A 60,948-nucleotide genomic window follows, 5' to 3' on the forward strand; every position below is an offset into this window, starting at 1 on the left:
AGATGGAGTATGGACTAAGAGGCAGTGATACATATCACCCTAGTATTATTGTTAAAGTTATGATACAATTGGACTTTGACACTGTGTAATAATACTATGACACTGTATAACAATGATCGAGACCAATGCTTTCTCATTGTTATAGCTACGGATCTTCAACAAAGGTGATGCTAAACTTACAACCTTTGGGATCATTGGAGTACTTGGAAGTGACGAAGATTTGAGGAATGTTGAAGATTAGACATATATAATAGGAGCTACTAAAGTTTCATTATCTTTTTGTATTTCATATGTATTGATAGTTTTGTCACTAAAATTGACAAAAGGGGGGATTGTTAGAGCACTGCTCGGTCGAACTCGCATGTGTTGCTATCTCAAGCATGTTTTTCAATGTTAGTGATCAAAACTATAAGTCTTAATTCTAGTCTATTATAGATAAGTCTCGGACTAGGATGATAAGTGTAGTTTAGCTCAAGGACTTCATGGCGATTCATCATACAAGTGGAAGAACTACTCAAGGAACCGGTGGAACTTCTCGACAAAAAGGTATGTGAAGACTTGAACTTATCTGTCACTCAAAAGTCTATCTATTCTATCTCCTACTTCTTGAGACAAATATCGTATGCTATATATATAGACTTAGATTATACACATTTGGTATTTTGAGACGAGTATATCTCGCCTATCTATATCTCGAAATATGTGTTGGTAAGCGTTTCACTTTGACCATGTTTTTCTTTACCTAGTGACGCAAGTCATGATATGTTTCAGTCATCTTGAAAATTTCTTTGACGAGAAATAGTGTAACAACTATATAACGTTATCTAAGAATGTTTCAATGATTGGAATGAGAGTTTGGATTACATAACCAATGTTGGACATAAGTATGTTGTGGAAACACATATGTACATAAGTCCTATACTTGAAGAATGGATAGTAGCCAAGTCCGCGAACTCAGTCCAAGCACTGCCGAAGTTCTCAAACCCGAGAATTTCTGCTGAGTTAACAAACTGCTTGCGTGAGCCAAGTCCGCGAACCCAGTCTCGAACCGGCGAAGTTCTCAAACCCCAGAATATCTGCTGGAGTTTGTAAACTCTTTCCAATACCTTAAGTACGCGAACCTAGTCTGCGAACTTGAGAAAGGTTATATATCTGAAGATGATTTCTGAACTTAAACTTATAAAGACTAAGGAATGCTTTTGCAAACCGTGGCTATAAAGTTCATGAACCGATTCATGTGAATCAAATCATCTTTGCTTCAATTTTGTATAGTATAGATTTCCTTGAAATTGAACAACTCTATAACTAGTTCATATGAGTCATTTGAACTAGTTATGGTGAAGAAGAAAATGGTTGGTATGAAATGCTCAAATGGATAACCTTTTGGTTGACTATTGTTGAACCAACAATGCACATGTTTGGGTACGGTTAACAAACCTAGAAGCCTGCACTTCAATTGTGTATAACAAGCTAAGATTTCGATCTAACGGTTGAGATATATTAGCTTGAATCTAAATCAGGTTTTCATCTAACGGTGGATAGTGTTTGCTTTGTGAGCAAGGCGAAACCCTGATTTGAAAGACTATATAAAGGAGACATCTAGCCTTGTGCAAAACTAATTCCCACACCTTATGTGTGATACTAGTTTGCATGCTAGATTCGGTTCTCCTTTAACCTTTGGCTTTCTTCTTCTAAAACCAGGTCAACCACTTAAAGACTTCATTGGGATTGTGAAGCCAGACCGATACTACTTTTATCGTAGTTGTGTGATCTGATCTTGCATCTTCTATCGTACGAGTACAATCAGATTGATTGGTTTGAGATTAACCTCTCCGATAGGCAAGATATAAAAAGTAATCACAAACATCTTCGTCTCATTGTTTGTGATTCCGCAACATCTTGTTTCGCTACCATACGATTAAGATTGTTGTGAGGTGATTGATTAATCTAGGTTGTTTTTCGGGAATATAAGACTGGATTATCAATTGGTTTCTGTTCACCTTGATTTTATATCAAAAGAGGAAACAAAAACTTTAAGGTTTTTCTGTGGGAGACAGATTCATCCTTTGATAGACTTGTCTGTGTGAGAAATATTTGTTTATTGTCAAAGCCTGCGATTTTGGATCGTAGCAACTCTTAGTTGTGGGTGAGATCAGCAAATGGAATCAAGTGCGTAGTATCCTGCTGGGATCAGAGGCTTAGGGGTGCAACTGTACCTTGGATCAGTGGGAGACTGATTGGGGTTCAACTACAGTCCAGTACGAAGTTAGCTTGGAGTAGGCTAGTGTCTGTAGCGACTTAATACAGTGTGTATTCAATCTGGACTAGGTCCCGGGGTTTTTCTGCATTTGCGGTTTCCTCGTTAACAAAACTTCTGGTGTCTATGTTATTTCTTTTTCCACATTATATTTATTATATAATTGAAATAATACAGGTTGTGCATTTAGATCAATCAATTGGAGAGTCCGACCTAACGATTGTTGATTGATATTGATTGATCCTTGGATATTGGTCTTTGGCACCGTCCAAGTTTATCTCTCTTTAATCGAGACTCGCAGTTTGCTTGAGTAAGATTAAATCGAGAGATTGAGACATAAACTCTTTGATATATATTTTTATTGATTGAGTCTAACTGTCTAGTTGATTGTCATAAAAAGTGTATTGGAGTTTGTCCATACAGATTGCTAATCTAATTGTTGGGTGTGGTTGTTAGACCCCCGCTTTTTCAGTGGTATATAAGTATTTGTCATAAACTGTCTTTTACTTAGCTCAATAAATAAATTTAGAGCACAAAAAGTATCAGACTTATTATGTCAAGGATTGTTTCAGGGATCAGAGCTTAACCTTATTACAATTAATACTATACCGACAGATGATATAACTGATTAGACATCATTCCCTTTTGTGATTTGATATTCTCATCCAAGGGAGAGATGAGAATCAAATGAAAAGTTATTTCTTGGGTCAAAATTCCTTCCACATTTTGGAGGATTATGTGGATTTTTAGGAACATACGCTCTTAGTCTAGGTATTCTAACTACATAATCAAGAGTTTGATAGATTAGAGGCGAGCTTATTACCTTTGTCTTACGCAAGTTTTTATTGAAACAGTTGATCGATCTTCGCAACTTTTGAATCATTATGTTCAACTCCTTTGAGAGTTCTAACTCTTCCCTTTTGTGATTTTTCTTCTTGTTCTGAAACAATGTAGTTGTAGAATAGTTAGACTTTGAACCAGTTTTATCCTTTTGATGATCTTGATTTTTGCACAATAGACATTAATATACAAATGTTTTCTCCTTGTTATTAGTATAAAATTCCTCTTGTTTGGGAGAGTTGTCAAGACTTTAAAACATAGAGATTTGTGCTGACTACTCTTATAAGAATTTTTCGGAAAAGATCGTTTCTTCCTTTTATGAGTAGTGGGATCAATCGGATGAAGCTTGTCTTTTTATTCCTGCTTCAACTTAAAAAGATCATATTCCATACTTTCAATCCTTTTAATACACATATCCTTTTCCAGTTGAAATTCAGCCTTTGTTAAACAAGTTTCTTCAATTAAGAGGCCGGTTTTTTCTTCTGAAGAAAATATATTTTGTTGTATTGAATAGCTAAAACTGTTTGTATCATGAACCCGATCATTATCAACATATGTAAGAAAGACTGCATTGGCCGATTCATCCTCAGAACAATATATAGTCTAAGGTTGGCATCCATACTTTACTTTTCTCATTATAATCCTTGTTGGGACACACAGACTTATGATGACTATGATCAAGACATTTGGAACATACTAGAGAATCTTTGTCTATTTGAACCTTTTTATCCTTATTCTCAATTGATGGTTCTTTATGATTTTTTCTTTTCTCTGTCCGAGAGTTTTCTTCATCTGTTGTATAAACAGTGTCAAAGTCCAACTTAGGATATTCTCATCTTTTTCATCAATTAGTTCGGAACTTAGAGATTTTTCGTTAGAATTTCTTCCCACATTCAAAATGTAATGACTGTCTCTTTTACAGAGTTCTAGATCAAAGATTTTTAACTTTCCAACTAGGGAATTTCTGGAAAGTATTGAGAGGTTATTTCCTTCCATGATGGTATGTTTCTTAGACTCGTATCTTTCTGGTAAAGATCGAAGAATTTTCATCATAATGTCCTTTTTAGGAATGGTCTTCCCTAATGCAAAATATGCATTAAAAATTTCACACACTTTGCGATTAAATGCATCAAACGATTCTTCGTCGGACATGCGAATATTTTCCCCGTCCGAATTTTGGTTTTGAAGCCTAGCTTCTTTCTCTGAGGTATCTCCTTCGAATTCGGTTTATAAGACATCCCAAGTGTCTTTAGACTTAGTCCACGAAGTCACATGGCGCTGAAGATCTTGGCTTATGGCGTGAATAATAGTATTTAATCCGTCAGAAGTATGGTTTGCAGCACTTATCTCGGCTTCACTATATTCTGCTAAACCTTTTTCAACATTGTTTCTGTATCTAACAACTGTTGGAGGATTCTATCCTACAACCACAAGTTTCCATGTCTCAAAGTCAAGGGATATTGTAGAAAAGAACACATAGCAATTTCCACCATAAGTAATTTGTTGCATCAAAGGTTGGCTATACGTTTATCGAGATTTCCCTCCTGTCCATATAGTCAAATTGCTTCAAACATAGACTTATTAGGTCTTTCGCGTGTTTGCCTGCTTTGATACCAAATGAAAACGCGGGGGTACCTATATACACAACCAACTTTTTCTTAGGAAACCTTCATGGACTAAACTCGAATGCGATTCCGAGAGTTCAACTTAATGAATCTTAATCAGGAATTATATGAAGAGCTTATTATATCTCTTTCTCTCACAATCAGAATGTAAACAGAGACAAGTATGTGAACCTGATTATACTGTGAGAGTACATGGATGTTTCTAAAGATAAATATCCAAGAATAAATGCAGTTGATCCAACAATTGCGATAGACTTATCTACTTGAATATATTTCAACGTACAACCTGTGATATTTCAATTATAAAGATAAACGATATAAAACGGGAAAAAAATAGCACAGACTCCAGAAATTTTTTGACGAGGAAACCGCAAATGCAGAAAAATCCCAAGACCTAGGCCACACTTATCCTAAATTGTGAATGTTGAGACGAGGTACTAGTACTACTGATAGACACATTTTTGTGTCTAAATTGTCCTCAATGTCTGTATTGTTGGAACTCGATTTTTGTACTAATTTTGTGTTTTTATGTATTTTTGGAAAATTCGGCTCGAAAAGTTGCTCGGGGCACCCCCAGAGGACATTTGCTAAACAAACCACCTCTTCGGATAAGGGGCACCTCAATTGCTAAGGGGAACCCAGCTTGATATTCACACCCCATCTGTTGGATAAGGGGAAACCCTTTCATCTTTGTTTAAATTCGTTTTGGGCGGGAATTGGTTCTTGAAAACCCGAGAGCTTACACTGAAGATTTCGACGAGTTTGAAGGAGATTAAATAGCTGGAATTGGCATCAAATATCCTGCTTTGACTAAACAGGTTAGGTAATGTTGTCAGATCGATTAACTTTGGCTACAATCACGCGTGGGAGAAAACAGGGAATACGTGTATGGGAGGATTTTCTTCATTAAAGTCGAGAAGATTTGGGGGAGATTTTCTCATTCCAATTAGTTGAGACCATCATGTTTAATCGAAACAGAGATGGTAAGAGCTTTAATTTCGAGAAAATAAGAGTGTGGTGTGATGTGGAAGAAAACAAGGCATATTTGTTCTTCGAGACTTTTACTTCATCTGTTGAAGGTTTGCATGAGTTTGAAGCATGCTAAACTTCTTATGGAGCGTGTTTGAGGATGATGAGAATGCACAGAGTACCTGCAGACGTGTGAAGAAGTTAATTCATGAAATTATTCCCGATGACTGCATGGAATTATTACAGAGATTTGGCGAGTTATTACGGGATATTCTTGATGGAGTTGGGTATATAAAGAGTTTTCAAGACTCATAGTGGGGGATGGAGAGTTAGGGGTGAAAACAAAGGTGATTTCTGATCTGCAGAGAAGAAATCGGAGGTTGCAGAGTCGTCTCTGCTGCTGCTGCACCTCAAGAACACGAAGAACATAAGACACACAAGAACAGTCATTGTGATACAATGACAACGACAGATAGTTATTATCATTCCCTGTAACAGCTCGGTTTGTAACAAAAATAAGTGTTGCAAACCCGGTTTAATAATTTTCCCTCCATTTTCATCTTTGTAAACACCCTTTGAGCAATAAAAAAGAATTTTGAGTGTGTTTCCAATATGTGGAGTTAGACCCCATCACTGGGACGACGGAGGAGGATGTTTTTCGTTCATGTGGTAATTAAAATAACTCTTTTATAACTATTTGCATAGAATTTAATTGTTTTATGATTTCTATTAATTATTTATTATTTTGTTTGACTTCGCATGCTTAGTTTGAATTACTTTTGATGCGTCATGCTCACAACTTACAACTAATGTGTTATGAAATCTACTTTGGCAAAGAATAGAGTTATTGTTTCTTTTGTTTTGAGGTATAAATGTTTAGGATTAATTTATGAACTCATGAATATGAAAAACAGTAAAATCCCGAGTCCCGGTAAATTCTTCATCCTGTGACCTTTTTTTGTATATATTTTCTTATTTTTAGTATTTTTTATATTTAAGCCTAGAATTAATCTCAAACAAGTCCGAGTGAACGACAACTCTATTACCACTATATAAAATTCGATCAATTTTTGGCGCCGCTGCCGGGGAACGAACCCGGGTCACCCGCGTGACAGGCGGGAATACTTACCACTAAATTTTTGGCGCCGTCGACGCGAGGTTGTTTATAGATTTGTTTTTAGGTTTTATTTTTATTATTTTTGTTGTTTTTTACGCCTTTTGGTATTTCTTGTTTGTTTTCAGATTTGGAGCTGAGCTAAAGAAAAAGGGAGAAAGTGCTGAAAACAAAAGCGAAACCAAAGAAGGAAAGAAAAGAAGAATCCAAAAGGAGTGAAGAAGAAGATTGTTTTGTATATGGATATTTTATTTTATTTTTAGAAATTGTAAATAGAGAATTAATTTTTGTAATTCTTTATTTTTGGACCTTTTGAACTTTATTTTTGGAACATTGGACATTAATATTTTTAAAACCCTAAGGAAGGGTGAATTAAATAAAACTGCTGGACGGAAGGACGACGATTACGACATCGCCTCGGCCCCTCGGGTTCGTACATGACATAGGAGTCGTGTCCCGAGTCGACTTCAACGGTTCATCACCCGTCTGGTACGGGAGGTAAGACTTTATCCACCCACGAATCCCCTGTGAGTGGGTTTTATTTTGTTCTGAGAATGCCAAACTGGTACAATAGCCAATACAATGAATATCCAACTGAACAAAATGGACATTACTACTTTGACCATAGTGTGAATAGTGGTTGGGAACATCAACCTTTTGAAGGTTACGGGTCATACCATGGTGAGCCCAATTACTATCCACATGCGTACAGGTCATACGAGCAAAACGATCCTCCTATTTCTCTAGAAGAGTCTCTCAAGAGTTTTAATGAGTCAACACAGAAGTTTCACTTATTTATGAAGGAGACTTATAATGTTCCGCTTCCAGAAGAGTTCGTAGAGCAGTCAACTAAGATGTCTCTAGAAGATTCCCTCAAGCAATTTACTGAGAGTACAAATAGAATTGTGGAAAAATTTGCTCAAGATAGTCTTAAATTCCAATATAGTGTTCCCAATACCACCCTTGAAAATATGGATAGTTTTTATTCACATAATCAAGATGACGAGGTTAGAATTGGTAACATTACTTTTTTAGATGAGGTTCGATCATTTTCATATAATGATGACCGTGATGAGGATAGTATTGATGAAGAATCTGAAATATATAGGAATAGTGATGAGGAATCTGTTACTCCCAATGAGCTTTATAATGATAATTTTATTTCTAGTACAAATCCAAATAATTTTAATTATTCACCTATTCAAAAAGATGAGGATTTGACTAGAAATACCCTTGTTTTAGACGATGTAGTATTTCCTTTTCACGAAGACAACGAAGATTTAGAGGAACGAGTTTATTTTGAGTCTAGCGATTTAGAAACAATAGTCTTAGACAAAGAACTCGTAGATATGAGTGAGGATGAACCTAACTTAGAAGAATGAATTGACCATTTCCAGGAATCTGATGACCTAGAAATTAGGGAAGTTGTGACTAGTCTTTCTAGAGACACTGAAAACTCTAAGTTTGGGGGTGATTATCATTCTCCATATGCTTTAACTCTTAGAAAGGTCCCTCACTTGGGACTTGATATATGTGCCTCAACCATTGTGCCAGATTACCTTCATTCTAGCTCTCCCGAACCTAATAATGTCCAGGAAGAAGTTCAGTTGTTAGAAACCCATCCTCTGGTTGATGTGGTTTACCCAGGCGATAATACCCAGTTTGACTTTGTTTTCACGTATAAGTTTCAGATGTGTCAATTATTAAGTTTTGAGACTAAACCTAATTACTTTAGCATATTAGGGTCGACATATTTGTTTAAGGAAGACCACCATTCTTATTGTGGTCAGCTGTGTAAGTCAAATCTGATTGACTTAGAGGATCCTCAATTATTCAGGTTATTATTATGTGCTTTTAAGTTTTTATTTGAGGTTTTCCATACTCTAGGACCTGAACATTCGGATCTAACTTATGAGGAAACGAACCCATGAAAATATTTTATCTAGACCCAATTATAGAACCTGAACCCGAACCACAGCTAGATGTGGTTGTCTTAAACAGGAAACTAGACAAGGGTGTGCTTTATTTGTTAATTTTCTTGGCATGTTGCAGATTCTTTTTGCTTGTGATAGCTCTATTTGGTTTTGATGACCCACAAATATTTCGGCTATTACTTTATGATTTTATAAGGTGACTAATCCTTTCTTGGTCTGGCTGAAGATGTTAAACTTAGCACTTCTTGGGAGGTAACCCAATCTCATGCAACACGGTAATATATTTCCTTAACTCTTTTGCTTCAAATGGTAACAATATCTCCTTGTTCATGCTTTTAATTTTATCTTTAGAACACTGAGGACAATGTTAGATTTAAGTTTGGGGGTATGGGAGAAACTTTTTAGTTGCAATAAATAAACTTCAGAGCCTAGAAATTTATGTTTATTAAGGATGGCACTAACCAATCTAAGTGGATGGAACCATCTTGGTTGTAGGAGTTAAGGAACCAATCTGAGTTGAATGGAAACATATAAATAGAGTTTATTCATAAAAGCACAGAGCTCAGGTGTTAGAAGAAAAAAACATGGTAGTTTCGCATATCTCGTCGAATCCTTTTCACTTCTATTTTTATCTTCTTTTCTTTTAACTATGTTTCTAAGTGATTTGGGGGGGGGGGGGGGAGCACCCGGCCATAGTGCCGCAACAAAGGAAAGGTTTTGAAGTTTTGTTTTCGATTCTTCATTTTTCATTAGCTATAGTTTAATTTTAATATGTTTATGGCTTTTGAGAAAGCCATTTCTAGATAATGTTATGTTAGGGTTTAGGTAGAAACCAATAAATTGTGTAAACTCTATATTTATATGCTCAATAATAATTTGAATGACTAGTAGTTTTTCTTCATATAGCTTGGTATTTTATTGTTCATGTGATTTCATTGATTATTTATGCTTTTCAATTGATATGGCGTGCTTTGGTTAAATCCCTTGACGTGTAGCTAGTGCTTTAGAATCGCTATCCATAAAGCGAAGAAAACTATAACGGAGAAACAATATTTGAAAATGCATGGAATTTATTTTTAACGAATAGTAGAATTTTCATAATTAATTGGTGGAAACCGAAAACCCTAATAACCCATACTCATTTTGTTTATCTTTAAATTATTTATCATTTCATTTTGTTCCGAATTTCTAAAAATCCTTAAAACATTATCTTGTTGATTACTTAATTTTTGGTATTAGTTGGTAGAGTATTTCACACTCCTCGTGGGAACGACCTGTACTTGCCATTGTCTACTAGTTAGACAATGTGCACTGGAAATATATTATTGTAGGTTTCCGAGCCTACCAGCTACTTTTTGAAGTGGGAAACTACTTGGTAAAGTTCTCTGAATTCTTCAGTTCCAATTATAAGGGCGTGAACACTTTTTTTTGTGGTGTGATTAGTGGAATGAAAGAATTGATGATTATTTGTTATGTTTGCTTCTTGAATTTTCACCGTTTTATTTAGTATAGTTTTTTTTATTTTAATTTTATTTTATTTATATATATGGAGTCTGGTGACACGAGTTCCTTCTGGGCATTCTGGAATCTATCCCAGAAGTTCGATAAGGAGAATTCATCTACTGAAACACTCGGAGAATATATACGTACAAACATGAGCCTATGCTGACAGAATGTGTAAATAATGTTTATAATCATTCCCAGGGTTATAATCATTACTGACCTTGTGAAGATTATGATTGTTACGAATATTACCCTGATTATAAGCCACAATGTGCTGATTCCAATTATTATTCACACGTTTCTCTGTCACAATATGAGAGAGATGATCAATCTTATTATGATCCTTCCACATTACAAGTTGACATTGCTGAACGAGCCAAATCTAATGAATTATTTTTTTCCGAGCTTAGTAAAACCCACGCTTATATTGCTCAACTTGCTGAACAAACTGATTTATCGATTGCTCAACTAACACAGTCGGTAAAAGATTATGGTCTTACCGAGGAGATACATATTCATTTTTCTAGTACTCTTGATATTTATGATGAAATCACTTTTACTAATGAATCAATGTGTATGGAGAATGTCGTTGAACTTGACAGTTGTGATCATAGGAAAAGAGATATTGTCATACCAACTGAAGGTGGAGTATTTAGTTCAACTCCTGATCGTATTAATGATCACTCACATATTCAAAAGGAAGAGTTTAAGATTGAGGATACCATTCTTTTAGGCGATGTGACATACCAGTTTTATGACAATGATGCTTATGAAGAATGTGTTAATTCTGCAGAAAGTGTAGTTAAGTTTAACGACTTAGAGATATCACACTCTAACTATAAGGTTACTTTTAATCATCTTTATTGTGATATTCCTATTGATTCCTTGGTTGATGATGATTTAGTAGAGGGTCATAAACCCAATGGAGAAGTTAATATACCTAGAATTGTTAGCACAACTTTTCAGAAGATTCCTAATTTTGGATTAGAAGTACATGCTTCTCCAGTATTACTAGAATATCTTTCATCTCGTGACTTCTGTTTGCCTGTGCATGTCTCGCAGATCTTCTCAGTTCCCATCCCTACAGAGCGTACCCTTTTACTCAGTTATTTTTGATCCAAATGATACAGTATAAACAGGTTTGGGGGTAGCTCTTTCCTTTTGATAGTCACTATATCTTTACGTTATTATTATAACGAGTATTTAAGGTTGTTATTGGTTGTACATAATGTGCTCTAGGTTGATCCCCAAATATTTAGGTTGTTGATATATGGAGAGTCTTATTTGTATATTCCAGTAGGTACATCTATCTTTTTGTTTTACTTTTATTTGTATACTTTTTGCTTATCGTCTTAGGAATTTCCCATCATAATTTGTACGTTGGATTACTCAATTACATTGAGGACAACGTAATGTTTAAGTGCGGGGGAATAGTTAAGAATTTAGATTTTTATAGGACTTCACTTTTGTTAGGGATTTTCAAAATAAAAATAAAAATAAAAATTAATTTTTTTTTGCATGATATGATCAGTTGTTGAGCGGGTCTCAAAAATTTATATGATATGATTAGTTGTTGAGCGGGTCTTTCTCTCCCGATGATCTGTCTCGTTGTGCAGCAGACATGACTATACCAATTTTTAGTGGATCCGTCTCACTGTACCACTGTTTAGTGGGTTTGTATCGTTGTTTAGAAGACATCTATATACCACTGTTTAGCAGGTCTGTCTCACTGTTTAACAGATACCTATCTCCATATTCAGCTGTTGAGTGGATAGTTACCCATCCGTGGAGCAGATATATTTTCAGTTTTTCACGAGGACATGGAAAATGTAAGTGTGGGTTAATTTGATAAGCACGCTAGTGAAACACAATTATACCCATAACTGCATTACCTAGGCCTCGTTTTTTCTCTAATAAGATTGTGTTGTTATTTTTAGAAAATACCAGCAACTCCGATCATCCGGAGGATAAACGGGTAATTTGCAGCCTAAAGTGACATTTGCAACTAAAAACACCACTGACACAGTCCATTGATAGACACATTTTTGTGTCTACGTTGTCCTTAATTTCATGTATTGTTGGTACTAGATTTTTTGTACTTATTATGGTATTTTATGTGTTTTTAGGTATTTTTGGAAATAAACATTCTTAGAAAAATCGGCTCGAAAAGTCGTCTAAAGCACCGGAAGGAACGTGCTATTCAGACTCTCACTTGTAGATAAGGGGCGCCCAAATGATAAGGGGTACCCAAAGGATATTTGCACCCAAGCAGCTGATCAGAGACACCCCTCATGGCATCTTCTATTCGCACCCCAGGACCGGATAAGGGGCACCCATCTTCTTCTTCACGGGAAAGATATTTGGCGGGAAAAGAAATCTCAACTGTGTGAGATTCTGGTCATGATATTATGGGGATATTTTTGTCTTTAAGACATGATTATCTTCTTACCATGATAGTAAGAGTTTGTACGTGTCTTGAATGGAAGGAAATCGTATACTTTTGGATATTTTCGAAAACAAGGAAGGAATTATTCACGGAATTAATTGAAGATATTCTCTTCATTATTTGGCTCAATTAAATGAGAAGATTTGGATATACCATACAACTCAGAAGACGTGTGAAAAATGGAGAGGAAATATTCCCGTGAAATACTTTCATTAACTGCAAAGATCTTTTGGAGTAATTGAGATGATTGTCGACCTAAGATTGGCTTCACAGTATAAATAAGAGTGTCTTGGGTATCAGTGAGGGGATGGAGAGTTTGGGGATCGTTTAGAGCAAACCCAGTTTAATCATTATTTTCTCCCATTTCATCACTTGTAAACACTTTTGAGCAATGAAAAATTATTCTGAGTGTGTTTCCAATATGCGGAGCTAAACCCAATCCTTGGGGCTATGGAGGAAGCCGTTGTTTCGGTAAAAGTGATATATTTTTATTAATTAATTACAACAACTCTATTATGATTTTTGCATTGAACTAAAAATTGTTTATATGATTTTGATTAGTTAGGTGTATTTTCTCTTGATAGAATATGCTTGCTTTAGGGGTTTGATATTCTATGCTTGTATTAACATCTATTCTTTTGGAAATCTACATGTCTAGGCAATACTATTAGAATCAATCTGAATGTTGAGTTGCATAATTATTGTTTTATTAAATCATTAATATCAACCAATGGTGGAATCCTAATCCTATTCTCTCCATAATTTTCACAACATTTTTTTGATTTAGTTCGCTATTTTTATTTATTAAAAAAAAAATCTAAAAATCCGCTTTCACAAGTCTTGAACGAATCATACTACTACAACAACTTTGAAAAAACATCATCCATGACGCCAAGGAGGAAGAGTAACTTGGCTGCCACTTAACTATTTTATGTCTGCACCACTTAATCAAATCACGTCCAGAGATGTTGATCCAAAGGGTTTGCCCAACACGTGAGTTCAAAGGTGAAAATATTGTATCAGTTTAATTTCTCATTTTCTTTTATAATCCTTTTTATGGGTTTTAAGAAATCCATCTTCATGTCTTGCTAATGATCTTGTAGGTAGGATTCCTCGGTGGAAACCATTTCTAACAATAGACCATGATTAAATTGATAATATTCGGTTTTAGGAAATTATGAATTAATTCGAATAATTCTATATTTACGCTCTATTGATTGTATATAGAGTAATTGTTGTTGCTTCATTGTCTATGTAATACAATAGCCTAAGTGCATTAATTTATATGGTTTTGCATTTTTTATTTGTTATAGTATTTGATAATCCATGCATAGGTAAAATATTTGATGGGTTATACTTAGACGACGCAAATAATAATCGTAAATCTATAAATATGTAGTTTCAATGATTTTTTTTTTGCCATTATAATTTGATAAGCCATGCTTTGGAGATTTTGATGGGTTATGCTTAGGATATGCAATTTATATTAGAGAAAATATGCTGGTAATAGGTGTTGCAATAGAACAAAGATACAGACGCGTATTTAGAATTATGAATTCTTTTCGGCATCAGATAGAAATAGTGGTGGACATCGTAGGCCCTGGTAAGTGACTCTCTTTCTCATAGCATTTAATTAATTTTCTTTTGATTTCGTTCTTTTTAGATCCATAATTCCAAAAATCCCAAAGTATCATTTCTGGTAATTTCATTAGACATATTGGTCACAGTATTTTTCACCGCTCCCTATGGGTTCGACCCGTACTTGTCGTCTACATTGTAGACACTGCGCGATTGCGGTATTATTTATATAGGTTTCTGTATCCTATCATTATCTCTTAAAACGTGTTTTGATTGAGTCACGAACTTGTCAGAGACTTCCTAAGTGTGTTACTAACTTTATCATATGGACGATGAAAATACGATTCCAAAGGGAAAAAGAACGAGGTCAATAGAATAAGTAATAAAGGAGTTATGAGTAAAATGACGAAGTGTAGTAAACTTCCTGAGTCCCTTCTGATAAGGTCGAGGAGATTTCCATCTTGCAATAATATCTCGCTCACTTTTATCGTCAGATAAGAACTAATGAAGTGAATTCAGTAAACTCATAAGAGCCTTTGGCCTAGATGGATTTTGAAATGATTTTTCGTCAGAAACTCTGAGTTTAAAGCGTCATATAGTCCTTGAGAATGATGAGGCTGGTGGATGGTCGCTCTTTTGCTTTTTCGCTTCGTCATGAGCATCATCTTCAAAGGAGATGTCGATTGCAAATTGGATTCCTTCCGTGCTAATATTAGGAGTTTTAATACTCCTTCTTTGGTAAACGCGTATTTCATCCAGATTTGTTGGATCTAACTGATGTGTTTCGTAAGTGCAACAAATTACTCAAGATATTTCTCACTAATTAACTAGTAATATAACGGTAGTAAGGATCGTTCCCACAAAGAGCTGTGTAATTGATTATGTTATTTGGATAACAAAACTAAAATAAAAAGAAAATACTAAGGGGATAACTGGATTAGTATACTTATCTATAACTTGATTAATATACTTATTTATCTTTCATTAGAATCATTCATCATAAACCAAAGAATAACATCTAGCTCAGTGCTATCCCCAAAACTCCTTTTACCACGGATACGGAAGTTCTCCAATATAAGATTCTATCTAACCGAACCACCAAGTATTAGCTCACTCAAGGTGTAACCCAATCTAACGCTTTAGGCTTTGTGAATTAGGTTGATCCCAGTAGTTAAACTCTTAGCTCAAAATTCACTTGTTGATGTTGTCTCAACTCGCAATTGCTCCACAGAATCCCTCTGCGAGGTCTCGCGAATTCTACTTGTATCGAGAGTTACAAGAATATTACACTTATCCCACAACTTCTACTGATGATGAAGAAGTTAACTTGGAAAATCTATATGCTCGTAATCTCATTACGTGCAAAGATGAGAATTAACGGTGAACGCCACATCACTTGGGCATTTTTTGATACGCTAATTGGCTGGTTAAAGTGAAGTGCTCTTAGAAATCTCTATGTCACTACCCTACAATATTAATGAAAATCTCTACTGCAAGACTAAACCTTAATACATTGCAAGACTTGTTTCTAAAATGATTTTCTAAGCAATCTGTTGAATTGTAATTAGTTCCAAATGTTACTTGTATATGCATATTGTTAAACCTCACTATATATTCAGTAAAAGCATTGCGGAGGGATATACGAGGAACTTACAAGGAAGCAAAATTCAATGTCTTGATACACCGCACCATTCACCTCCTCTCTTATCAACGTGTTCACACTTGTGTCTCAATATCTGCCTTTGTCCCGCATTGTTGAGGGGCGAATATTTTATTGGTTCTACAAGTCCTAGTCACAACATACTCAATTCTCAAGAGGAGAGAGAAAAAAGTCCCCTTTTGATTGTACCATGTGCTTCTTTTTATAGTCTTTTCAAGAAGTCATTTTTTGTCCTAACAAAAAATCTAAATGGACCACCGAAAAAACAACAAAAAAAAAACAGCTACTCACAATGCATGGGCCTGCTAAACTCTAGCTAGGTGAGGCTTACCGGGGACCACAAAATTCAGAAAAAAAATCTGAGAGGCGGTTTTTTTCTTAGTTTTTTCGGCGGTTTGTTTAGAATTAACCTCCTAAATTACCACTAGTGTTACTCCGTCCTAATACAAGCTTCTCCTTTTCCATTAATTCTCTTCTTATCCTTTCCATTTTATAAATTATTATCTACCATTTTATAAATTATTATCTACTATTGTTGGGACTTGATCTTTGAGAAAGAGGATTATTGTCAGGGCTTTACTTGGACTTTTACAGCAAGGGCGGAGGATGTTGAACTTCGCCTTTTGGCTACAAGGGCTAAGGTCAAGGCCGAACTTGTCTTTTAGCGATGCGAGTCATATCACATCTTGGAAACCTTTCTTATGTGCTGAGCCTGATCTTTTGAACTTCATTTCTTTCGTGGATATTAAGAAGCTTCAGAATAATCGTTTCTCCCCTTCTTGCTCGACTTTTGACAAAAGTACGTTTCCCCCTGCTCTGTAACTTGATGAAAATGACTTTCATCAAGTGTTATAAATTGACCGCTTTGCCCTTGGTATGTACAATTACCATTTTACTCTTGGTCTCAAAATTTACATAGAACGCCTATTTTACACTTTTGCTCAAATTTCAGCATCTACATGAATATATCCCTCTACTAAAATTCAGGTCTTTTTTTTTCGTTTGTTAATTTCTCCACCATTAGATGTAAATGGATGGAGTTAAGATCAAGATGAAATTTTAAAAAAACGAAACAAATATTATCGTTCATTTATCCATTTACATCTGATGATGAAGAGGTTAACTTGGGAAATCTATATGCTCGTAATCTCATTACGCGCAAAGATGAGAATTAACGGTAAATGCCACATCACTTGGGCATTTTTTGATACGCTAATTGGCTGGTTAAAGTGAAGTGCTCTTAGAAATCTCTATGTCACTATCTTACAATATTAAAAGTTATTGGATGATGATAATAGTGATCTGATAGTCGGCGCCAGTTTTTTTACTGATAAAGAAACGAAAAAGTAATAGCCAACAAATTTTAGGAGACACTTAGATAAGATTATTTACTATTATAAAGCCAACACCCTTTAGGCACTATTCATTGAAGCTGCAAAATTTGGAAATCCAAATTTTCCCCCGTTTCTATGTTTTAGGAGCTATCTAGACAAAATTTATTTGAGGGTAGCATGGTAATTAAACCTAAATATATATACTTTAATATCTAAAAAATTTGACCTTTCCATGGGGAGAGAACAAAGAGTGATTTCTTGGTTGTTTTCTTTACACATCAGTTTGATGTATAAATAAACAACTAAGTTATCAGTTCGTTTTCATTTGTGTCAGCCTTCACCACTAACTTAAGTTGGCACTGGCTATAGTGAATCACACCTATTCAGGCACGTGCAAAGCACGTGCGTTCGGTTCTTGTAAGAAGAGAAAAAAAGACATTAATGGCTAACAAACTTTAGGACACACAAAGAGAAGATCGTTAAAGAGTCGTTCCAACGTATGACCTTTATGCATTGACATTTCCGGCAACCCGGTTTTTCCCTAAAAGATAGTCAGATAAACAAAACTGGGGTGGGACCCCATAACCTTTTTCACCTCTTTGAAGATAATGGGACAGCGAAATTGAACGTGTAACGTGTTATCCCTTTTCAACAAGGGGTATATCCCTTTCCTCTTCCTCATCTTCTTATTCTTCTTCAGAACAAAAACAAAACAATCAGACTCTGTCCCTCTCAAAGTCTCAACATTTTCCATCTGAACCGATTTTACTGGTAATCACAGATCTTTCCAGATAATCTCATCCTATTTTAATTTTTACCGCATACATTTGACCCATTTTCTCATTCTTATCTGAATTCTATCAATTCTGATTAGTTTAAAATTGATAATAATAATAATAATAATAATCATAAAGATAATGATAGGTTTTGATTGAATTTTGACAACACCTTATGATTGAATTCTGGAATGTATATGTTTTTGCTGTATTTGATTTGACTTGGTTTTTTTTTTTTTTTTTTTTTTTTTTTGCTTTATTTGCCTTTTTAGGGAAACATTTTCTGCTCTTTATATTTCTTGTGTGCAGATTATGCTGGTAGCTTCCTGACTGGATTTGTTGTAAGTGTAGGATTTTTGAATGATTGGTGGCTTGTAACACATATTTACAGTATGAGTAACCGAGTACCTGGCTCCGGGAGGCCTTCTGGAGGTATGTTTTATGGTTCTATTCAAATTCTTACCATTATGATGATGAGGGTGATTTAGAGAACTTTGTTTGGAGTTTAGAATAGTAGTGATTCAGACTCTAATATCTGGAAATATGCAAAGTGAGGAAAAGAGAGCCCAGTTCTGAGTAATTGGTCATGGTTTTGAAAGCCATTTAGGTCAGGGCATTAAATGAGGGCTCTGTGTCCTTGGTGAAAATTGGAGCTTTACGATTAAACATTGATTGCATCGATGTTGTGTGAAGTGGTTTTCTATTAGCAACACAGTTTATAATTTCTAGACATGCTGTCTTGTGAGTGCACGTTTGAATTTTTCTTTTTTGTTGTTTTTCTAGTAATGTACATACTTTCTTTCTACAGGTAATATGAGGAAATTGAAAGAACTAATGCATCAAAGTGATAACCGCACTTGTGCAGACTGTGGTGCTCCAGATCCTAAGTGGGCGTAAGTTCTTGTATTCAACACTCCATGATATATACATCTATTGAATTTTACTCGTACCTTTATTTTTGTTTTGTAGATTAATATCACAGAATCAATTGTATGCTGCCTAAAGCTTAGTGGTTTTTCTTTCACACTCTTGTTTTCTATTACTTGCATAACATGATGCTCTTGATCAATACTGGTCAACCACCTCATTAGCGGGATCCGTAGACTTTGATAAATGCACAATAACACTGTTTCTTTAACTTGGCCATACATTAAGATTTTCTTGTATTTTGATATTAGTGAACACATTGTAGAGGTCTAAGGTTGTAAGTTGGGTGGAAGATTGTTGAAAACCATTGCTATTTGGGTTTTGAAAAAGTTGGAACCATTACTAGTAAATTTATTGAGAAGATGCTATTAATTAGAAAACCTGGAAAGATCACATATTCAGAAGGGAAGGATTTAGCAGGGCTTGCTCTAGAAGAAAATCAGTTATAACACCCATGGGGGATAGAAAAGTCATTAATGACAATGATCTCATATTCGGACTTGATAGTGCCTGGGGCTTTAGGATGCGGTAAATCTGGATATAAAGCATGTTTATTTTCTTGACTCTGCCTTACCTCCTTGTAAAAAAAAATCAGATGGATCTATGAACCTTTGTTAATAAAATTCTGACAAATAATGCATACCCTCTTAATAAATGTGCTGAAGTTACACTTTACTCATTCCCTTCATAGTTCTTATGACTGTGTCTTCTATATATATTGATGATGCGATGTGCCATTGCGCATTACAGCATTTCAATCTTTTTCTTTTTTCTTTCTTTTTTATTTGTGACATTTATATTTGGCTTTCTTCAGGTCAGCAAATATTGGAGTATTTCTATGCTTGAAATGCTGTGGTGTGCACCGAAGTCTTGGTACTCATATTTCAAAGGTAGCTTTGATGGATTTGTAATTTCGGAGTTCATGTACACTAGGTTTAGCTGTACTTTATCTTGTCATTCTGTTCTCCAAAAACTAGTTCTAAAGAAAATAAATACTTGGAGGTCTGGGACCCAAAGACCTTAAGTAGCAGCATGATTATCACATGCATATCACCCACATATTTGCACGGGTAACACAGGCTAATTGATAGAACCCACTATGGCTTCCTCGTGGAAAAGACTCTCAGCTAAATTCAGCAATAGAATAATGCTTCACTTCCATTTGGATCATAGAAACTGATTATGTAGAATTGTCTTAATGATAGCCTAGATATACTGTCCAGTTTTTGTTAAATGCCTAGATCTGACTGTTAAACATTTACTTCATGAACTTTCCTTAACAAGACTGAATCCTTCAGCAAAAATGTGAGGCATGAGTTACACTGTTCTTTTTTACTGTACAAGATTTGTTTTGTTATCTTAAACCCCTAGGAGTATAGGGGCTGCATGGTTTAAAAAGGCGTTTATGGGGCGCGCTTTTGGGCGCTTTTTTGCGCTTCTAGAGCGCCGCTTTACGAATTGGTTTATATTAGAAAGTGAAAAGTCGGCCTTTGAAGCCCAGTAGGGCCTGTTTCACGTTTTCTAACTAAATACTAATAAACCTAATTTATAGGGCATGATGATCATGATGACGATGACTATCTACATGATGATATGAATGATGCAGAAATCCGTGGCTAGTATTTTTAAATATCTCTTGGGTAGTATATGCAATATCAGTATGCCATATGCTTAGTTAGTCTAATTGTTCCTTTCATTATGTCTGAACTTCGTAGTTTTCTTTGGTTGATAACTTCTTATTTATGTATATTATTATATATTTCAAAAAGCTCGCTTTCGCTTTACGCTTTCGCAGCGCTTTAAGCTTTGGTATGAGAGCGCTTCGCCCCACGCTTTCGCTTTTTAAAACCTTGAGGGGCTGTTTTAAACTATCCTTCCTCTAAAGATGCTTTTGCTTTACTTGTACAATTCAGGTCTTATCAGTCACCTTAGATGATTGGTCTGATGAAGAAATTGAGTCCATGATTGAGGTTGGTGGAAATTCTTCTGCTAATTCCATCTACGAGGCTTTTATACCTGATGGAATCACAAAGCCTGGAGCAGATTCAAGTCATGAACAACGTTCCAAGTTCATCAGGTGTGTCAATTTTCCTGGTGAAACAGCATGTTGATACTTGCATATAAACGAGTGTGTTTGTGCATGTGTTTGCATTAAGGAAGCATGGATACATCCAAATAGGTCGCTGTGCACATCTCACCACATCTTCAACATTTCTTGCACCTGTGTGGACACCACGTTTGTGTCCCACATTTGTCTCTGGACGATGATTAGACACGTTTTCTTATAAGTAACATAAAAACTTGGCATGCCCTCAAACAACTTCACTCGTCTCAGTACCACTTGTAAAAGTTAAAGTTAGTAAAAGCCTGTCCCTAAATTACATGTTCCCTCCCTCTGCTAAATGCTAGTAAAGTAATTCAGTGAGATATTGGGATTTTTGTGATATCTACAATAAATTTACTTAATCAGGTGAGACATGGCACTGTAAATGCTCGAAATAGAAGTCCACTTGTTATGACAGCGAAGTAGAAAATTATAAAGTGTGGGATTAGATGTCTTAACGATATCTTTATCGTGTAATTGAGTTCTACATTTAAAAACTAATTTACTTCTATACACTATCATGATCTACTTTCTTGAGGTCTAGTATGTCACCGTGTCTGTGTTCTATCTCTTCGTAATGATGTTCGGTTGATGTTTGCGGATGCCAGCTCATGCAAGTGCATGCATCTTGTGTTTGATGCCCTTCTTGCTACTATCTCTTTCTTTATCAGTTGAAATTATTTTGGGAATTAGTGAAGCCTTTTAAGTTTTTTTTTTTCAACATTGTTGAACAGAAGTATAGATGAAGATAGTACAGCTTCTGATTCTTAACTGGGATGTTTATAGGCTCACCTAAACAATTAGCTTGTAATCATGGTGGCTATATATTTCCTTGTGACAGCATGATTTGGGGGTTGTCACACCTGTATTATAGAAGGGCTCTGATGCTACCTGCCAGATTGTTGAAATAAGAACGAAAGGTAGTTTTATACAAAAGAAGAACTCCCTATGAAGTTCCCAAGTTAGTTTTATACCCCTTAGACTTGTAAGATAATCAAACAGGCTATTATCTTGCATGTTTTCCATGTTGGAATTCTTATAAATTTGTTCAATTTACTCCAGATATGCAAACAAGAGGTTGAGTTTGTGTCAGCCTTTGGTCACTGAATACCTCTAGTTACGTAATAGATAATCACGAGCCAACGTTTGTCTGGTATCTGGATATTTTGGCAATGCTCTCCCAGACTACTTTAACATCCTAGGAATCATGAGCATTTGTTTGTCTCCTTGGTGCAATTCCCAATGGATAATTAATTCTTTTATCCCTGTCATTCCCATGTGTTTGTATGGTGTGTCTATGCTGTAAGGTGTCGGTGGGGTAGTGACTTATGTAACAAATTCTTCTTCTTGCTGGTATCTGGATATGCACTGATTTATAAAAACTAAAGTAAAGGTTTTAATGAATTATGGACTTTATTCTGATGAAGTAGTTTCTTCTTTTGTTGGAGTCCATTATTATGAATTATGGACTTTGTTCTGTGATATAAGGTGCTGGTGAGCTAGTGAATTATGGAACAATTCTGCTTTTTGCTGGTATCTGGATGTGGACTGATTTTTAAAATTAAAGTAAAGGTTTAATGAATTATGGACTTTGTTCTGATAAAGTAGTGTCTTCTCTTTTGTTGGAGTTCTAGGGAAAAAAAGTATGATAGTTATCTATGTCGATGAATTAAGTGCTAGATTGATATGTTAACCATTGCTCCACAACTTTGCTGTTTTTTAAGTGCTAAATTGGTTCCTTCTTCTTTTCCCTTTATAATATTGCCATACTATACTTGTAACACTTTATAAAGTTAGTGTAACTGGTTTCATCTGAAATGTAGGTCAAAGTATGAACTTCAGGAATTTCTGAAACCTAGCTTGCGGATAGTTTCACTGAATACTGGAAGGAGCTCTCTTCAAACTAGTATCTCCAGAAAGATTATGGACACCTTCCGAAGTACATCGGATACATCAAGGAATCACGTAATTATTTTCTTCTTTGATCCATTTCTATTTATTAATCAATGCAAACTTAGTGTCTGAAACGTATACTTGATTACACATATAATTGTATTTGTGTCAGACCAAATCTTCTTCTTCATTTTTTTTTTCTAATTTTACACGACACATACTACATTTAGGTAAGCAAATCAAAGTACATTCTTCTCTACCTGGTATTGAATGCATAGGTTTGAAAATACTAGTGAGGCATCTTTATCTATCAAAATTTCCGAATAATTTGCTTGGTATACCGTATATGCACAGTAACAAAGGTACTTTGTTTTTTTTTACAATCAAATACTTTTGTGTTTTATCACCGTCGTATAGTTGGTGTCCCATACTTGCTCAGGGAGTTCACTAAGATTTAGGGTTTCATAGGCAAAAACAATTGTGTATCAGCCATAATTTTTTGTTTAACAAGCTGTATCAACTAATGGTGAAATGAATCTCATTGTTGTAGACTTCCAAATCTCAAAACAGGTGATCATGCTGAATAAAATTCTTATTATATTCTGCGATCACATTGATGTTTTCATACCTAATCTGCATTTTATGGCCATGAAGTAGAAGTTGAGACATCTACCAAGAACGATAATCGGTTTACAATGCCCACTTGCAGCTATCTACTGAAAATTAGTGCAATAATTCTTTGACTTTGTAACTTGCAGCAGGAAGGCATGGTTGAATTTATTGGATTACTAAAAATCAAAGTGCTAAAAGGCACAAACTTAGCGATTAGAGATATGTTATCAAGTGATCCATACGTAGTTCTGCAGCTTGGACAGCAGGTTAGTCACTGTTGTTTATAGTTTTATTTTTTTATCTCCCATTATATTCTTGTTAAAATCATAGGATGGTTCTGTGTATATGAATCTAGGAGGATCTGGTTGTGGGATGGTTTTCTCCAGTTTCCCCACAATTAGATTATTCTCGCTGAAATCAGCCCTTGTAATTTGGTAAATACGGGCATCTTTGTCGCTGTTTATATTTTATAAACTCGTTAGGGGTTTAAATATTTTAGTATGGGCTCTGCATGATGAGGAGCTGCGTAGGTGAAGAGAGCAAGCTCAGTGAGAGTCAGCTTTTAAATCATCTTCGTGTACCCCCCCCCCCCCCCCCCCCCCCAGAGATCAGGGGTTTGTAACACTGTTTGGTTGATTTTCCAGACCGTTTAAAAATAGTCACATTCTTTATCTTAATGTATGACTTTGTTGCATGCGCAATGTTTATGTTTCTTGTTGACCTTCATTTTCTGTATATGGGTCATAGTCTTTCAAATTTCAATAGTAAAATTATTCTTTCCTTCTCTTCTGTAGAAGGTCCAGACGAAAGTAGTAACGAGCAACTTGAATCCTGTTTGGGATGAGGAGCTTATGCTTTCAGTTCCGCAGCAATTTGGAGCCATAAAATTGGTGAGCAATGATGATTTTCTTTTCTTCTTTTGTGTTAACACCTGTAGCTTCTTTCCCTTGGTGACTGTACAATCAAGTTCCTTTTTCGTTGGAACATATAGGTTAGGTTGCTCACATAGAAGTCCATAATATTTCAATCTAATTCCTCAATTCATGACACACAGCAAGTGTTTGATTACGATACATTCTCGGCTGATGACATCATGGGGGAAGCCGAAATTGACCTCCAGCCATTGATCACCTCTGCAACAGCATTTGGGGATGCAGGAATGTTTGCAAATATGCAAATTGGAAAATGGTTGAAGTCGCATGATAATGCCCTCATTGATGACAGCATCATCAATATCATAGACGGAAAGGTAAAACAAGAAATGTCACTCAAACTTCAGAATGTGGAATCCGGTGAAGTTGATCTAGAGGTAGAGTGGTTGCCTTTAGATCAATAAAACCCTTGTACCTCTTCGTCTTTAATGAGGTTTACTGCGATTTTTTGTAATATAGCTCCGAGTGATATTTAGAACGATTTTGTGTATGTACTTGTATTCTACGAGCCTTGCTTTGTTGTATCTCATTGTTGTACTTGTTTTGCAATCCTTGTATCTCATTGTTATCCGATTTGTAAAAAAGTCATCTCTTTTGTGGTTTAATCCTCATGTTGCCGAGTTTTTTTTTCTTTTTACATCATGTTGTAGAGTTCAGGTTGCATAAATACATCTTATTCAAGGTAAATAATGAAGAGCTGAAATCAATTTAATTTACATCTATTCCGGACAATTGCTCCTGTTCCAGTTCTTGTTGCAGTGGATCTCTAAATAAGATTCCGTAACAACAAACTGATATTAGCTAAGAAGGGTTATATAATCTCAAAATTCTGGGTAAGAGAGTGATAAAATACAAATTAATGAACAAGAAACACAAATTTCATTAAAAAAAAAAGATAATTTTACACAATAAATTATAGACCTTTATTTAATTTTTTTACCGAAAAAACCAGCTGCAGATTCTCAAACTTCACTTCATCTTTGGCCTTCTTTTTCTCACCTAGTTGCTCTTCTTCTGACATCAATATCAATATGATAGTGGATCTCTAAGAGTATTTGGGCCTGAACCATCTGTGTATAAATAGTATTTGCATAGACGAGGGAGGCACAACTTGGCTGAAGAAGGAGAAAACTATACTACTTATAAGAAGGGTTGGAGATCCAACGGCTGATCCATGTATTGTCTTGGACTGACAGTAATTGCTGAACGAACACGTGTGCTATAGACGGCTCTGATATCAGCACCACACATATACTACGGGCACCTGTGACATACTTCCAGAACCAGTTCCACAAAGCTCAGATGATGGATGTAGTTGTTGTGCCCTTTTTACCGTCACTTATCAAAGAATGTGCGTAGGATGCGGGGGAGTGGTGACTAATGTTTCTGCTGTAGCATTGATACAGCAGACTTCAGGATTTTAAGTGCAGTAATGAACTGGCCAGTATTTCCGGTGAATTGTGGATATTTATCAGACCCTCTAGTCTTACAAGGCTAGTAGCAAAGCAGGACCTGGAATATAGAAACAATCTAGGCAAGGAGAGTTCATTTCATGCATAAACTAAGAGCAAGTCTTACGGTGGAATCCATCCGTCTTTCATCTTCCACGCCATCTCATCACTTGGAACTGTGGATGGAAACGCAAGTGTAATGGTGGAATAGTAGAAACGGTATTTTTAATGGAGCTAAAAAAACGCAATTAAGAATGGAACTTTAAATACGCAATTAAGAATGGAGTTTTTTCTTCAGCCGTTAGATTTCAACAACTCATTTTAAATCTACGGATAAAAAAAAAACGCAATTTTTAATTGCGTTTAACGCTATTCTTATTGGCATTCAGATGGATTCTACGAACCCTTCCACGAAACCGTGGAACCTTGCTTGGATTTTCTGTGGAAGACCCAAACTTGGAAGCCACTAGACTTGACATTCCATGGTTTTTCCACACTTAGAATAATTTGGATTCCACCATAAGACTTGCTCTAACAATAAATTTTGTTCCATACAGTGATGTTTTACAGATGCTGAGATGCGAGGAAGTTCTTTTGTTGTCTACATGGTTATTGTGTCTTTTCGGGGTTTAATCTCCGTTACAGACTTCAGGATCTTCAAAGTACTAGTTTTAGGTAATCTCAAAAATTTGAGCCTTAAGGCTCCTCTTAGGGAACAAAATGAATAATACAAAAATTAACGAACAGAGATAGATCCCATTATAAAAATTGTAATTTTACATAGTACATTGAGCATTCTTTCGATATTATATCTATATATTTTCAAAGTAATAGATGGAGATTTTGAAAGCAGCTGAGAAGAAATTCGAACCTCAAAAATAAGCCCTCTCCAAATAGTAAATTTTACGAGGAAAAATCATAGTGCCAATAACTATTCACGTTGACTGCATGGATGATAACGATCATGGATCAGCTGGGGTGTTTAGGGTTAGGGTTTGCTCTTTGTCTTTGTCTTTGTCTTTGGAGGCATAAACTAAATGAAGAGGAGAACCATACTACTACTTATATGGGTAAGAAATCTGCCCTTTTGGCTTAGGGCAGTTGATTGTAAGTGCTCATTTAATCCAACAGCTGACGTGCATTTTAAATGGCCGTGCTTGGTGAAATTATAAGTGTTAGGGTTTGGAGTGTCGATTCTCAAAACTATCCTCGCTAAAGTTTCTTGTTTACCATCCAAGTCTGCAAGTCATGGAGAGCATAGGATACTTCAACCCAACAAATGTTCATTATCGGCACCACATATATTCTACGGGCACCCGTGGCCTACTTATAATTTACTCGTACTAAGAGTAACGGATATGGATAGTGTCACCCTTCCAAATGAAAGAGTGCATTACTAATTTGAGAAAATTAGGCTCTCCTATGAATAGGTTTCAACCCATTTTTCCCCCAAATCCTTCCACACACTCGTTCAGCGGAACGAGTGATTGGGAGTTTCACAGTAGACGGGGGACTATCCCCGTAAGAAAAAATAATAACAAATGGGAGACAGTCTCCCGTAAGGTTTTTTTCTTCTTCTTTACAGGAGACAGTCTCCCGTTTATATATTTTTCTTTTCTTTACGGGTGATTGTCCCCCGTTTCATGAGTTTTTAAGATAAAAACGGGAGACTGTCTCCTGTTTGCTATTTGAATTTTGTTCCCCCAACGGCTACATTTGAGCCTATAAAACCAACTCATAAAACTCTTTTCTCTTCATCCTACTTCAACTCCAACTCAATTTCATTCTACTCCATTTTAGTTTTGAAGTTCTCTTCTTCTCTTTATCCATGTCTTCTTCATAAACACCGACCCCTTCAACCCAAAAAGCTCAAAAAACTCGTAGAAAACAACAAATTAAATTTACTACGGAGGAAGATGTAGCACTTTGCGAAGCACATATAACAATAACGGGTGATGGTAGTGTTGGCGTGCATCAAAGAAAAACCAAATATTGGGATCGTATTATTCCATTATTTATCGAGAAAATGAAAGGTAACCCAAATGATAGAGACAAAACTAGTTTAGAAAACCGTATATATGCTATAAATAAAAACATTAAGCTATGCGAATATCTTAAGACTTCATTATTAGTATGCCCACTTCCTCGCCATGGATGCCAGGTTGTTCCTTGGATCGACCTATTCTCCATTTGCTTACGTTTAACACCTTAATTTTTGGTCACAAATCATCCCAAACCGGTGCATTCCCATCAATTTTGGGAAACAAAGTGTGATAATAGTAGTAAAACCAATACTACAAAAAAAAGTGGGGAAATTAATATATAACATTTTTCCACAAATATCAACATTAAATGGGTTTAAGATATAAAATGAGGCATATATACATACCTCTAAGATCATCCACATCACGTTGAAAGTCTTCAATTTGCTACTAGCCTCGCTCAAAGATTTATAAAGACAAGTCAATGTCGGAGATCCCGAATCAAACCTATTTATGTTTTCTAAATCCAACTCCTCAAAGTTACATAACCATCCTACCTTTGTGATGGATACACTATTTGGCATAAGCACTTGACCAATCATCCATAAAATAAAAACCCGAACAATTTCATCCCAATATGGTTCCACAACCACTCCACCCTTTCCTTTAAATGTATTCAACCAATCACACATATCTACACATTTGATACCACCACTCCTCTTACTCAAATAGGAGGACACATCAAGACCACAAATTATGTTTTACCCATTCTCACCAATTTCTTCTTCACTATCATTCGGCTCCAAATTCTCATGAATATCTTCTTCATCATCACTTTCTTGCTCGGTTGCTTTGGCTTTCCCTTTCCCCTTTTCTAGTGCTTTCTTCTTTTCTGCGGCTTTCTTTTTCTCGGCTTTATCGAAAATAAGTTGAGCTAAATTGGGCAAAAGGTTTTCAACATACTCCAAGCAAGTTTCTCTATTTTCCTTATCACACCAATTTACATAATCTAGCTTTACTCCTTTTCCTACATCTAAACCCGTCAACCAAGAGAAGTCATTGGGTGTGAGCCCTATTTCAAATGTAGGAAAATGAAAAGTATTTGTAGATTTCCAAAACCGCTCAACAATTGCGTGTGTGAGTTGTTAATCATCTTTCGAAACATTTATCTCAAGTAATCGATCCAATCCACATTGGTCTACAAACAACTTACATTTTTCATTTTTACATACAATTTCATACAAATTATGCATATTGCTCCATCTACCTCTAAATCTAATTGAAGGTTCACCATCTACAATGTCAAGAGTGTTGCATATATGATTTTCTTCACCTTTAAAAGAAAAAATAGTATAATCCATTGTTCTCTATATGAACCCTAAAACAAGTGTCATTAACCATCTATCAAAATTAAGCTATAAATCAATCAAATTAAAACAATGAAACAAGAGGTAAACAAAATTAATTCGCTTAACATTAAGATTAAGCTAAGAATAATACCTTTAATTCGCTCAATTATCCCAATTAGCTCAACACCTTCAAGAATTTAGAAAAAAAAATCAAATTAGGGTAACTTTTAACCAAAACCTAAATAAAATGATGAAATTAATATCAATAAACGATTTTTTTGTTAGAATAGGATTTACCTCTACTCGTTAATCAATGGGATACATTTATTTTTGCGAAATCGGATTGCTTATCGTTTTTGAAGATTATAGTGAAGGAGAAGATGAAAAAACTATGAAAATGTTGAAGAAGAATGAAAACATCTAGGAGAATTGCTCCTCATATTGACTTCCTACACAAACGGGGGACCGTCCCCCGTTTGGATTTTTTTTCTTTTAGACGGGGGACTAGAGGTGTCAATGGGTCCGGGTCCTCCCGGGTATCACTAGATCCGGACCCTACTTATAAAGGCCGGGTCCGGTTCTTAATGGTTCCGGGTCCGGTTCCTAAATTTGTGGACCCAAAATCGAACCCGGTTAAATACTCAGGTACCCGTCGGTTCCGGGTACCCATTGGGTATTAAGAAAACTATTAGAAAAACTTCAAAAACTTAATATTTTTCTTTTTTTTGGCTTGAAATTAAATATTTTTAAAAAAAAATCCTTATTATTTCTCATTAATGTACTAAATAAAGATTAAATGTAAGAGAAAAATTAAAAGTGAGCAAAAAATCAAAGCCAAAACTAGCAAAATACTTGTAATTTTTTTAAAAACATGAATAAAAAAAAAATAACTGGGACGGGTCTAATCGGGTAATTACCTGTCGGATCCTAAGTTGTTAATGAGTTCAACTTTAGGACCCAGAACCGGACCCAAGTATACCTGGTCCGGTTCCTGTTCCGGGTAATGGGTACCCATCGACAGCCCTACGAGGGACTATCCCCCGTCAAGATTTTTTTTTATTTCTTACGAGAGACTGTCCCCCATAAGGTTTCAAAAAAACTATTAAACGGGGGACGGTCCCGGCTAGTCCTTTTAAATTTGCCCACAGTGACCATACTCGTTCATATGTGCGAGTTAGTCTCCGAATAGAGACTACCCATAACATTTGCTCTAAATAGCAGACTGTCAGTATTAGTACTGTCAAAGGCCGTGGAGACGAAGGTTTCTTATACTAGTTGCTGCTACTTTAAAAACTTCTTAGGTAGTGATGATTTAGCTGCTGAACTGGCCAATAACGGAACTGGGATGGCTAAGGGGTGCTCCAGCCACCACTAAATCTCTAAATATCACTCACAAATTAGTTTTTTATGTCACTATAACACTCGAAAAAGAAGATTAATACCCCGTGCAATTTCTATGTTTAGACCATAGTATTATTCGCCTGGACTTTCAATCCTGCTGCTCCCGTTGACTTTTATTCTTAACAAAATTGGTGAGCAATAATGATTTTTTTTTGTCAACACTTGTAGCTTCTTTCCCTTGGTGTAGGGCTGTCAACGGATAAATATCCGCCGGGTATTGGACAATCCGATAAGGTTAAGGTTAAGAATTATCGGATATCCGTTATCCGTTAACATCCGGCGGATATCAAAAATACAAACCGATATCGTTAACGTTAATCTATCGGATATCCGTTAAAATCCGATAACGCCTGTCACAGAAGCAAATGCAGAAATGCTGAAAATTTAGGTTGTTCTTCAAAGTTTTTTGACAGTCTTTTTTGTTCAGAAATACAAACCACACAAACACCTCAGTCACATCACACATGAAAAAACAAACAACAACAGAGTCTGCAACTACAAGCAAAAAACTACTAAAAAAGGCTAGTTGACTAGATCTTCTTTGCTGGTTTCATTTTGCATCAACTTCAGTCGACGACTTCCATATCTGCATTCACAAAGAATATTGTCACAGTTCTAATCATATGGTAGCTCATCTAATATTAATACAGTTCTTAATATGGAAAAGAATTAAGTAAAGGAAAAGAAACGAAAATTTACCTGCATCAAAGAAGTCTGGCAGCCAATCACTTAAGCATAGCAATGCTTGGACTAAATCTGGACTTAGTGAAGTTCTATGAGTTGTTAGGACCCTTCCACCATCGCTGAACATGGACTCTGACGCCACACTAGTCACTGGCACAGCCAATACATCTCTTGCTATCTTTGCCAGAGTTGGATACTTACAACCATTCATCTTCCACCAAACCAATATATCAAAGTTCATTTCATCTTGAGCTGTTAGAGTTGGAAGAATTGGTTCTGCTAAGTATATCTCTAACTCAGATTTCTGAACATCATCTTCATCATTTTCCAACACAAAACTAGCATAATCTGTGCTAGATGCACCTGAGCTTCTTACATTCATGCGAGCGACAGAGTTTCTAAAGAAAGCAGGAGCTGCAGTGTTGTTTTGAGATTCATATGCATTGTAAACCTTGAACAAGTCTGTTTTGAATTTCTCATAAAGTTCTGCAGCTTTAGCATCTCCAAACATTCTTTTATATGTGTACCTAACCCATTTTGCCTTATACCTAGGATCTAAAACCACTCCAATGCTCATAATCAAGTTACTCTCACTCCAATATCCATTAAACTTTTCTCTCATTTTCGACCCAATTTCTTGGATATAAAAAAACTCACTATCTTCCCAACTGTTTATGCATTTGTTAATTTCATAAACCCCATTATAATACAGATTTGCAGTTGGATACTTAATCCCTGCAAACTGAGTTGAAACAGTATTAAAAACCTCTAAACATTTACATATTTCTATTCCTTGATCCCACTGCTCTTTAGATGGTAGAATATCGAAATCAGAATCAAACTCACTAAGTCTTTCAAAACCTTCTTGCAATTTAATTGCATTCTTAAGCATCATGAAAGTGGAGTTCCACCTTGTGTCCACATCTAAACTAACTTCTCCAGACAATCTACATTGTGCCAATGCTATATCAAACTTTTCTTTTCTAGCTTGTGAAGACTTTACATATTTAACACAATCTCTAATAGCCTCTATAAACTCAGCAGCTACTTTCATGCCATACAATACAATCAAATGCAGTATGTGGTTGCTACACCTCATGTGAAACATTTTTCCTCCAAGAAACAAACAATTTTTACCATCTAGCCAAGTAATAAGATTTCTCATCATAACACCATTAGCTGGAGCATTATCAGCAGTCAAAGCGAAAAATTTCCTATCTATGTTCCATTCCAAAGTGCAAGTTTTGATAAAATCTGAGAGAGCATCTCCTGTATGTGGTGACGGCACTACAATGTAAGCTAAGGTTTTGGATTTCAAATTCCACTCATCATCTATAAAATGACATGTAACACAACAATAACCATCTTTAATGTATTTGGCAGTCCACATATCAGTTGTAAGACTACATTTGGAAGTCAATTTCTCTAATTGTAGTAACAATTCATCTTTCATTTCAGCATAACACCTCATAACATCTGCTCTACTTGTATTCCTACATGGCATTTTAGCAGCAGGGTTTAAAGCCTTAACAAACTCTCTAAAGTAGAAATACTCAACCATGTTGAGAGGGTAATCATGCTTAGCAATCATTCTAGCAAGGAAATCTCTCATAAAAATAGGATCATACTTCCAATTAAGTAATTTAACTTGGTTATTACCTCCTTTTTTAAATGCAGTGCTAATCTTCCTCTGGCCTGTCTTGTTTTCAGGCTTCTCAAGGAAGGTTTTTAGATGTTGAGACAAGCGGGTAGTTCCTTGTTCACTCTGAGCAGGTACTAACCTTTTACAATGATGACATTCACCCATAAGTACAGCTTCTTCCTCATATGTCTTCCCTTTTACAGGTTGTACAATGATTCTCCTAGTGAATTCATCCCATGCCGGTGACCTTGTTGTACGCAATTTCTTCAACAAAGCAACAACAAGTGGATGATTTTCATTCGCTACTTCTGCTAATCTATTACTTGAAGAAGGTGTTGAACTTGAAGCAATTGTTGAATATTCAACACTTTGATCTTCTTGTTCTGGTTGTTCGGAATTTGGTTGAGTGCCTGAAGTTTCAACTCTGTTGGATGCTTTATGAGACATTCTGAGAACAACAACATGAATATAGTATTAGTAAAACATACTTGCTGAATAAATCATAAATCTAATCAGTTAAGTAGTAAAGCAAGTCATGTACAGTGACAAACCTTGAATGTACAGCAGCAGTAGAAGCAACAACCAACTTAAAGAATGAGTGAACTCCTAGAAGACCTGAAATTTGCAGTTGAAACTCAAAACCTAATCACAAAAGCAAGAAAAAAAGAATGAATTTAGTATTGAAGAAACCAATATTTATTCCACATTTTAAAGCCCCCTTCACCCTTCTAATCAATCAATCAAGTCACCAAATCAAAAAACCTCAAGAAAAGTGGAATCAACTATTTGAGAAATAAAAGATAAAGAAACCTTAATTTCTAATTGCTAGTCATGTTCTGATGTTCCTTCACAAATCACCATAGAAAAAGAACAACAAGAAACCAACTGCAACCCCATGACCCTTTTTCTCATATAAACCAGATTTAGTGAATTCAGAAAGACAGAAACCAATTTCCTATACAAACTTGATAATTTTTTAGTAACCCTAATTTTATCTGGAAAAAATTGATTTTCAGAATCTCAAAAATTAAAAACATAGAAACATTCATGACTTCCTTAGGGCTTAGGGTTTCGATTAGATTAGAAGAACATCAAAATATGTAGTCGATTTTGGGGGAAAATGAAACCTAACTTTGAACATCAAAATTAAACATCGACTTACTTCTGTGAGAGTCTCTGATGATGACTGATCATCATACTTCTTCTCTGATGATGAGAGTCACTTCCTTCTCAACTTCTCGATCTCGAATCACACTTCTTCTCTGATGAAAAACGCTCCTCCTCTACTAGAGTCTCTGAGTCTAGAATCGAATAGAGAAGTCGATTTCGATAGATTAGATTAATTAGGTTATCCCTGTCGGCAGCATATATCTAGGGGTAGGAAATTACAAGTACACCCCTAGACTATCGGATATCGGATATTAACCTAACGGAAAGGCCCATTCCAATATCGTTATCGTTAAGAGAAAATATCCGATAAAATATCCGATTCCGATATCCGATATGTCGGATAAAATCCTATAGGATGTCGGATTTCGGAAATGGATATCGGATATCGGTTATCCGTTGCCAGCCCTACCTTGGTGACTGTACAATCAAGTTCCTTTTTCGTTGGAACATATAGGTTAGGTTGCTCACATAGAAGTCCATAATATTTCAATCTAATTCCTCAATTCATGACACACAACAAGTGTTTGATTACGATACATTCTCGGCTGATGACATCATGGGGGAAGCCGAAATTGACCTCCAGCCATTGATCACCTCTGCGACAGCATTCAGGGACGCAAGAATGTTTGCAAATATGCAAATTGGAAAATGGATGAAGTCGCATGATAATGCCCTCATTGATGACAGCATCATCAATATCATCGACCCAAAGGTAAAACAAGAAATGTCACTCAAACTTCAGAATGTGGAATCTGGTGAAGTTGATCCGGAGGTAGAGTGGTTGCCTTTAGATCATTAAGAGCAGTTTCTATGTAATGAACAAACTCCAGTTACCACTATGGAGTCAACAAACATGAAAAATGGACGTTCAAATCAACATATTTGTTGATTTGAACATTGAGTTGGATGAACGGGCGCACGTGGGATGGAAGACCGCGCGGTGGAGCCACAAACGCGAGCGTTGGAAGCACCAACGTACGACCATGCCAAATCCGCCAGCGACTTTTTCATTCAGCCCGCGACTCTTGGATTCACGCCAAGTACAATCCGTGAATAGTTTACTACTTTTTAATCCTATTTTATCTCATTTTATCCTATTTTATCTCACCTAAATATTATATTTTATTTTCCATCTTTATCTTACAAAACATTTTATATTAAAAAGAAATACTAATGGGCTCTAGAAAAACAAGTCTGTTCATTTTGCCCCGCTTTACCATAGTGGAGAAACCCGTTTGGCCATCCACGTGGCTCAACAAAATTTTGAGTTTAAACATTACCATTAGAATTGCCCTAAACCCTACACCTCCTCATCTTCAATGAGGTTTACTGCGATTTTTTGTAATATAGCTCGAGTGTTATTTAGAACGATTTCTATGTACTTGTATTTTACGAGCCTCTTGTTCTGTCGCATCTCATTGTTGTAATTGTTTTGCAATCCTTGTATCTTATTGATTTGTGAAAAAAATTGTCTTGTCCATTTAGGTTATTCCCTTTTGTTTGTGGTTTAATCTTTATGTTGTAGAGTTCAGGTTCTTCAAAGTTCATATCAGCTGAAATCATTTTACATTCATCGGTTCAACATAACTAAATAAGATTTTTTGGAACAACAAATTGCTATTACTGGTTAAAGATGGGTTAGGTAATCTCAAATTAAAGAAATAGAACACAAAAGAAAATAATTTTACATATAGCTGAAGTATTTTCTCGGATGTATCTTGTGGAATTACATTTACTCAGATTATTATTTTTTTAATTTATTCTTTCTGAAACTACCACATTTTAGGTGATGTACTGTAGGTGCTGAAAGAAGGAGTACACATTCTGAAAATTTTACTTCATCTCTTTGCCTTCTTTTATCTCCTAGCTGCAGATCTTCCACGGAGATATCCAGGAAAACTAAAATGGCAAATCTGAAGCTCTGATTTGTATATTTGAGAGGAAAAATCATAATGCTAATACATTTTGATGTTGATGTTGCTGCTACGGAACCATTTGCCATGATTTCGTTGTTCCCATTGATGATAATAGTCATAGACTCGTAGATGAGAGAGCGGTGTTGTGTTTTTTTGTTTTGGGATTAGGGTTTGATTAGGGCTGGCAATGGATAGCCGAAATCCGAGATCCGTTTCCGAAAATCCGACATCCTATAGGATTTAATCCGACATATCGGATAATACCTTTTATCGGAATCGAAATGGGGTCTTTCCGTTAGGTTAATATCTGACATACGATAGCCTAGGGTGTACTTGTAATTTCCTACCCTTAGGTATTATCTATCGACTCGGAGAAGTGAGAACCTATACTCTCTATTCTCTAATCTCCACTTTCTCTACTGACTACTGTATTATCTTCCTTTTTTTCATTCTACATCTAACACAGAAGAGAATCAGATCGAGAAGTTTGAGAAGATTAGGAGAGACGAACTGAGTGATTATCAGAGAATCTCAGAGAAGTAACTAAGTAAGTCATGAATCTAATGATTCTAATGTTTCAAAGTTAGGTTTCTTTTCTCCCAAATTGATTGCATATTTTGATGTTCTTCTAATGATTCTAATCTAATCGAAAGCCTAAGTAAGTCATGAATGTTTCTATAATTCTATGTTTAATTTTGAGAATCAATATTTTTCCTGAGAAAATTAGGGTTTCGATTTTTGGGACTTTTCTATTTTTTTGAGTTGAATAGTAAGGGTTTTCTTCAATTTGATTTTGGTTGAGTATATGTGAAATATTAGCCAGCCAATTAACAATCAATGCATTGTTGATTTTAGTCGTCCTGCATCTCCTTGTGGATTATTTGGATTTTCGATAGTATTTTTCCTATTATCCAATATGTTTTGCAAGATTGTATACTCACTTATGTAGTTTTGTTTGTCCCCTTAACAGAAAGAATCACCACTAGGGAAAGTAACAGAATCTGCTCATCCAGGTAATGTTCTTTGATTTGTTGTTTTTGTCGTGTGCTGTAAGAATTCTATGAGCATTATATTTGCTGTGACACTGGTGATTTTGGGTTGATTCTTCACTAACTTTTAGTGTCCCAATAGTTGATCTGTTTATAAATTTTTAGTAGAGCCGTGAATGTACATTTGTTCTGAACTTTCAGACTTTAGACTTTAGATTGCACTTGTAATTAAATGACGCATGATTGAAGTATACAAATAATAGACTCACAGACCGTTTGGTTGTGAAAATGTTGGGATCCATTCATCTTAAATTTGCCCACAGAGTGAGTGATGCGCCTCAGATTAGGTTATTTGACTTTGAGAGATGTCAGTGAGACACCAACTGTGTTAATAACTCGATTAATAAACCATTTCGTATAGTATTAATCAACCATTAATTCTGATAATGCATGATTGAAGTAGACAGATCATAGACTCACAGACCGTGCTTAACTGAACAGTTGTGCATTCTTCACTTAAGCATATGGTTGCGTTGGATGGTTAGTGATCTAATATCCATAGTTTGCAGTATAAGATAGGGTCAAGGATCTTCCTTTAGAGCGTCCACAGTGGTGCGAGCATAACTAGAGACCAAAGACTAAAAAAAAAGATCAAATTTGGGTTTAGTTCGTCCTGTGGCGTAGCGGGTGACGAGTAAATTTGGTCACGCGTTGATATAAAGTCCGCTTCATCGTCCAGCGTAGATAAAGATTACGCCTGGCATGGGGTGTTGATAAAGATAACGCCTGGTATGGGGCCTTGATAAAGATAATGCTTGTATGGGGCGTGAACTATAGCAACGCCTGGTGTGTGGGACGGAGATTATACGTTCTCCCGGGTTCAAAAAAAAAAAAAAAAATGGGGCGTTGATAAAGACAACGCCCCAAGCAAAGTTTTCAAAACTTTGTGAACAACAGTATATGACTATATCAACGCCTGGGTGTGCGGCGTTAACTTTACGTACGCCCCATCCAGTCGGACATTATACCAACGCCCTGCATCAGGCGTTAACTTTACGAACGCGCGGTTACAGGCGGACATTATACCAACGCCCGTCTGGTAGGCGGACATTATATAAACGCCCGACTATATTTGGATTTGGTCTTAATCGCCGACCAAATTTGGTCCGAATTTTACTCTTTGATCAAATTTTGATCGATGGTCCGTCCCACTACGCCAGCCCACTCGACACCAAATTTGGGTTTAGTCGTCCACTGCAGTTGCTCTTAGGGACGACTGTTATTTTTTATTGATCAATTGATCTAACGGTTGATCATGTATTTTGGCTAACCCTGTGGGTCTTATTAAGTCGGTTGTGGATATGTGGTATGTGCTAGATGTAGGGTTTCTCATGGTGGGGGAACAAGATATTTCAACCCAATAAATGTTTATAGTTAGATACTACGGGCACCTGTGACATACTTGCAAGGAATGGGAAATAAATAGGATATGTGTTGGATGATTTTGATGCACTGGTGAAGAACTAGCAGCAATTTCTTGTGATGGATTATTGGAGTAACAGGCATATGAAACAGACGATGGATTAGATAGTGACGACTTTGCAGCAGGGAGGCAAAGACTGACTGAGATCGCACCCTACCTAATTCAAGGCATTTCAGACACATCTCACCTGACGTGGAATATATATTCAATTCGACATCTTGAGATCATTAACCTATTTCACACGCGCATGCATGTTTACCAGCATTAGACCCTTCAGGTAGACTTTTCTGAAAGAATAAGAAAGTAGCATGTTTGAGATGTATGTATGGAAGAACACCCTTATGCAATAGGGATCCTAAAAGTTCTCGAGTATATTTGCCAGCAGCATTAAAAAAAAACTCAGATTCAGAACAATGTTTTTTTTTTTATTTGTAATGATATGTTAGTGATTTTTTTCCAATCATTCAGATCATAATCTAAAATAAGGATTTCCTAGATCCAAAAAAATGGAAATGGAAGAAACATAAAATTGAAATTCTCTCTTATATTTTGAGGGAGCGAAGGAATACAATTTTAATCTAAGTAAATCGGGAGTTTTTTTCAGTAAAAAAACTGAAACAAGTGTTCGTCATGGGGTAAAATAAATTCTAGGTGTCACTGTTATTCCCCTAATTGACAAGTACTTAGGCTCACCCTTGTTTACTAACAGATCTAAAATATCTTGCTTTGAACCTTTATTAGAAAATCTGAGAACTAGGATCACAAGATGGGATGAAATTAATCTAAACAATGCGGGGAAAATTATTATGATAAAAAATGTTACTTCGTCTGTCTGTGTATCAAATGAACTGTTTTAAAATTCCGGTAAAAATATGTAACCAGATAACAAGACTGCAAAGGAACTTCTGGTGGGGAAAGAATGAAAAGGGTTTGAACGAGAATGGGAAAAAAGGAGTGTGTCTAAAAAACTGGACATCTATCTGTAAAAGTCTGGAAGAAGGAGGCTTGGGTATAAAAAATGTTAAAAAGTTTAACATTGCTATGATAGATAGGATGGGATGGAATCTGAATCAAAATCCTGAGTCCCTCTGTGCTAGAATCTTAAAATCTAAATACTATCTGAAATGTGATATCTTACACATAAACAGTAAACCAAAGACTAACGATAGTTGGGTCTGGAAAGGGTTTCTCTCAGGAATCAACCAAGTAAAAAAGTGCTGCTTCTGGGAACTAGGAAATGGTAGAAATATTGATATTTGGGAGGACCTTTGGATATCAGGGACTAAAACTCTAATCCAGAGAAACACTATCAATACTGAGGGCCTTAGTAGGGTTAGTGATCTAATAACAGAAAACTTGCCAGATGCTTTGATAACCAAACAATAGAAATAATAAAGAAAATTAGGATACCAGGTGAAGAAAATACGGATACTCTCAGACGAAATCTAAATAAACAAGGTATGTTCTCTGTAAAATCTTTATACAAGCATATAAACACTGATAATAATGCAGAAACTGAATGGAGTAGAATATGGAGCATGGAGACAACTTCTGTTGTTAAGATTTTTATTTGGAAGGTAGCCCACACCATTCTTCCTAATAGTATGCGAGTGGCAGCTATCCTACCTGACATTGATACTAAATGCAAACTCTGTAACGAAGGTCAAGAATCTCTTACTCACTTATTCCTGCATTGTAATTACGTCTCTCAGGTGCGGATGCACTTCAATTTCGATATGGACTTCATTAAAAATGGCACAACAACTTTTCATGAATGGCTGACAAACTGTTTCGAAAGCCCAAACAGGGGAGATTTAAAATATAGACTGGCATGTTCTGTGTAATATTATAATTTGGATGATCTGGAAAGTTAGGTGTGATGTAGTCTTTAAAAAGAAATATCATAATAGTATCATAACTTCCAACAACATCATCAAGTTCATAAATAGCTAAAATACAGTGAACAACAAAGATCATAATATAATGGAAGATCTATATCATAATTCTAACAATGATGTTGTTTTACAGATCAACAAATACCCTGCAAAAGGGATTGGAAGAAATTTGGCTCTGAAAATTAGTATTGCCCTGACAATAACGAACTCTAATTCGAAAGCAGGAATTGGTCTAACTTTGGTTGATCACACAGGTACAGTCATAGAACCAAGAGGTTTCTCCACTGACAATACAACAATAGAGAAGATAGAAAGAGCTGGAGCAGAAGTGTAGCGCCCCCTAAGCTAGTAGCTAACTAATCCAAGAGATTAGCTAAATAAAGAGGCACTACGAATCTAATTCAAATACCTAAACATTCAATTAAGAAATCTGCTACAAAACTTATCCCAAAACTAACCCCGCTCAGAATATATATACATGAACTTCTCTCAAATGATACATATACAATAGTCAATTGGTTTACAGATACAATAAACAACATAATATACATAGCAGAAGTTAACTAATTAACGAAGTCAACACTTGTGGCTTTCGCTGTGCAACTCTGATCTGTCTCTGAAAACTCTTTTGATGACAAGCCTTGCCTACCTCGAGATTCTCCATCCACTGGTTCGTCCTTTGAATCGATCGTTGTTAATATAAATTAATTGTTAATCACACAATCACTCTAAGAACTTAGCCAATAGGCTCACACGATAATCATAGTACAATATCATACAAATTTCTAGTTATAGGCTAAGTGAAATAACAAAATGTTCTAATTCTGTCAATGGTTCTATAACATGTTCTATAACATGATAATGTGTACTTTGGGCATAAATAATTATATACTTATCCAAACTAGGTCAAATTGGGTGTCATCGGAAATTTCTCGAAAAACCCTCAACTTTGCAGAAGTAACCAAAAGTTAATTCGGACAGTAAGTGGTCCAAAAACTCTAAACAAGGTTTATGTCTCTAAGCCCAAGCCCATTGATCTAACCCACGGGTTAACCCACAACCCGGTCCATACCCACCCACCTGACTCGGTCTGAGTACCAAGTCAGCCAATCTGATTCACCGAGTTAACAAGGCCAACTAGGTTTGACTCGCTACCTTAACTGATTTGGCTCAGTCGTTTCTACAAACACTTGACAGACAACTTAAACTTAACACTTCACACATGGTCAAGTTTCGGGGTTTCTAGAATTTACAATATTAATCCAAATCGTCCACCTTATAGGTCGTTAGAAATATAACAGTGTCCTCTACAACCTTGTAGTTAAGAGAGAAAGCTAATTCCAATCCTATCATACCTAAAAGGATCGCTTTACTCTCTCCGTTACCGCTGTTTCCGGACTCACAGTCACAACAACTAAAGTTTGAAAAATCATAACAAATTATATAATAACCCAAATTAAGCAAACTCAGATTCTATAGAAAAATGGGAGACTCATCTATAACTTTTTTGTTTATAATAAATCTAAATTAATTACCTAGGTTGATCATAATCGTACTAGAATGTAAGATAGGGACACATGAAGTCAAGATATCAAAATTGTCTATTTAATTGATAGTAATCTATTTTTGTGATATTTAACAAGCACCCAAAACATTGAACACATGTTAGAAGATATTTAGGGATTTACCTCTGTGATTCTAACTTGTTTCGCCGACAACTTCATCTCCATCGTGATTAAACTACACAAGGGCATCACTATCACCAATCACCATACCAACTATTATTAAGAACACCTCAAGAGTGTCCTCATCTCTAACTTAATCATGTAACTCAACCTCTCCTCATGTTCCATCATCAACTTTTCATCTTCTAATCTCCATCGGTAACTATTTCTCCCTTTCCCTTTGTTATGGTTGATGAAAAAGAAATAAGAAACTAAAATATATATATATTTCCTATGAAAATCTAATGACTAAGATCTTATGAAACCTATGACTCCCCTCTTCTCTTTTCCTAACTCAACAGCTCCTACTCTAAAAGAAACAAAACAACCAAGAGATAAAATCGTTTCCGTAACAACAAAATTACAACTAAACAATATTAACTAACTCCTAACGTAACTTAAACCTAATTAATTACTAACTAAATCTTGGATTACCTTAGTAAAATAGATTTTACTATTATGCTAACCAAGGGGCGTCCTTTATGCTAACCAAAGGTCTGGCCAGGCCAAGTCAAAGTCAAAGCGACGGTCAACGGTAGTTTGACCGATTTATGTTCCATGTTTCAGGTCTTGTATCTTCTTCGTCCAGTATCCGATTTAGGCGTTTGCGTAGTCCATCTCGCATAAATTTTCGAGATCTATCTAACTATGCTAGTTTCGTATCTAGATCATTGTTATATTAATTTATATTAATTAACGTTCGTGTTAAACTAATCGTGTTATTATCGGCTAATACGTCTCTTGACTGGTCTAATAGCGTTGACGAGTTTGAGGATCCCTACAAGAAGCAGCTTTCCAATGGGCAACATGTTGGAGTGGACACAAATTAACCTTCAAAAGTGACTCGGAACCAATTCTTGTGTTACTGGTAGGAATGTACGCAGAAGCTCGAAGACAGGCGCTACTTGATAAGTGAAGACTTTGGAAACTTTAAAAAAATTGCCATCAATTTCTTAGCTCAGTATTTTAGTTTGGTTTTGAGAACTGATGTAATATGGGCAGCAAAACTATTTTTTTTTTGTAACAAGTATGAAATTAAACATACCTAGATGGATAATAGCCTAAGGGCTTTATTAACTTATCTAAACATTCAACAATGGTATGAACATGTAATGACAATCCGTAATTCCAATTATGGAAATTTCGGTCAAATTTAATATAATATCTGAGGTGTTCCTCTTTTTCTAAAAAAAGAAGAAGTAGGAATACAATTTTAGATAATACATATTACAAATTCTCTTTTTTTTTAGAATAACTAGATTTGTGCCACCGGGCTTTTTTTTTTCCTTCTATTTTGTTGTGTGTTGGGCTTAGCCCCTACCCATGACGGTGACTTGGTGTACGCGGGGTTTCGTTCAGTCCCGTGGCAATACATTGTTGATTTGGTGTGGCGGGACAAAATACATTGAATAGGTGGAGAAAAGATAGTAAATATGTGTGGATTTTATTTAATTTTTCCTTTGATTTTGCAGAAAATATGTGGGAAATATGTGTTGTTTTTTTTCTTCCCCTATATGTGTTAATTCGGAGGAAAGAGTCGTAAAATGATATGTACTTGACTTCCAAATTGAATTTAGAGTTCGTAATCTTGTAACTAATCATATATTTTTAGGTGTCCTCGCCAAAACTCTCGTTTCACAAAAGCCAAAAAGGCTTATTTCGGCCTATAAAAAACAAGGATTTCTTACCGTTCAACGTGGAAGATTTTCCCCATGGATCTGAGATCTTAATATATATCTTATACCATGTCTGGGTGTAGTTGCCGAAATGAACATGCACCAAAGATCTCTTCCTCCTGTCTGATCTTTAAACGTCCTCGGGTATGCTTATCGTGAGCGGTATATGCGGGTATATGTCAGGTAAATTTTGCAAGTAAAATATAAGGTTAATAACGGGCCTCTAGCACCGACCTTGCATTCCTACCCTTCTTTCGCATTTGGTTATGTTAGTTAACTAGTACTCCTCTGTCCATTTTTATATGTCCTAATTTCTACTTTGGTCTGTCTCTTTTTATCTGTCCCCTCTGTTTATAGACATACTTTTTCGTTAAACTATCAAATATGCTCTTTATTTTTCATAATCATAAAATCATTTTTAATATAACTTAATCCAAAATCTTATATAATATCACCACATATAAGGAAAAAATCTACTCAGTATCTTTGTATTAATTGTCATTCCTTTTTTAAATAAAAACATTTGTGGATAGTTGTAAAATATCTAATAAAATTTCTACTTATTCTTACACTAGGATGTGACACGTGCCGTAACGGCACGGTTTTTGGGTTGTTAAAGTTGTTTCATTGTCAAATATAACTTCAAACACTTGCCGAATTTCTTGATGGATCCAAAATACATATAGCTAGAAATGTTTTTTGATTGTATTTAGTTCATGTCATTGCTCATAATACCAAAAAAAAAAAAAACCACTCCTAAGATGCAACTATTGAACCCAATGCAATATCATCCTTAAAATACACACTGACATGGCCAACTCGAATATGTTAGAAGCCAACATTTGCCATGTTTAGAATAGCTGGTATTAAGTCCTCTGGTGTACAATTAAAAAAACCTTCAGTTTGCAACATGTGACGGAAACTGAAAGCACCAATTACACCACCCAAGGACTCGCCACCATGTGCCTCAAGTTCTACTTGAATCTATTTATGTATTGGATGAAGAAGCCGGTATCACATCACTCGAGCATTAGCAGGATACTCATTTAAAGTGTGTGTAATGTCCATGACATTTCTGATCTGTAAATATACTAATTAGCCATAGTGAAACCAAATAAGAAAGCTAACTGAATGGTCGAAAATATTGGGGTTTAGCTATTCATATTAATCATACACTCAAAATATTAATTCAAAGATCAAAATGTGATCAAAAGAGTCAAAAGTTATAAAACAGTGGTTATGTGACCCACAAAATACGTGCAGAAAGAAACGATACCAGGGAACTGCAGTAAAACAACGACACTCCGCTGCTGCTGTTGACGCTGCGGAAAATAAGACTGTTCTGTGCAGTCTGTTCTTCGTGTTCTTCAAGGTCCTCTAATGGCAGCAGCAGCAGCAGGTGGGAATTGCTGTTAATCCTTCTTCTTCGCTCCTCTGCGTCTCAAACCTTCCCCAAACTCTTGATCCCTTTTCTAAGACTCGAACCAGCCTTTTTATACCCAGCAAAACCCACAAATCCGAGTTTATCTATGAATATTCTTTTTATTCTCTTCGGTCAACAGTTGAGAGAAAATCTCACTTCGATCCTCTCTGTACGTGTCTTCTGGCCTATTCTAACTCTCCAAACTTCTCCTCTGACTTGAACAAGACTAGGTACATCTTTATCCAGCGTAAAACTCTCCCAAAATTCTTCACAAAATCTTTGAAAATAAACAGAAAGAATACGTATCCCTGTTGAACTTTGATTCACTTCTCCCGGCCATTCTATCCCAATATGTTCGACCCAAACGCACACACAAACCCTGTTTTGCTCTAGTAAGTCCAGCCCAATCGAATTCCACAATTGAATCTCTTTAAAACTGCCCAAAGATTCTCACACAAAAATTGCTCCTTGCTGCTGCCAGTTTCCCACCAAAACGAATGTTTGAAAACGTGAAGAAATGTGACCTTCCCCTATCCAGTCCCGGTCTCCCTTTAGCAGATGCCTGGAAATGGGTCACCCCTTAGTAATTAGGTTACCCCTTATCCAAAGTGATAGTCCGTATAGTAATTTTCTCCCACGAGCGTAAAAACCGCTTTTTTAGCCAATTTCGCCGCAAAAGCTTATTTCTCCAAAAATACCTACAGGGACATAAAAACCATAATAAATATAAAATCGAGCACTAATAATATATACAATTGTATTTGTGTCGTTATTACTATTTTGTTGAGATCATGATTCTTATAGGTAGGTTAACTATTATCGTTCGGATTATTATGGACACTTACCTGACGGTCTAGAATTTCAAAGGTATTCATTTTGTCAAGAGTCTAAAGTTGAGGTGGAGCTAGGCAATGGCAAGCATCCCGTGAAGGAAAAAAGTGCAGGACTCTTCAACAATTCTATATGTGAAACAATCCAGTGACCCTATGTTCTCTTTAACAGGAAAAGTTGATCACTTAATGAGTTTCAGTTTCATCTTAGTTACATCTAATACTGGTTCTATAATCCTACTCAGTAAAATTCCCTTTTGGAGACACCAATTCAGTGATACTGAGCAAATAGATTGACGGCTCCTTGGACTATTTAACCACGAATAAAATCAATATTTAGCAACATGATATCTACATGAAGCTGGATGTAAACTTGATATAATAACCAAGGTCCAAGGAGAAACACAAAACAATTTAAAAAAAACATTGAAAAGCGGTGATTATTTCTGGTACAACACATCCAAAAGATTTAAAATCTTAGTAAATCCTCTCTTCATTTTTATTACAAATCTCTATGCTGATAAGAAATCATAGATTCATCCAACAATTACCGCAGGACCTGCCATGTGATATATCCGACATCACTTTGTTGAGAAATCCAAATAATATAACATCAAAAGTATTACAAACAAAAATTGATGTGTCAGTAACTGCTCATTTCCCAAGAAGATATTTCTATCTAAAATATAAAGAGGCTTTTTAAGTTGCTAGGATATCTATAGCGTCAGATGAGATGAGCAGATAGTAGTGTACACAAAAAAATTGAAGTTTAAAACTGTTATAATAGAATGGAAAAGGCAGTTGAGAGTATGCATAAACACATAAAAAAAAGCAGTACGTAAAATGGACATACTCAATATATCCTAAGACAACCTCCCCAACGGTAATGTGATAAATTACATATAGATTTCTAAATCAAGGGGAAAATAAATGTTCTGTAAATTTTTCCTTAAAAATTAAAATGAAATAAGAATAGCAGGCACAACTAACCTATACCTGAAAGAAAGTGGGAGGAAAGGGTATCAACAAATAAACCATTCCTAGTGCCACTCTATCCAATTCCAAAATTTCCAGAGGCCAGTTTTTGGCATCCAATATTTCTCTTCCTATGCCATGGGGATGTGTCTACATGAAAATTTATTGTAATTTTTCTGAGGCTTGGGATAATATGTAGTCTAATCTCTGATTATATGAGGAAAATAAGGGGTAGACAGATCTTGGTGCTGATGAATTTTTGAGTAACATTTGGATCTGTCTTAAAGGAATGCCTAACTATCTGATAATCAACTTAGACATTTATAATCTTCCCCAAGGACACAAAGACGGGGCCTCCCCTATTCTATGTTCCATTCTCTGTAAATTGATAATCAATCTGCAGTAAGGTATCTAACAAACCATGTATTAACCAATCTCACTACACACAGGTCAGTGATAGAGGGAAAAGACAACAATACAGATGGGAAGTCATGTTAGTATGTAGTGTACCTCTGACAGGAAAACCATGTCCACTGCAGGGCGGACGACAATAGTTTCAGCCTCATGGTCAAAGGTACCAAATATAACAGTAATCTCGGTGCGGTATTGGGGGAATCAGGTTCTTAGCACATGCATCATAAGGGAAGTGTGAACATTTTAAAATTAGGATAAGAGAGTGAAAAGGTTTTACAAATTATTGTTGTAATACATTATGTATTACCTGGGTACTGCTTTGGGAACTTAAGCTCTACACTTGATGCACCAAATATAACATTCCTCTTCCACTACTTTAGTACACAGACATTGCAACCTAGATAGTGCCATTCACTCTTGAACATTCCATCACGCATCCTGCAGTATGCATATGTTCATCTAGCGAAAGGCGATAACGATGTCGAAAATTGTATTGCTTCAATTATTATGGAAATGATGATCACTGTAGTAACAATTCCACCCAAATTTTTCTACGAGAGTTCCTAGTTTGTTACAGTGGGTGATGTTTCTTCCCATTTTACTGATAGAGCATCCTTTAGGAATTCTTGTGCAAACATGCACGAAAGGTTAGATGTTTTTGCTATGCATTGCTGCAACTGCTAGTGAAGCCTAAACAATTATCACCAACTTTAAAATCCAAAACCATTGTAGAAAAAAAATGCAAGATCTCGTTTATATAAAACAATCCATGACTAATTAACGTTAAACAGTTGGTCTACACAAAATATACAAATAGTGGATGTTAGGTTACCTTGGCAACTTTTGTGATGCTGGGAATTATGTTGAATAAACTATAAAGCAGCTTCTCCACTTTCTAGTCCTTGCTGGATGGTCCATCAACAGCCATCTGGGTGGCAGTGATGGAATGAGCGGCATTCCCAAGTCCTTCAATAATTCTGTATTTGCCATTGATAACTTTGGCAAAAGGAGGAAGACAGTTAGCGGTGCATTTGGCATTAGACACAGTTTCAATGTATGATTTGAATTCCTTCTTGTTGACTCCCACAACAAACATTGTTATTCGCCTATACGGTATACCTATCATACGGAAAATATTGATCATTTCATGTGAAAACCATAGTTAAATAAGCATGGGAATTTTACCAATTCAAAGCTAAAGCGAAAAAATCACAAAGATAGTAAGAGTAACTTCCTGCATTAGTAAGGACAAAGAGAGTAAGAGTACACGGGGAAGAGCAATAATATTGCGTTCGAAAGTTGAGGAAAAATCAGGGGATGAAAAAACTTGGAATTACAATGAACAAAAATAATAGTGAGACATGATCTTTTGGAGTCGTAAGGACAAAAGCCGATTCAACCAACAAAGACCAAAAGATTACCAAGATTATAAAAATACAAATGTCGATCAAACAAATTAGGAAAAAATAACAACAATTAAAGAAACCAACCTGGGATAATGGAGTTGTGCAATGGACTGGCGTCTGAAAGGGATTTTGGTTATTAAATTGATTTCTTATTTGGTTGCACTAAGTACCTTGAAACTGGTAGAGCTACGCCTACAGTGAATGGAGAGGAAATTCAACACTGATTCCAAGTGATAAACATAAATAACAATGAATAGAAACCCCATGATTAACCAAAGAAAAATCAGATTCATCTTGGTAAATAGGTACTTACAAACTCAAATCTTCTGCACTTTCTACCGGGAGTTATCGAAGATTAGGTAAAAAACCTATGATGAACGAAAGAAAAATCAAATTTAGAACTGGGGAACAACCAAAATCAGCGTGGAAAATACCTTTTAAAATGATCTGAATCAACATTGTTTTTGTTTTTCGGTGCATAAAAGAGTTTCTAATTAGACGTTCATTACCTGAACCTAACGCCTATGACATTGAATGGAAGAAAAATTGAAATGAATTTCAAAAGTAACAGAAGAAGAGTAATGGAAAGAGTAAGAGATGAGGGGTGTTTGAGAGGAGTGCGTAAATGTTGATAGGGTATATTTAGTCGGTGAATCGGGACCATCGTTTATGTGGCTAAACTGTGGATATCCGTCCAACATGAGAAACCGGACAGGACATAGCAAACACATAATATTGGCTTGATCTAGGCCTTTCTTTATATATCCAAAATGTGGACGACCGTCGATGTGGAAAAACACCATTGTCCCTTATAATATAGATGTGAAGGATAATAGTCCTACATTGCTAATGTCCCCATCTTCTTCATAAACATTGAATATAATCTGGAAGGGCCACTCCACTAATTTCCAATTGGTTTTGAGTTCCGCAAACTCTAACTTGGTATCAGAGCTAAGGTCGTATGCGAGTAGGCTCAACGGCCACCCATACAACACTGGTCCACGTGTTGGAGGCACACAAACACGTAAGGGTGTGCGTGAAGGATAATAGTCCCACATTGCTAATATCGCTATCCCCTTAATAAACATTGAATATAATCTAGAAGGATTACTCCACACATTACCAATTGGTTTTGAGTTGGATTCCTGCAAACTTTAACTTGGTATCATAGTCAGGCCCGTATGCGAGTAGGCCCGACGGGCACTCATACAATGTTGGTCCACCTGTTACAGGCCCACAAAGAATGCCCTACACGTGAGGGGCTTGTGAAGGATAATAGTCCCACAATATTGTTAATATCCTTATCCCCTTAATAAACATTGAATATAATCTGAAATGGACATTTCACTCATTGCCAATTGATTTTGAGTTGGATGCCCACAAGTTTTACATGTTTACCCGGTGTCAGTAGGGCTACGTTTTCAGGTTGTCTTTCATTGGCATGATGCTCCATTTGGTAGGCTTCCTCCCCATCCAATATCTTTCCAACACCACAAAGTTACAAAGCCTCTTTGGACTCGTATAAAGTACATGATTGTTTTACCAGAAATGATTAACTTACGGCAAGTTAATCCCGCAAAAAAATCCCGCCTGAGATATAGGGTGGGGGCGCACGATCCCATCGCGGGATGCATTGCGGGATTTTTTTGCGGTGAGTGTATAACTGCTGGTTGTTTTACCGTGACTGAAAGTACAATATATACGAATGATAATATGGATTAATTATTAAGCAAAAAGAATGAAGATTAACAGCGTCACAGAAAGTTCTGAAATTTCTATATATATACCATGACTGGAGGGGATTCAGTATGCATTGACGAGTAATCACCAGAGAGCAAACAGAGTGACATCGTCAATCCGGTAGGCCAATTTAACGTACCCTATGTAAAGCAAACTATTATGCATCTTCCGACGTCACAAATAGTATATGTTCATATCTCACAGAAAACATGCTGCATGTAATTCACAAATCATCTATAAGATCTAAAGTTACCAATATCTCTAATCTAAATCATCAATAAGATCTTAAGAGCGTCCACAGTGGGAGAGTAAACCCAAATATTTGGTCTTTTGAACAGACGTAGTGGAACGTACTATCGATCAAATTTTGATCAACGACTAAAACCCAGAGTATATTTGGTCTGGGACCAAGACTAAACCCAGATATAGTCGAGCGTTGATATACTTCACGCCCCACCACCAGGCGGACATATAGTGCACGTCCCACATCAGGCGTTGGTATAGTCTACGCCCCACACCAGGCGTTGGTATAGTTTACGCTCCACATGGGGCGTACGTAAAGTCTACGCCCCATTTTTTTTTTTAATTATTTTGTATGGGGCGGGCATTATACCCCCGCCCCATTCTTTGTTTTGAAAATCAATTTAGTGGGGCGGGCTTTATACCTCCGCCCCACTTCTTTCATTTTTTTTTTTTAGTGCACGTCCCAATCAGGCGTTGGTATAGTCTACGCCCACACCAGGCGAATGTATAATGTACGTCTGACCAAATTTAGTCTTTCCACCGTAGCGTCACACACCATACTAAACCCAAAATTTGATCTTTTTTTCCCTCTTTGGTCTTTGGTTATACTCGCACCACTGCAGTTGCTCTAAGGCATCTTCCACTGTCACTATATTATAATCACATATATTGAATTACCAAGTTGACTATTCCCCATCTCCTTTTTCTCCCGTGTTGGAATCACCCATTTAGGCCTATTCCTATGCACATGCCAAAAAAATGGTGTTTGACATACCAGGTGGCATGGCAAACCATCTGCGCCACTATGGGAAAACCAATAAGCGACTGACTTTCTAGTTCAAGTTATATTAGAACGATGGTGGAAGACTAAAAACACGTTCTTTTTCAAGGACTTTGAATGCGGTAAGTCAGTCTTTTCTACTAATTTAATTTTTAGATTATGTGTTTTGTTTCATAAAAATCAACAAATTCTAATTATGAATAATTATTGTTAATAGGAGTTACACCGATAAATTTATACATGTTAACGAGAATTCCATTCCAAGGAAACTTACTTCCATTTAACAGACTAAATTGGTTATCAGACGGTAGATGGAAACAAAGACTTTCTTTATATTCAAATGGATTAGAAGGAAATAATTCACATAGACAAATAAAAGCTCATGGGTTAAAGGTGGTTGGATTGAAAAGTTTTTTCCAGCGTTATGCTAGGAAAATGATTGAAAACAGGGAAGCTGGTAATGAATATTTGATCCCCGACCATTGTGAAGAGTTAGAACGTCTGTTTGTATTATGGACACTAGGCCAATGTGTGTTTCCAAATGCTAGCTCAGTAGTGTTAATTGGGTTTCTCGAAATATTAGAAGATTTAGAGCAAGCACCAACATATGATTGGGGGTATGCGATTTTATCAGATATTTACATGGCCCTCGGTGATAACTCGACGTGTGGTAAAGATAGTTTTAATGCTTTTTGGGGAATTCTGTAGGTAAGAACCAATATTTTTCACATTATGTATTTATTTGTCATTTTCATATGGAAAATTTATTAACCTGCTGAATGTTATTATTTTCTGTATTGGTGGTATACATATTTTCGTGTTTCGGAACCTTATCTTAAGAATCATTCCAATGTATTTCCGATCATAGGAAAGTATGATTCCGAGAATTGGGACGCTGCACAGATTCCGAGAATTGGGAATCCTACACGTATGTTTAGTCATTTGCAAACTGACATAATGACTCCAGGTGGTGGTGTGAACAAGGAAGTAGTTAGGAAAACGAATCTGTATACCCAATTGCCTCAACTTCATCAGCATTTCAACCATTCCAGCAACAATATCAACAACACGTATTTCAAGATTTGTATCGTGTTCCCATACCCCCTCAACCCATTGCTTATCAAGGTTATGGTGATTCTGATGAGACTCAAGCACCAAGTGAGTCTCAAACCGGCACCATAACTGATTTGTTGAACAACTCTATGGATCCAGAAAATGCAGGCAATTGGATCTTTGGTCAGGGAGGAAATGGACAAGGAAATGAGTAGTTTAAACGTAATTAATGAAAAGATAACGATTTTGAAGAACTCATTGTTGAACAACTCTACCACATAATTTGTTGATACTTCTTAACATTGTCAGTAATGAAAAGATAACGATTTTGAAGACACTCATTTTTTCTTGTTGGATTTACATGACTTAACGCCGTAAACCTTTGAAACACGGTGTCTCATAAGTTAAAAGTCTCTAAAGTGAAATCTACATCGCTTGCAACTAAAACCCAAAATCGAATTAGAGAAACATCTTCCTCTGGAGTAAAATCTACTTCGGTTATGCGATCACTAGGCATGGTGAAATGAATTTGAAGTTGGGTTGGAATTGGTAGAAATCACGTATTTATAGGGGGGGGAATGGTAGCCGTAAGATGAAGATCTGATGAACGATTATCATTGTAGCGAGCGACAGCTTGACTATTGCTGTCGATTTAAAGACCATCAAGAGATAAATTGACCATCGAGCGACCGAGACTCTATCACTCGATGGAAACTCTGTCGTGTATGCCTATATGTCAGGAAAAACATATTGATATATGAGTTTGGCAGTTTGGCATACTCATAGTGGATGTATATATGCCAAATATCATGTTTTGGCATGTGCATAGGAATAGGCCTTAGTATGGCATAACTTTATTTTAGTGATGGTTTGAGTTAACTTCGATTTTCCAAGTTTCCTACCAGAGATGGTAGCACTGCTACAATTATAGAGTATACACAGTTTAGGAATTACTGGTTTATGAATTACTTGAGGTTGGGAATCACTTGAGTTTAGGAATCCTCGTTTTTAGGTAAGGCACGATTTTCTTATTTATTTTATTTTCCATAAATTCTTTTAACCAATCGTACGTTGCCATATGTCCTCATCAAAATTCTCGTTTCACAAAATTCAAAAAATCCTTGTTTCGACCAATAGGAAGTGAGAATTTTCTCACCGTTCAACGTGGAAGCATTATTTGTCTAGGCCTTTTAGTTTTTAAATAGACTAGTTGGTCACCCGTGCTATGACGGGCCAGTGTCTGGCTTATGATGTTTTAAAATTCAATAAGCTTATGATCCTGAAAATTAATAAAACATCCAATAAACTAATAAAAACGCAATGTAATAAAAGAAAACAAATTAAAAAGTTATGCCTTTCAGAATTTTTCTATTTTTGATTTTTTTTTAAATTTCTGGAGTTTATGATTCCTTTTTTTGCTTTTTAATGTATTTTATTTTTGCATTTTCTGGTCCATTCAATCATTATGTGCATGTACTTCATCAGCAAAAGCGTCGTAGAGATTGCGATACATGATAATCTGCTCAAAAGATTCTCGTTTGGCCATTTGATTTTTTATAAGCTCCCTAGTTTCAATGATGTCCTTCGATATTTTTGGTATATCATTGAGGTTAAATAGATGTAGTAATTTTTTCGATAACTTAATAACTTTTCCTGGTTTTCTTTCTTTGCATAAAACGAAAAATACTTTAAATGAAAATTAATCACTAAATAAAGAATAATTAGAACTAAAATAACATAGAAAAATCAGAATCAAATACTCTCTCTGTCTTTTTTAATTTATTTGTCTTCTATTCTGTTTTGGCCTGTCCTTTTTATCTATCTTCTCTTTTTATAGACATATTTTCTCATTAAACTAATCATTTTTAATATAAACTTAATCCTAAATTTTAAATTGTATCTCAATATATAAATAAACAAATCTATTTAAGATGTTTCTTATCAACTTTCATTCCTTTTTAAATAAATAAAAATATTAACTATCAGATTCTTTATAAAGCTTTTTATCTATCTACATTCCCTTTCTAAATAAAAATATTTGCGGCTATATTTTCTAAATAAAAATATTACTGGCTATAAGACTCTTTTAAACATTCCCCATAATAATAAAATTACCTGATACATTTCTTTTTATCAGTAATAATATAACATTTAATATGATTGGTCACGAGATTCTCACTAGTCTCTTTAATAATTTGACTTAGTCAAATAGACAGTTAATAAAAGACATAAGAAATACAATATAGAACTTACAAACATTCAAGGATCCACATAAGTTATTAATTAATTCAGAAAACATACTTACACAATGTTGTAACCCACTTGTATTTTTATGGAGCAAATCATGTTGAACCGGAAACACTTTCATTTGTTCATGTACTTTGACTTATATAGAAACTATAATTACTTCCCTGGCGCAAGGCCGTCTTACTCGTCTAGGGTCTCCTATGCGAACTTGAAATTTTGGGTTTTTTATGGGTTACCAAATCATTGTAAGAGTTAAAATTTTAGATTATAGGAAAATAGATTTTGTATGTTTAACACGATAACTTGAATTAGGTTATGGCCGTAACAAAAATTTCAGCTCTTTTGGTTAGATTTTGGGTTCTAAGCCGAAATTTTGGCATAAACTACCGCCCAAACTGGTTGCTGTTTTCAAAAGCTAAGATTTTAAATAACTTTTGTAACTGTTACAAACCATTTGCTAACAAAGTGTTACAAATTATCTGTAATGCAAATAAGTGAGACAGAACACTTTACTCATTATATGTTACACATTAACTACTATTAGAAGAATCTTTTTTTATTTTGACCCCTTAAATTTTGGGGCCCTAGGCGACCGCCTAGTCCGCCTTGCCCCTAAGACGGCCCTTCCCTTGTGATTTCCACTGAAACGGATTACAAAGTCTCTCCAAATCATCACCGTCTTTTCGAATAAAAATGTATTTGCGTTCACAAATCTCAGACATATAGTATACGCCAAGCAATAGTGAAGCGAGTAATTATTGTTCCTTAGTGGGGGAGAGGGAGTTGATTAACCAAACGAAGGCCAGTTTTTTGATAAGCTTGTTTTATGACTGTATCTAGTTTATGTCTTCCGTACAACGGTCTCATAAGTTGAAACTTATACGTGCAATTTATAAAACAATATCTGATCTTTTTCAATTTTTAGTTTGGATTTTTGGTTCAGGTTCCATCATAAAGTTGGGTGCTCACATTTCCTTTAAAAACAACATTATCCGAGTATCTTAGTCACCCAAGTTATATACACCATAGAAAAATAACATTATCCACGCATCTTATATGTTAAATGCAGTTCATTATATGGTTAATCATTTGTAATCCAAACCGACACATTTTTAGTATTTGATGTCACTGTCACAGTGGAATAATCCAAGTACAATACGTGCTTCTCTATAAGTCTTGCAGAGGGATACGCGGTCCTTCGAAAATGTTCAGCATAAGAAAATACCTTTCTACTGCATGCAGTATGATGAGCATTGTACAGACTTATTTTTTATAAGCTAGATGCAGCTAGCACGCTGAGGATTCAAGTTCCTGAACAACCGAGTCTACCAAATTCATTTCTTTTCTTTTTTTCCTTCTTATCATCCATTTTGTTGTTTTCTTCTACTCCATTGTGTCAGGTTATTGCCCCAAATGAACTTTGTTGGAAAGCTGAAGTGTAAAAAATCTAATCAGCTGCATATCCATCAGCTTTTCCTGGAATTAGTTTTTTACAAACCCAAAACTCCATTGGATGCTGAAGTGTAAAAAATTTAATCAGCTGCATATCCATCATCCTGCTTGTCACTTTCCTTGCACGGCTTTCGGTTAATACGGATGTCTCGTTGGGCAGGCGGAGGAGGACTAAGACTTGTTGGAGTAAGCAGGAGAAGTAAGTTTTGTTTTCGAGGCTTCGAGGAAGAGAAGTATCAGGTATGTCTGGGGACATTATAACTCTTTTTTAGGGATAAGACGCTTGGATGTTACCTTCTTCTCCCCATTAAGTCCTCAAGAGTATCATATAATATAATATTAGAGTGATGATACACACCGAAGGTGTGTACCACGATCTGCACCGCAAACAAATCCAAGGGAAGTTAGGGCAGTCCTAGGGGGATTTGCAGGGGGTGGGGCCAAAGGTGGGGCAATTTTTTTTTTCTCTCTCATACGGTGCAGCCGCGGGATTTCCTCCACGGTACACCAATCATTTTCGATAATATTAAGTCTGCACCATTGTTATGTATGCCATATCACCTATAATATTTCGTCTTCAAATCGTTTGGGATTCGAGTGGAACCCTTACAACTATTGGTATTTTATACGAATGCAGATAAGCAAAGAACTTATAATGCAGTAGACAAACATGAAAGAGTTTATATCAGTGAACTGACTAAAGCCTAAGACAAACCAAAGAAACTCAACCTATAATGTAACCGTGATGAACTCCTACGCCATATCACTTATTAGACCCCTTTGTCGAACCCTTGGATGCCACCCCATACAAATTTCAGGGTCTTCATAAACACAAAGAACCTAAATTAACCTTTACGCAAAAGAAACGATTTAGTCGAACCAAACCAACAACATGAAAACACGCATTTGTTATCTACTTGAAAGTCAAAATTTCCTTCATCTAATATAACCCAAAAAAGTTTTTATAAATCTATATATTTCCAACATTCTCCTTTTGTTTCTTGATCTTAAAAACCTTCTTGACAATCTCCTGCTCCTAAACCAAGAAAACACAGATAATCCTACAAATAACAAAGAAATTCTTAATTAACAATATTCATTCAAGTTACCGCAAATCTGCAATGGTCTCATATATGACAATCTTCTTGACATATATTGTTGATTTAAAAATATTAAAATTGATTACGTTTCTCACATGATCATAAAACCTAAAAAAAATAGTGTGTTGTTATATGTGACAGCTTAATCTAAGCTAGCCTAAGTGATTATTCCATTTATGAAGTACAGTTAGCATTTCTTGCAAGAATGTATTTGCGATTTTAAGGTGCAACATCGATTTCATATAATTAAGTAGATTCAAAAATTCAAAAGAGATATACCAAATCCTTGCGGAAATTTATCAGGATTCCCATAAGTACTTTCGAGCTTCCCATGAAAAGCTTGAGCATACCTGCAAAAAAAATGCATATTAGTAATCAACCAACAATAAGAAAAAGAAAAAACACGACCAATACCGTAGATGAAAAGCTTTTGACTTGCAAAACAAAAACGAAAACTACGATCAATACCGAAGAACAGAAAAGAAATGTGCAATATTTTGTCCTTTTTTAAGGTGCAACTTCAAACTTGCAAACAGAAAAGAGCTCGCGTTATCACCCACGGTGCCAAATTTCAGAATCAACTTATATTGGGTTTCAAAATATTTAATCAACTTGCATATAAGAAGATTCAAAAATTCCAAAGAGATATACAAAATCCTTTACCTCTTGCGGAAATTGATCAGGATTCCCATAAATACTTTCGAGTTTCCCATGAAACACTTTTGAACATACCTGGAAAACAAAAAACAAATGTAAATCATTGATCAACAAATAATAATAAAAAAAAACTCGAACAATATCGTAGAAGAAAAAGCGACGTGTAAATAATGTCTTGTCCAATTCTTGAGTGCTTTATATAGAGCAAAGCCTGCAAAATTCATTAACTTAGTTTTGGAAATAATATAATAAATTTCTTATAGTTTTTAGTATATTTTTGGATAGCAGAATATTTTCTGATAACTATGTTATTTGTTGCAATATTTTGTCTAATTAATCCCTTATTTAACGATCCAAAATATATATTTTGTACAAAAAATGTTAAATATCTATTTTCACGTCCAGGAATATAATTAATATTTTTTATTTTAATTTTTGTGTTGCTTTTGTACACAATTGAGATATATTGAGAATTTTCTACACATTTAAGAATGAGAATCTTTTTTTTATGGAATGAAAAATAATATTGAAACTCATTCATCATTTTATATCTCATTCATCCTTGAATTGCTTCGATCACATATCACAAAACTGAAGCAACATGGACAAAATCATAGGCGCAAAATCATAAAAGGGAAAAAATTCATAGGAACGGTAGCAATAAAGATATGAAACAAAGATAACCATAGAAAAAGATGCTCATTACTTCACCTATACACTCGTACGAAAGTAAACGTCCATATTTAATTTTATTGTTTCAATATTGACTATGAGGAACGATTACGATCAACTGCAAAATAAAACTAAATATAAATTAAAAGGAACAAAAATACTAAACAATAAAAGGAATAAATGAATAAAGAAAAACTACGGTTATGTAATAGAAGATGTTTAAGGAAAAACTGTGAACTGTGAACTGTGAAAGATAAAAGTTCATTGCTTCATCCTTCGCTGCGAGGATATATCACCATCATCTGCAAAATAATTCAATTTCCAAAATAAAAAACCAAAAAACAATAAAATTATAGGAGAAGAAAAAAAACAATAGGGTAAATGATAAAAGTTTACCTTTGTGCGAGTGCTTTATATAGAATTCGACCAAGCCCGGGAATTCCATAAATAGAAGACGATTTATTGGAAATAATATCAATTTATGGTAGCCACATTTATCTTCTAAAGAAGGCAAAAACTAAATCTTGGAAATAATATCGATTGATATTCGTAAATTTCTTACCATAATCTGGTTGAAAAGAAACTGCATCATGCATTAATGAGGAAACAAAAAAAAATTATGAATTGGGAAAAGAAAAATAGAATAAGTCATGCTACTATTGAAGGCAGCAAATGCAGGAAACAAACAAAAAAATTAAGAATTGGGAAAAGAAAAATAAAGTAAGTCATGCTACTGCTGAAGGCAGTAAATGATGAACCCAAAAATTAGAAAAAGCAAGAATTTTGATTGCCAGTGTAAGAATAAACAGAAAGTTGATCTAGTTTCAGGTACACATATTATTCACCCAAAATTCTTTTTCCCATGGAAAACTAAAAATGCTCAAAACACAGATTTTAAGAAACAAAATATCAAACTCATCACCTCATCTTTACACGACGTCATTGAATGCTGATTTATCGCCACTAAAGCAAAGAGATTCACAACCAACATCTGCAAATCAAAAACCAAACATCATCAGAAAGATCCGATATTCATTATTATTATTAACAATAATAAAAAAACGAATAATAAAAAAGCAAGAAGAAAAAACCTTAGCGGAAAAAAACTCACCACGTGATCCCAACCTTGCAGAGCACTTTATATAGATAGCATGAGCATGAAATTTCCAGGAAAACAAAACCCCAAAATAGGTAAAACAATATTTAATTTAAGGAATAAAATCGTGATAGGTATCAAAATCTCTTTAAATTTTGGACATATATATTATATTCATATCATCATAATCAGCGGTTGGAAACATATTAGTATACAAAATCCGGGGCATATCAAGACATAACAAAATTAACAATTCACCTTATTTAATCTTTCTTTTTTTTTAATTTATTTTACAGCTATTTTGTTTTAATTATGGTATAAACAAAATTAAAAAAAAGTAACGTGTAAATGATGTTAACTGATTCAACAATATTGCTCGTTTTTTTATGATTGGTTTGTATGAGCTTAGCCCGTTATTTTTTCTGTTTTTTTGCTCGATTATTTATATGCTAATCAATATTTGTTCCTATTATTTTGTTTCAAAGTCTAACGATTGTGCAATTTTTTTCTTGTCAAACAGGATTAACAATAATATTATTTGCAAGAAAGACACACTCTCTGATCGAAAGGTTAGTATCTACAATCAATTTAATCATTTTTTAAAGTTTCTCATTATCAGAAGTGTCATCGGGAATAATTGATTTTAATTGATATAACGAAATTGTAATTCGGAAAAGAGAAATTTGAAGAATTGTAACAGGACATTGGACATTGGATATATTTCTCATATTTTTTTTTAATTTATTAATGTTATAATCGATGATGTGATTGATTGCTGATTATTTTCGTGATTGATGCATGATTAATTTAGTTTTTGGGTGAAACCGTGAATGCATGACTTAGTTATTTTTGTTAATATTTTATTTTTTGAGATAAACTTTTATTGGCAACAAAATATTTGTTTTCAAAAAAATTCCGTGGAATCTTTTTGCACTTTTCCTTATGGTACACGTTAAATAAACTTCATTTTTAAAAATTCGGTGGGACCAGAAT

General features: G+C 35.4%; 1 protein-coding gene and 2 long non-coding RNA genes across 9 annotated transcripts; 1 reads left to right on the forward strand and 2 right to left on the reverse strand.

The window, feature by feature from the left end:
• Nucleotides 1-17,770: 17,770 nt before the first annotated feature.
• Nucleotides 17,771-25,141, forward strand: LOC113278908 (probable ADP-ribosylation factor GTPase-activating protein AGD13). 3 transcript variants are annotated; one of them, XM_026527636.1, is made up of 9 exons: nt 17,771-18,031; nt 18,388-18,468; nt 18,845-18,929; nt 19,778-19,853; nt 20,877-21,040; nt 22,891-23,032; nt 23,722-23,838; nt 24,367-24,462; nt 24,627-25,141. In XM_026527636.1, the coding sequence occupies exons 2-9, from the start codon at nt 18,429-18,431 to the stop codon at nt 24,906-24,908; spliced, it is 1,002 nt and encodes a 333-aa protein (XP_026383421.1). In that variant the 5' UTR covers nt 17,771-18,031; nt 18,388-18,428; the 3' UTR covers nt 24,909-25,141. The 3 variants fall into 3 exon arrangements, with proteins under 3 accessions (XP_026383421.1, XP_026383420.1, XP_026383415.1); XM_026527635.1 differs by having other exon boundaries at nt 17,773-18,031; nt 18,346-18,468; nt 23,719-23,838; XM_026527630.1 differs by having other exon boundaries at nt 17,774-18,031; nt 23,719-23,838.
• Nucleotides 25,142-46,450: 21,309 nt separating this feature from the next.
• On the reverse strand, nt 46,451-49,542 carry LOC113325631. 2 transcript variants are annotated; one of them, XR_003348091.1, is made up of 5 exons: nt 49,424-49,542; nt 49,228-49,282; nt 48,999-49,106; nt 48,341-48,627; nt 46,451-46,678 (listed from the first exon to the last, which is right to left on the reverse strand). It is a non-coding gene; the product is annotated as an uncharacterized LOC113325631 (long non-coding RNA). The 2 variants fall into 2 exon arrangements; XR_003348097.1 differs by lacking the exon at nt 46,451-46,678 and adding an exon at nt 47,736-47,946.
• Nucleotides 49,543-56,978: 7,436 nt separating this feature from the next.
• Nucleotides 56,979-59,966, reverse strand: LOC113325647. Of its 4 annotated transcripts, none has more exons than XR_003348107.1 (6): nt 59,951-59,966; nt 59,256-59,850; nt 58,899-59,161; nt 58,194-58,262; nt 57,810-57,880; nt 56,979-57,491 (listed from the first exon to the last, which is right to left on the reverse strand). It is a non-coding gene; the product is annotated as an uncharacterized LOC113325647 (long non-coding RNA). The 4 variants fall into 4 exon arrangements; XR_003348113.1 differs by having other exon boundaries at nt 59,256-59,442; nt 59,782-59,960; XR_003348118.1 differs by having other exon boundaries at nt 58,899-58,977; nt 59,098-59,161; nt 59,256-59,960.
• Nucleotides 59,967-60,948: the final 982 nt, after the last annotated feature.

Source organism: Papaver somniferum, chromosome 1 (genome assembly GCF_003573695.1).
Source record: "Papaver somniferum cultivar HN1 chromosome 1, ASM357369v1, whole genome shotgun sequence".
In the NCBI taxonomy this organism is placed as follows: Eukaryota; Viridiplantae; Streptophyta; class Magnoliopsida; order Ranunculales; family Papaveraceae; genus Papaver; species Papaver somniferum.

What these genes read in the sequence shown, in the direction of transcription:
- LOC113278908 (XM_026527635.1), top strand. Translation starts at nt 18,429, where the DNA reads ATGAGTAACCGAGTACCTGGCTCCGGGAGGCCTTCTGGAG. An exon ending in CTCCGGGAGGCCTTCTGGAG is followed by an intron (nt 18,469 to 18,844) that starts GTATGTTTTATG and finishes TTCTTTCTACAG; the next exon opens with GTAATATGAGGAAATTGAAA. An exon ending in AATTTGGAGCCATAAAATTG is followed by an intron (nt 24,463 to 24,626) that starts GTGAGCAATGAT and finishes CATGACACACAG; the next exon opens with CAAGTGTTTGATTACGATAC.